Here is a 72,089-nt window from a genome sequence, read left to right as displayed (position 1 = left end):
AGTATAGTTAACTACATGAACACACCCACGTAGCTCAACCATGTAAAGTGCAAGGTTGAATACTGTAAAAACAATACAAAGAATCCACTACCCATCTGTCAGTTTGTGTACTGTGGTGGCTTGCATGTTGCTATGGTGCTGGAAGCAAAGCCATCAGTATTTCAAATACCAGCAGTCACAAATGGTGGACAGGTTTGAGCAGAGCTTCCAGACTAAGACAGACTAATTCTTTTTTGCGGTCCACAATATACTCAATATTCTTCACCAACATTATACTTCAAATGCATCAATTCTTCTTCTGTCTTCCTTTTTCATTATCTAGCTTTCCCACGCATATGAGGATATTGTAAAGACCACGGCTTGGGTCAACCATACCTTAGTCAACAAAGTGACAACTTTGCTAAAAGCCACATTTAGCAAAGAGTTTCAACTCTTGCTCACCTGTGTTGCAATTCCCTTTAAAATGTTCCCTAATTCCTCAGTAAAGAAATCTTCATGCCCCAAGAAGAAACAGAAGGGGGGGTAGAGAGCCAAAAGAAGTAGCAGAAGAGAGGAGGAGAGGGAAAGGGAAAAGTGGGAAAAGTAAGGAGAACTCTCTTCATTCCCACAACCCATGAGAAAAAAGGAGCAACGCCTACCTGCTTAACAGCTGTGTGAATGTGACCAAGCGTCTTAATTTTGGGATCCTCAGTTTTCTCAGCTACAAACAAAAGAGTTAGTAAGAAAACATACGTAAATTGTTGAGCTTAGCACCTGGCAAATAGGGAGTTAGGAAATAGTGGCTCTGATCAGGGCTACTGGGGGCTGCAAGCTGAGGGCCTGGGGGCACCGTTCTGGCCTGGCTCTTCAATACTGGAAAAGGATTAATTCCATCTGATGAAAGCTGACCAAATCTCCCCGTCTGTTACTTGATGAAGAGAAGGGAAGGAGATTTCATCAGTGAACCTGAGCCCTTAAAAAAAAAAAAAAAAAAATTTTTTTTTGTTTTTCTTTAGGCTCTGCAGAAACCCATAGATCCAACACTCATCAAGTCCATAGATTGTTACTATCATTACATCTTATATTTGCAGCTCTAGACAGTTTAAAAAGCACTGTCCTTGACATTAGCCAATGTGATTCTCACAACAACTTAGCTAGGTAATCATGGCAGAATTTATTTGCATTTCCAGAGAAGGAAATTAAGGCTCAGAGAAGCTAAGTGACTTGCCAGAAGCACTTATGAGTACAGCAGAGACTCAAACTCAGTTCTGTATGTTTGCAAAGTCTGTACTCTTTCCACTGCCCCTCTGCTATTACACTGCTGGTCTTACTAGGGAGGAGGGGGAACAATTGTTTCTTGGTTCCCCACTCCCACTACCAGTTTTCCATGCATCACAATGTGCTTCGTAGACACTCCATAGAAAGAATAGCTAATACCAGCCTCCTTTGTGGGGAACTTCTATCTCAAGTATATAATCCAAAACCAGTATGCTTGAATCTCCCTTATCAGCTTCAAGATACTGTTAATGTCAGGCCCTTGTCTGCCTTTCTTCTTGTTAAAGTTTTCCCTCTTTCTCCAACGCTGCACTCGTTTTATAACACAAGATGCAGGGAAATTTGTAGACTCCATATTTGTTTGGGCTCCTTCTGAGTCCTTGGAGGATAGTCTGAGATCATGTTCTCTCTGTGAATTCTTTTTTTTTTCCCAAGATTCCTTTCTAGTGTCAGAGGCAGATCATCCCTTAATCTTTGCAGGGTCGAAATAGATTTTTTTTTCTCCCTATGCGTAAAGTCAACTGTGGCCTCTTGGCCTAGGTGGGTTTGTTACTGACCAGCAACAAAAGAGGGAATTTGTAATGGAAAAATCATTTGGGCTGGTTTTCAAGAACCTGGTGAAAAATGTCAAGATTTGGATGTTGTCAGATGCAGTCACACAGAAGAAGGAGAAGAAGGAGCAGGAGCAGGAACAAGTGAAGAAGAGAAGAAGAGGAAGATGAAGAAAGAGGAGAAGAAGGAAGAGGAGGAGTAAGAGAAAAATGAGAGGGAGAAGAAGAGAAGAGAGAAAGAGAAAAAAAGAATCTCTACTATATCAGGAAATGTTAACATTTTTAAAACAACGTATTTTTTCCGCCTGTGGCCCTTAGGCAATGCATCCAAATCAGGACCTATAAAAAGTCAGCCCAGAGTCATGTTTCTGTAGTGTCTCTTTGCTTCCATAATATGCTAAAGTAGTTATAAATCCTTTGTCTGAAAGATGGGAAGGAAAGACAAATTTTTCATCCAGGCGATTTGGATAAAATAAGGAGCCACAATGTCTTCGTAGGCCCTTTTCCAACAAGATTACTAACAAGACTGGTTTTTGCTGCCAAATCAAAGTAAAGAACTGAGGGGGGTTGCCACATAATTTAGACGCACTTGTCCCACATTTGTCAAGGAATTGAGAATCTGAAGAGCTAGGGGGAGTAGACTTTCTTTGCCTGGTGAGTAGTCTCACTGTTTGCTTCATCTGTCATTGAATATCAAGTGCCTCTAAAGAATATTTGTTTAATCAAGTGCCTCTAAAGAATAAAGTAAGCAGGTATAAATGTAGTTTATTGATACTTCTATTTTATTGTTCAGAAATTAACATTTATTGAGTATTAACTAAGTGCTAAAGACTTTGTGTATATCATCATCTCAATTCATTCTCATGATAAGCCCTCAGGAAAAAATATCAACCCTGATTTTCAGTTGAGGAAATTCACATTTCAAGAAAGATGCCACAAACTGCCTGTCATGAATTGAATTGTGTCCTCCAAAAGTATCTGTCAACTTGGTTAGGTCACGCTTCCCAGTGTTGTGTGGTTGTCCTCCATTTTGTAATTGTAATTTACATGTTCAAGAGGATTAGGGTGGGATTGTAACACCCTTACTAAGGTCATATCCCTGATCCAACGTAAAAGGGGTTTTCCTGGGGTGTGGCCTGCACCACCTTTTATCTTACTAGAAATAAAAGAAAAGGAAAGCAGGCAGGGGGTGGGGGGCCTCATACTACCAAGAAAGCTGTGCCAGGAACAGAGTGCATCCTTTGCACCTGGGGTTCCTGCACAGAGACACTCCTAGTCCAGAGGAAGATTGATGACAAGGACCTTCCTCCAGAGCCGACAGAGAGAGAAAGCCTTCCCCAGGAGCTGACACCCTGAATTTGGACTTCTAGTCTGCTAGACTGTGAGAAAATAAATTTCTCTTTGTTAAAGCTACCAACTTGTGGTATTTCTATTATACTGGCACTAGGTGACAAAGGCACTGCCCAGCATAACAGAGCTAGTGGGTGGCAAAGAAGGGATTTGAACTCAATTTTATCACCAAATTCTATGCTTTTTCAGTCCCACATTTCATACACACCACTAAGTTTTGCGTTATATGCCTTAAAATAGAAGCATATAAAGACTGCTGGGAAAATACATATGTAATAAAATATAGAGTATATTTCTACAATGGTCATGTGGGGGGAATTTATGTTTGTGAAGTGCATTGTCATGAAATCATGTCATGAGTTCAAGCTACACATCTACATTTCGTATAAGAATAGGAAGAGATTTCCTATTTGTTTGGAAACCCTGATGGCATAGTGATTAAGAGTTCGGCTGCTAATCAAATGGTCAGCAGTTTGAATCCACCAGGCGCTCCTTGGAAACCCTATGGGGCAGTTCTACTCTGTCCTATAGGGTCATTATAAGTCAGAATTGACTCGACAGCAATGGGTTTTCTGCTAGCAAACGGTTAAGTGCTCGACTGCTAGCCAATAGGTAGGTGGTTTGAACCCACTGAGAGGTGCCTCAGAAGCCAGGCCTGCAAAGATTGGACAGGCCTATAAAACAAAACAAGACTAACTGGACACACCAACCCAGGGGCAAGGATGAGAAGGCAGGAGGTGACAGGAAAGCTGGTAATAGGGAACTCAAGGTTGAGAAGGGGAGAGTGTTGACATGTCATGGGGTTGGGAACCAATGTCACAAAACAATATGTGTATTGATCGTTTAATGAGAAACTTGTTTGCCCTGTAAAATTCACTTAAAGTAAAACTAAAAAAAAAAAAAAAGTCAAGTTTGGTGATCTGCTTCTGAAAGGTCACATCCTTGAAAACTCTATGGAGCAATTCTACTCTGCACACAGGAGGGTCTCCGTGACTCGGAATGTATTCAACGGTAACTAACAACAACACAACTGTTTTATAGATGCAGAAAATAGAGTGTAGGTGGCTTGGTGTAGGAAGTCACTAGTGAGATGAGAACAAAGACTAAAGGTATCTGAGCTTTTGGCTCCCTGGCCATGTTTTAAACATATTATGGCTTATAAAAAACAATTACCCTTTCCCCCATTTTGTATATTGTAGCTTGCAGTATTTGTGGACTGTTTTGTTGACTGATCAGCAAATTTGGCTTAAGACAGAGAAAGAGAGCTTCCTCAACGGAGTGCAGAAATTAAGAGAATGAACTTTAGGGTCAAACAGATTCAGTGCAAATTCACACTCCACCTCCTACCACACTCTACCATACATGCGCAGGAAAAATTATTTAATCTCTAGAGCATCTGTTTTCTCATTTGAAATGTGGGGATAATAAAAGCATCTACAGGACCAGGCAGTGTTTCGTTCTGTCGTACATAGGGTCGCTATGAGTCAAAACTGACTCAACGGCACTAAGAACAACAACTTCATTGGTTTACGGTGGTGACTGGATAAAGTAACACATATAAACCATGATATTTTAGTTATCATTAGAGGCACACTCAGACAATGAGAAAAAATATCAGGTTTAAAAAAAAAAAAAACTGGACACTGAACGTATCTTCTCTTAAAACTAAATCCAAGTATTAAAATTATGTCTATAAAAACAGTTAGGGGGCAGGAACAAGATGGCTGTCTAGATAGACACTTCCACCAATCCCTCTTACAACAAAGACTCGAAAAAACAAGTGAATCAATTACATACATGACAATCTACAAACCCTGAACATTAAACACAGAACTAAGGAGTTGACCTGAGTGACAGGGGAGCAAAAAGCTGCACGCTGAAGCTGTGACCATTTCCAGAGCCAGCATCCCGCGCTGCAGCCTTGAGCCCTCGTGGTTCCCTGATGCCAGAGTGGTGGGGCTGGTCACGGCTTACTGAGATGGGGAAAGCAGAGGATACAGCTCTAACCCCCTGGATTAACCTCGATGGGGACCCAGGCTGCACACCGATGCAGCTGACAGGAGAACAAGAAGCCACGGGGAAGCAGTGACTGGATTTGGGGCCTGGAGCCAGTGTCCCAGTCAGAAAACCTTGGCGCTGGGCTTTGGACGAAGCGCGGAGGAGCTGATCAAAGCTTCCTGAGATGGCACAAGCACGGGACACAGCCGTAACCCTCTGGAGTAACCTTGGTGGAGACCCAGCCAGCACACACAGGCTGCACACTGACGTGGCTGACAGGAGAACGAGAAACCACGGGGAAGCAGCAACCGGTTTTGGAGCCTGGAGCGCAGCATCCCAGCCAGAAAACCTTGGAGCTGGGCTTTGGACTAAGCGCGGAGGAGCTGATCATGGCTTCCTGAGACAGTGAAAACATGGGACGCAGTCCTAACCTTCAGGGGCAATCTTGACCCAGCCAACACACACAGGCTACATGCCCCTCTGTGATATCAGATAAAACAGTCCTCACCAAGCAAGATAGGTAACTTTGTCTCTACTCTCTCCTATCTGTCTGATCCCTTCCCTCCCTGTCCCAGCTGGCTTCATTAACATTGGAATTTCCTGGGCTAGGGAGGGAAGTGCTCTGCAGGGTTTTGTTTTTGTTTTCTTCTTCCTTTTTTAACCCATTCTTCTAGCCTGAGAGAAGCACCAATTAAAAATCAGGGGGGAAAATCTTTCCCTGACTTCCCTAAACTGGCATAATAATACGGAGTCAGCTCCAGCCAAGCATAAGAGATCCACAGTCTTTGGCTTTCATCCCTACAGGGAACCAGGTGGCTATTGCAATGCAAAGGCAATTCTGATAGAGATCTGACTGCAATTTTTTTAACTGAGCAGTGGAAAGGCAAATTTTGGAGGTCTGATACTTCTCTACCTATTAAACAGAGCCCTCACTGATCCACAGCAGGGAACTGAGGGCTGAACTCCACCCATACCACCTAGCCACCTGCTAAAGGGGTCTGAGGATAGTGACGCCTACCAATCTTTAGAGATACAAGCATCAGATGTCTAAGGTACAGCTGCAGAGCCCACCCACCAGAGAGCTCAAGAGAATAGAGGCACTCCTACCTCACTGGCACATGGGGAAAGGATGTCAGCATTCTGCACTCCATGGGGTGTGAGCCCCTCCTGCGACTAGAATCTGGTGAATGCAACCATCACCACTGCTCCTCTAAGTTAATAGGTGACAGCCTACACCACACATTAGGCGACCTACTACCAGGACACCTAAGCTGATTCTATTCAAGAATAGTGAAAGGACTCATAGGCTCATATATCTGGTAACAGCTGAAACTATTCAAGAATAGTGAAAGGACTCATAGGCTCATATATCTGGTAATAGGACATAAGTGGTTCAAAGGCTACAACAATCAAGACAGCGCAATCTAGTAGCCCATCTGGGTGTATTGAAACAAAACAAAACAAGAAGTTAAGGCTCAGTGGGCAAATATAAAATAAATCATTACAATACCTTATAGATGGCTCAGAGACAGCAGTTGATATCAAATCACTTGAAGAAGCAGACCATGATTGCCTCTACCCCCAAATCAAAGAATTAAAATCTTTCCCAAATGAAGATACATTCCTGGAATTGCCAGATGTAGAAAATAAAAAACTAATATACAGAATGCTTCAAGACATCAGGGATTACCTCAGAAATGAAATAAGGCAATCTACAGAAAAAGCCAAGGAACGCACTGATAAAGCAGTTGAAGAAATCAAAAAGATATTCAAGAACATAGTGGAAAAATTAATAAGCTGCAACAATCCATACAGAGACAGCATTCAGAAATCCAAAACATTAACAATAAAATTACAGAATTAGACAATGCAATAGGGAGTCAGAGGAGCAGAATAGAGGAATTGGAATGCAGAGTAGGGGACTTAGAGAACAAGGGAATTGACACTAATATAAAAGTTGAAGAAAAATCACATAAAAGAATTCTAAAAAATGAAGAAAACTTAAGAATCATGTGAGACTCCATCAAGAAGAATAGCTTGCATGTGACTGGAGTTCCAGAACAGGGAGGGATAACAGAAAATACAGAGAGAATAGTTGAAGATCTGTTGGCAGAAAACTTCCCTGACATCATGAAAGATGAAAGGATATCTATCCAAGATGCTCATCGAACCCCATACAAGATAGATCCCAAAAGAAAATCACCAACACATATTATCATCAAACTTGCCAAAACCAAAGATAAAGAGAATATTTTAAAAGCATCCAGGGATAAAGGAAAAGTCACCTAGGAAGGAGAATCATTAAGAAAAAGCTCCAACTACTCGGCAGAAACCATGCGGGCAAGAAGGCAATGGGATGACATATATAGAGCACTGAAGGAGAAAACTGCCAGCCAAAAATCATATATCCAGCAAAACTTCTCTCTCAAATATCAAGGTGAAATAAAGACATTTACAGATAAACACAAGCTAGGAGAATTTGCAAAAACCAAACCGAAGCTACAAGAATTACTAAAGGAAATTGTTTGGTCAGAAAATCAATAATATCAGATACCAGCACAACACAAGGTCACAGAACAGAACACCCTGATATCAATTCAAATAGGGAAATCACAAAAACAAGTTAAGATTAATTTTAAAAGGAAAAAAAATGCTCAAAACAGAGAATCATTGAAGTCAATATGTAAAAGATCACAATAATCAAAAAGAGGGACTAAATACAGGAGGCATAGAACTGCCATATGGAGAGGAAAACAAGGCAATATAGGACAATACAAGTTAGGTTTTTACTTAGAAAAATAGGGGTAAATATTAAGGTAACCACAAAGAGATATAACAACTCCATAACTCAAAATAAAAACCAAGAAGAACATAACGACTCAGCAAAAAAAATTCAACTACTATGAAAATGAGGAACACACAATTTACAAAGAAAAACGTCTCAGCACAAAAAAGTAAGTGGAAAAATGAAACTGTCAACAACACACACAAAAAAACATCAAAATGACAGCACTAAGCATATGCTTATCTATAATTATGCTGAATGTAAATGGACTAAATGCACCAATAAAGAGACAGAGAGTCTCAGACTGGATAAAGAAACATGATCCGTCGATATGTTGCCTACAAGAGACACACCTTACACTTAGAGACACAAACAAACAAAAATTCAAAGGATGGAAAAAAATATATCGAGCAAAAAAGAGCAGGAGGAGCAACAGTAATTTCTGACTAAATAGACTTTAAACTTAAATCCACCACAAAGGATAAAGAAGGACACTACATAATGATTAAAGGGACAATAGACCAGGAAGATATAACCATATCAAATATTTATGCATCCAATGACAGGGCTGAAAGATACATAAAACAAACTTTAACAGAACTGAAAAGTGAGATAGACACCTCCACAATTATACTAGGAGACTCAACACACCACTTTCGGAGAAGGATAGGACTTCCAGTAAGAAGCTCAATAGAGACACGGAAGACCTAATTGTTACAATCAACCAACTTGACCTCATAGACTTATACAGAACAGTCCACCCAAAAGCTGCAAAGTATACTTTTTTTTTCTAGTGCACATGGATCATTCTCTTGAATAGACGACATATTAGGTCATAAAACAAACCTTTGCAGAATCCAAAACATCGAAATATTACAAAGCATCTTCTCAGACCACAAGGCCATAAAAGTGGAAATCAATAACAGAAAAATTAGGGAAAAGAAATCGAATACTTGGAAACTGAACAATACCCGCCTGAAAAAAGACTGGGTTATAGAAGACATTAAGGAGGAACAAAGAAATTCATAGACTGCAACGAGAATGAAAACACTTCCTATCAAAACCTCTGGGACACAGCAAAAGCACTGCTCAGAGGTCAATATATATCAATAAATGCACACATACATAAAGAAGAAAGAGCCAAAATCAGAGAACTGTCCCTACAACTTGAACAAATAGAAAGCCAGCAACAAAAGAATCCATCAGGCACCAGAACAAAACAAATAATAAAAATTAGAGCTGAACTAAATGAATTAGAGAACAGAAAAACAATTGAAAGAATTAACAAAGCCAAAAGCTGGTTCTTTGAAAAAATTAACAAAATTGATAAACCACTGGCCAGACTGACTAAAGAAATACAGGAAAGGAAACAATCCGAATAAGAAACGAGAAGGGCCACATCACAACAGACCCAACTGAAACTAAAAGAATCATATCAGATTATTATGAAAAATTGTACTCTAACAAATTTGCAAACCTAGGAGAAACAGATGAATTCCTAGAAAAACACCACCTACGTAAACTAACACAATCAGAAGTAGAACAACTAAATAGACCCATAACAAAAAAAAGATTGAAACAGTAATCAAAAAACTCCCAACAAAAAGAAGCCCTGGCCCGGACGGCTTCACTGCAGAGTTCTACCAAACTTTCAGAGAAGAGTTAACACCACTACTACTAAAGGTATTGCGAAGCATAGAAAATGAGGGAATACTACCTAACTCATTCTATGAAGCCACCATATCCCTGATACCAAAACCAAGTAAGGACACAACAAAAAAAGAAAATTACACACCTATATCCCTCATGAACATAGATGCAAAAATCCTCAACAAAATTCTAGCCAATAGAATTCAACAACATGTCAAAAAAATAATCCACCACGACCAAGTGGGATTTATACCAGGTATGCAAGGCTGGTTTAATATTAGAAAAACCATTAATGTAATCCACCATATAAATAAAACAAAAGACAAAAACCACATGATCTTATCAATTGATGCAGAAAAGGCATTTGACAAAGTCCAACACCCATTCATGAGAAAAATTCTCGGCAAAATAGGAATTGAAGGAAAATTCCTCAACATAATAAAGGGCATCTATACTTTTTTTATACAAAGCCAACAGCCAACATCATTCTAAATGGAGAGAGCCTGAAAGCATTTCCCTTGAGGACGAACCAGACAAGGATTCTCTTTATCACCGCTCTTATTCAACATTGTGCTAGAGGTCCTAGCCAGAGCAATTCGGCTAGACAAAGAAATAAAAGGCATCCGGATTGGCAAGGAGGAAGTAAAATTATCTCTGTTTGCAGATGACATGATCTTATACACAGAAAACCCTAAGGAATCCTCCAGAAAACTACTGAAACTAATAGAAGAGTTTGGCAGTCTCAGGTTATAAGATAAACATACAAAAATCACTTGGATTCCTTTACATCAACAAAAAGAACATAGAAGAGGGAATCACCAAATCAATACCATTCACAGTAGCCCCCAAGAAGATAAAATACTTAGGAATAATTCTTACCAAAGATGTAAAAGACCTATACAAAGAAAACTACAAAGTACTAGTGCAAGAAACTAAAAAGGACCTACTTAAGTGGAAAAACATACCTTGCTCATGGATAGGAAGACTTAACATAGGAAAAATGTCTATTCTACCAAAAGCCATCTATACACACAATGCACTTCCGATCCAAATTCCAATGAGATTATTTAATGTGATGGAGAAACAAATCACCAACTTTATATGGAAGGGAAAGAAGCCTCGGATAAGTAAAGCATTACTGAAAAACAAGAAGAAAGTGGGAGGCCTCACTCTACCTGATTTTAGGACATATTATACAGCCACAGTAGTCAAAACAGCCTGGTACTGGTACAGCAACAGGCACATAGACCAATGGAACAGAATTGAGAACCCAGATATAAATCCATCCACATATGAGCAGCTCATATTTGACAAAGGCCCAGTGTCAGTTAACTGGGGAAAAGATAGTCTTTTTGGTGCTGGCATTAGTGGATATCCATTTGCAAAAAAATGAAACAGGACCCATACCCCACACCATGCACAAAAACTAACTCCAAGTGGATCAAAGACCTAAACATAAAGACCAAAACGGTAAAGATCATGGAAGAAAAAATAGGGACAACGTTAGGAGCCCTAATACAGGGCATAAACAGAATACAAAACATTACCAAAAATGACGAAGAGAAACCAGATAACTGGGAGCTCCTAAAAATCAAACACCTATGCTCATCTAAAGACTTCACCAAAAGAATAAAAAGACCACCTACAGATTGGGAAAAAATTTTCAGCTATGACATCTCCTACAAGCACCTGATCTCTAAAATCTACATGATTCTGCTAAAACTCAAGCACAAAAAGACAAACAACCCAATTAAAAATTGCACAAAGGATATGAACAGGCACTTCACTAAAGAAGATATTCAGGCGGCTAACAGATACATGAGGAAATGCTCTCCATCACTAGCCATCAGAGAAATGCAAATTAAAACTACAATGAGATTCCATCTCACTCCAACAAGACTGGCATTAATCCAAAAAACACAAAATAATAAATGTTGGAGAGATTGTGGAGAGATTGGAACACTTATACACTACTGGTGGGAATGTAAAATGGTACATCCACTTTGGAAATCGATTTGGCATTTCCTTAAAAAGATAGAAATAGAACTACCATACGACCCAGCAATCCCACTCCTCGGAATATATCCCAGAGAAATAAGATCCCTTACAAGAACAGATATATGCATACCCATGCTTATTGCAGTACTGTTTACAACAGCAAAAAGATGGAAGCAACCAAGGTGCCCATCAACGGATGAATGGATAAATAAATTACAGTATATTCGCACAGTGGAATACTACCCATCAATAAAGAACAGTGACGAGCATGTGAAACATTTCATAACATGGAGGAAGCTGGAAGGCATTATGCTGAGTGAAATTAGTCGCAAAAGGACAAATATTTTATAAGACCACTATTATAAAATCTTGAGAAATAGTTCAATCTGAGAAGAACACATTCTTTTGTGGTTATGGCGGGGAGGAAGGGAGGGTGGGAGAGGGGTATTCACTAATTAGATAGTAGATAAGAACTACCTTAGGTGAAGGGAAGGACAACACTCAATACAGCGGAGGTCAGCACAACTGGTCTAAACCAAAAGCAAGGAAGTTTCCTGAATAAACTGAATGCTTCGAAGGTCAGAGAAGCAGGGGCAGGGGTTTGGGGACCATGGTTTCAGGGGACATCTAAGTCAACTGGCAAAATAAAATCTATTAAAAAACATTCTGCATCCCACTTTGTGGTGTCTGGGGTCTTAAACGCTAGCAAGCGGCCATCTAAGATGCTTCAATGAGTCTGAACCTGCCGGGATCAAAGGAGAATGAAGAACACCAAGGACACAAGGTGATTACGAGCCCAAGAGACAGAAAGGGCTACATGAACTAGAGGCTACATCATCCCGAGACCAGAAGAACTAGATAGTGCCTGGCCACAACCAGTGACTGCCCTGACAGGGAACACAACAGAGAACCCCTGAGGGAGCAGGAGAACAGTGGGATGCCGACCCCAAATTCTGATAAAAAGACCAGACTTAACGGTCTGACTGAGACTAGAAGGGCCCCAGTGGTCATAGGCCCCAAACCTTCTGTAGGCCCGGGACAGGAGCCATTCTCGAAGCCAACTCGTCAGACATGGATTGGACTGGACAATGGGCTGGAGAGGGATGCTGGTGAGGAGTGAGCTACTTGCATCAGGTGGACACTTGAGACTATGTTGGCATCTCCTGTCTGGAGGAGAGATGGGATGGTAGAGGGGGTTAGAAGCTGGCAGAATGGTCATGAAAAGAAAGACTGGAAGGAGGGAGTGGGCTTATGTAAGTTTATAAGTGAGAGAGTGACTTGATTTGTAAACTTTCACTTAAAGTACAATAAAAATTATTAAAAAAAAAAGTTGTGCGGTTCCTTATAACATTAAACATAGAATTACCATAAGACCAAACTCATCGCTGTCGAGTTGATTCCAACTCATAACGACCCTCTAGAATAGAATAGAATTCCCCATAGGGTTTTCTAGGCTGCCAGAAGCAAACTGCCACATCTTTCTCCCATGGAGCAGCTGGTGGGTTTGAACCACTGATCTTTTGGTTAGCAGCCAAACACTTTAACCACTGTACCATGTACCACCATACTTTAACTACTGCATCACCAGAGCTCCTTAGAATTACCATAAACCAAAAAAAAAAAAAACCCAAACCCACTGCCATCGAGTCAATTCCAACTAATAGCGACCCTATAGGACAGAGTAGAACTGCCCCATAGAGTTTCCAAGGAGCACCTGGCAGATTTGAACTGCCGACCTCTTGGTTAACAGCCGTAGTACTTAACCACTGCCATATTACCCAGTAATCCCACTCATAGGTATGTACCCCAAAAAAAGTCCTGAAAGCAGGGACTCAAACAGGTAAGTGCATACAATGTTCATAGCAGCATTATTCACAATAACTGAAAGGTTGAAACAACCCAAGAGTCCATCAACAGAGGAATAAATAAACGAAATGTGATATATACATATAATGGAATGTTAGCCAGCCATAAAGAAAATGAAGTTCTGATCCATGCTATGACATGGAAGAACTTTGAAAACATCATGCTGGGTGAAATAAGTCAGACACAAAAGGACGAATATTGTATGAACCTATTTGTATGAAATATCTAGAAAAGGCAAATGCATAGAGACCAAAGCTTATTAGTGGTTACCAGGGGTTGGTGGGTGAGGTAAATGGAGAAATATTGCTTCAAGGGTCCTAAGTTTCTGTTAAGGGTAATGAAAAACTTAAAAACGGTGTTTGCACGACATGGTGAATATAATTAATGTCACTGAGTCATAAGCGTAAAAATGGTTGAAAAGGCAAATGTTTTGTTACATATTTCCACAATAAAATTTTTTTTAATTCTCTACAGAAAAATTATTCTTTCATAAAATATTATCTCTTGTATACAATACGCCTGGAGTGTAGACAAAATTCCACCGTCCGTCTGTCAGTTTATCGTGCTGTGGTGGCTTGTGTGTTGCTATTATGCTGGAAATTATGCCACCACTCTTTCCAGGATTAGCAGGGTCACACATGGTGGACAGGTTTCAGTAGAGTGTCCATCCAAAGACAGACTAGGAAAAACCTGGTGAGCTACTTTCAAAAATTAGGCAATGAAAACCTTATGGATTATAAGAGAATACTCTCTGCGGCAGTGCTAGAAGAGGAGTCCACCAGGTTGGAAGGCACTACACAATAGCCACAACAGTGGACTCAGACAAACCAATGACCCTGAAGATGGCACAGGACAAAGCAACGCTTTGTCCTATTATACATAAGGTCTCCATGAGTCAGGGCTGACGGCAACTGACAACAACAACAGACAAAATTACACAGTTGAAGTTGAGGTTAATTTTTATATTCATCACTTCCCCTTCAGACAATTCAATAAACCACCAATACAAAATACCTGTGATCTTGTATTAGATATAATCAAAGACAGAGAAATACTTTCCAGCTTTTCATAAAACAACCATATCACAGTTATTTTTTAAATCTGATCTGATACTAGTCAGCAATTTTCCTGTTTCCACTTTTGCTGGTCACCAGGTTATGTCTAACTTCAAATAATCAAAGATTGGTCTTACAAAAGCACCCCCAAGAATGAAAAATAATGACTTCGAGTATTCCTTTTATAATTTATTTTGGCGTAATTAATATGAGTCAGAATCGACTCAAGAGCAACAGGTTTGTTTTACTTTTATATACATATCATTTATTTTTGCATAATTAATAATAATTTTATTAGACTAGTTTACTGGACAAGGTTACATAGAATAGGAACAAATTATTGAATGAATAAATGAATGATGAGAAGACATGAGCAAATAAATGAATAACAGAAGTAACCTTCTGGCATACTCACCCATCTAAAAGTGTTTTCAGGAACGAAGAAAGAACATTAGCGCCACCTGGAGGCAGGAGTCTACTTGAACTGTAAGGTCGACAGCTACAGTGGGAGAACGGCAGCACTGAAAGCGGCGTCAGAGATGCTCCAGTCCTGTGCTGTCCTAAATGATATGTGACTATTGAGCACTTGAAATGTGACTAATCCAAACTGAGATGTTCTGTGAGTGCAAAATACACACCAGATTTCATATGGAAAAGAGAATTAAAATAGTAATTTTTACACGGATGACATGTTAAAGTAATATTTTTTGCTATATGGGGTTAAATAAAATATGTTATTACAATTAATTTCACTTATTTCTTTTTACCTTTTCAATGTGGCTAGCAGGAAATTTTAAATTACACATGTAGCCCACATTATATTTCTGTTGGAGAGTGCGGATCTCACCCCCACTGCTCAGAAGGAGCCAGCAGCATGGGCCAGCAGCCTGGGAACTTGTTAGAAATGCACAATCTCAGGACCCATTCCCAACCTACTGAGTCAGAGTCCTCACATTATCTAAACCCCCAGGTGACTAATATGTATATTAAGCTCGTGACTACCTGATGTAATCCAACCCCCTTGTTTTATAATTGGTTAAACTGAGACCCAGAGCAGTTACGTGGCTTGTCCATGGTTATCCATTTGGTTACCCTAAGGCCTCATTTCCCAGTAGTCCCGGAATCACTAAATACCCCACCCCACACTGCACCACCCTCAGACCCTTCCATGTCTTAGAATGAAAATAAAACGGACCGCTGCCTCACCAGCAAAAAATAAAACATATTACTTCTAACTACGTAAGAGAATGTGGTGTCCTCTGGGAGATTTATGACACAATTCTGGGGTATTCTTCAGCATAAGTCCAAGTAAATCACTATTCTTAATGTAGAAAATCTGTGCTTTCTAAACTATTATTACAAATAACATACTTTGAAAGTGAAAAAAGAGAGTTTAACATGAATAATGTGCACTCCAATCACTGAATCAGAAAAAAAAAAAAAGGCAATTTAAAGGAGACTAATTCCTTTAGGACAAGTGAAAAGATGAAAAAGGAATTGTGGTTTTGTAACCCAGCTCCTTGGCACGTACAGGCTTTGAATAAATATTTGTTAAATGAGCAGATTAGTTTCTGTTGATTAGGTTCTATACCTCAGGAAATGTCCCTTTCTTTATATTGTGTGGTGACAATGTAAAGAAATTCAGGAAAACACTTAAGAAGGAACAATAGCTAAAATTAGTCATGCTTTTATGCCAAAAATCTCTTTGTAACTAAGCACATTGTAGAGAAAACTCAAATAGATACTAGCCTTGGTCGTGAAAATATAATTTGTGGCATAGAAGGGGTGGGGGGGGGCCAGGTAAAATAAGATATTATTGGTAAGTGACTCCAAGGAGCAAAAGTTGTTAAAAAATATTTTCACTTATCTCTGTAAAGATTCTTACTAAGGCAAATTAATCAAGCCTCATCAATTTCCAGTGTACTGTGCATATCAGCCAAATGTTTACCCTCAAAAAAGATCACTTTTGTGTGTGTCAGCTGGAAAATGCAGATTTAACCAAGGAAATGAATTTCTGAGTTATATGAATGGAATATACTAAGTAGAATAGGAAGCACATTAATGAAAACGATTTTTTAAAATGATGTAAGTCATATGGGAAGGAAAGTTTAACTCCCACTCTCTTCCTTTTAATTGTCCCATTTCCTCATGTTTTTTCTATTACTCATGTCATGTTTTGTTATTAACCTAAATAAAATAATGGGGCAACAATCCTGCTTGTTATATATAATAATGAACAGATGACTGTCACATATAATTGTTAGAATAATATTAATAATAATAGGTCCATACTACTCATCTATATATCATTAATTTGGCAGTAAAAAAATTTTTTTTTTATGTACTAGGACCATAGCCTGCACTATGGATTACACTTCAGCATAAAGAAAACAAAAATCCTCACAACAGTACCAATAAGCCACATCATGATAAATGTAGAAAAGTTTGAAGTTATCAAGAATTTCATTTTACTTGGTCCACAATCCACCCATGGAAGCATCAGTTAAGAAATCAAATGATGCATTGCATTGGGCAAATCTGCTGCAAAAGGCTTCTTTAAAGTATTAAAAAGCAAAGATGTCACCCTGACCCACACCATGGTGTTTTCAATTGCCTCATCTGTATGGGAAAGCTGGACAGTGAATAAGGAAGACCAAAGAAGAATTGACGCCTTTAAATTCTGGCGTTGGTAAAGAATATTGAATATACCATGGACTGCCAAAAGAATGAACAAATCTGTCCTGGAAGAGGTATAGCCAGAATGCTCCTTTGAAGCAAGGATGGCGAGACTTTGTCTCACATACTTCAGAGGTGTTATCAGAAGAGATCACTCCCAGGAGAAGGACATCATGCTTGGTAAAGTAGAGGATCGGCAAAAAAGAGGAAGACCCTCAAGGAAATGGACTGACACAGTGGCTGCAATGTGTCAGCTCAAGCCTAGCAACAATTGTGAGGATGGCCCAGGACCAGGCAGTGTTTCCTTCTGTTTTGCATAGGGTCACTATGAGTCGAAACTGACTTGACGACACCTAACAACAACATGTACTGCCTTGTAACATTTCTTGTATTGATATCCCGAATAGATATTGAATGATTTACTCATTTGTTCAAGGATATTAATTGAGCACCTACATGCCAGGCACTGATAGAGGGAGTAGAAGTATGTCAGGGAATAAAACAGTTCCTGCCCTCCTGGGGTTTTTATTCTAGTAGAAAGGGACAAACAATATGCACATAAATAATGAAACACATGGTATGTCCGATTGTAATAAGTAATATGTTGTTAGGTGCTGTGGAGTTGGTTTTGACTCAGAGATCCCATGTGACAGAGCAGAATTCTCTTATAGGAGGAGAACACCAGGTCTTTTCTCCCTCAGAGCAGCTGAGTGGGCTTGAGCTGCCAACCCCTCAGTTAGCAGCCGAGTGCTTAACCATTGTGCAACCAGGGGTCTTTGTAATAAGTGATAGGAAACAATAAAAGGGGTAATGCAAAGGAGGATGCTATTTTATATTAAAGAAAAAAAAAAACAGTTGCTATCAGTCAATTCCATCTCACGATGACCCCATGTATGTGAGAGCAGACCTGTGCTCCATAGAGTTTTCAGTGGCTCATCCTTCAGAAGTAGATTGACAAGCCTTTCTTCCAAGGTGCCTAAGAGTAGACTGGAACCCCCAACTTTTCGGTTAGCAGCCAAGTCCACTAACCACTTGCACCACCCAGGCACTCCAATGATACCTGAAGTTGATGCAAAATTTTAATTTTGAAGTTATTGTCCCTCAATACTTTGAAAACGTTCTCTACTGTCTTTCCAAATCCAACGTTGCTCCTTAAGTCTGCTGATAATATTATTCTACTTTTTTCTTTTGTGGAAGGATTTAGAAATTTCTCTGTATCTCTACTGAGAATTTTCACTGTGCTTGTCTAAGTTTAGGGGTTGTTTCTTTTTCTTATTTGTCCCTTTTGGCAGTTTTTTGGCCATCCTCAGTCTTTTTCTTTCATTGTGGGAAATTCTGTCATGATTATTTCATTTTTTCAAGATAACCTTATGCCTACTTATTTCTCTTTTTGTACTGTCCTTACTGTACAGATGGAAACCCTGGTGGCATAGTATTTAAGAGCTATGGCTGCTAACCAAAAGGTCGGCAGTTCTAATCCACCAGGTGCTCTTTGGAAGTTCCGTGGGGCAGTTCTACTCTATCCTATATGGTCACCATGAGTCGAAATTGACTCAACAGCAACGGGTTTGGTTCTTTAATTGTACAGATGCTGATACCTCTATTTCTGCCACACATATCTTTTCTCTTCCACTTTCTGTATCACTTTCTGATACATTCTGGAGAGTTACTTGACCTGCTCTCCTAGGTCATTAGCTCATTCTTCAGCTGTATTATTTGCTATTCGATCCCTCTGAATTGTTTAAGGAAATTAGTATGTTTTTGTATTTTTAATTTCAGTTGCTTCCTAACTTATTTTTTTTAATATTGCCAATATTCCCCCATATTTCTTCATGTGTATTTAATATGATTTGTAAATTCTTATTTTATCTATTCTATGAATGCCATTGCTTCTGCATAGTGACCCATCTAATGTAATACGTAATGTAATCACTTGATCAGTTGAGGCCATACCAGTGTAGGGTGGGACCTAAACCTAATCACTTCTGAGCTATTTAAAGAGCAGCAGAGATACAGAGACATATGAATACATGGGGGAAGACAGACACCATGTAAATACAGTCCATAAGTCAAGGAACCAAGGAATCCCCAGGACTGCCTACAAGGAAGGAATCAACATGGCTAAGACCCCAATTTGGATTTTTAGCTTCCAGAACTGTGAGAAAATAAATTTCTGTTCTTTAAAGCCACACTGGGTCAAAAGGCAGTCATTCTAATAGAACAAGAGGCTACTGCATGGTTTAAAATCAGGAAAAGATGTAAGGCAGTATTGTATCCTTTCACCCTACTTCTTCAATCTATATACTGAACAATAATCTGAGAAGCTTGGCTGTTTGGAGGAGAACATGGTGTCAGGATTGGGGGTAGACTCATTAACAACCTGCGATATGCAGATAACACAACCTTGTCCACAAAAGTGAAGATGACTTCAAGCACTTACTGATGAGGGTAAAAGTCTACAGCCTTCAATAGGGAATACATCTGAACATAAAGAAAACAAAAATCCTTACAACTGGCCAATAAACAATATCATGATAAATGGAGAAGAAAGTGAAGTTGTCAAGGATTTCATTCTTCTTGGATCAACAATCAGTGCCCATGGAAGCAGTAGTCAAGAAATCAAACGATCTTAAAATCTTGCAAATGGCTATTCAATGCATGACAATTGCTCTCTATTTATCTGGATAACAGAGGAAAAAGGAGAGTCAGGAATAGGAGGAGGATATGGAATGTGTGGCTAATTGCTTCCATGAACAACTGCTTCCTTTGCCAGGAGACCAAAATAACTGAATGGTGTCCAACTACCGTTACTGAACATTTTGATCAAAGATTCCATAGAAGAATCCTGATCAAAATGGGAGAAGTGTAGAACAGAATTTGAAATTCTCATGGAATCCAGACTTTCTGGAGCAAAGGGGGCTGGATCAACCCATGAAACTATTGCTCTGAGATCATCTTTACAACGTAAATAAAAAATACCCCCCTGAAGTCTTAAAATCAAACAATAGCTTAATGATTAAAAAATGTCTTCCTTGAGCATTATGCTCTTTTAAGAACTATCTATATGGGATCAAAGTGACAATAACAACTTAAAAGATTAGACAGGAACCTTAGGGGGCAGTGGGTTTATATTAATGGGGGAGGAACAAGTCATAAAAGGAGGATGAGAACAGTTGCAAAACTCGAAGAAACAATTGAATTTGGCATATCTTTTGCTCTGTATATTCTCAACAAAAACCACAAAATTTAAAAAAGAAAGAGAAACCAAAAAAAGTATTCATTGCATTAGGCAAATCTGAGGCAAAAACGAAAAATGTCACTTTGATGACTAAGGTGCACCTGACCCAAACCATGACCTTTTCAATCACCTCACACACTCAAAAGCTGCACAACGAAAAAGAAAGACTGAACAAAGAAGAATTGATGCTTTCAAACTGAGGTGTTGATAAAGAGTATTGACTCTACCATGGGCTGTCAGAAGAACAAACAATCCGTCAAAAAAGAAGTACAGCCAGAATGTACCTTAGAGAGAGGATGGCGAGACTTTGTCTTGCTTACTTTAGACACGTCATCAGGAGGGACCAATAGCTAGAAAAAGACATCATGTTTGGTAAGGTAGAGGGTCAACGAAAAAGAGGGAGACCCTCAATGAGATGGATTGACACAGTGGCTGCAACAATGGCCTCAAACATAGCAATGATCGTGAGGATGGCACAGGACTGGGCAATGTTATGTTCTCTTGTGCATAGGGTTGCTATGCATCGGAGCCAACTCAATGGCAGCTAACAATAATGACAAAGCCACCCATTTGTGTCACAGCAGCACTAGGAAACTTAAAACACAGACCATCTGCTTGTACCTGTTAGCCATTCTCACCCATAACCATTCTCCAGCCTACCTTCCTTTTACCCTACAGTCTGTTGTGCACTCTGAGCTGGTGCTGTGATTTCAGACCCTATAGTTTTCTTTACTTCTTCCCTCACCACACGCATGGACTGGTTTGTATTCCATTTCTGTTCTTTGTACTAGTTGCCCTTCAATTTTTAGCATTCACTTGAGAGTTTAAGTTAAATGTGTTAGTTATTATAGTTCTCCCAAACACAAAAACTTTAAAATAATTTATCACCATTGAACTATTATCTATTATTTTATTCCAATTTTATTTCTATACCTTACAAGCTGGACATTATTATTATTTATAAAGTCAGTGCTTACTTAGAAATCTAAGTATACATTCACATATGCCAATTACATTGTTTACAATTTCTCACTGCATCTTAGTCTTTCTGTATTCAATTTCTTTCTTCCTGAAGGACGTGCTCAAGTTTTGTTTTGTTTTGTTTTTTCAGTAAGACTGTATGAGTAATTGTATGTCTTATCTATTTTTTCACAATTCTATTATTGCTCTTGAATGATGGTTTCTTTTCTATGGATTCTAAGCCGACCATTACTTTTTTCAATATTTTCATAGTATCATTCCTTTAATTTCTGGCTTCTATTATTGCCGTTGTTGGTCTAATTATTACTTCTCTAGGTAATCTGTCTTTCCTCTCTGGCTGCATTTAAGATTTTTTTGTGTGTATTTTGTCTCTGATCTTTATTTTCACTACCATGTTTACCTGTCTATTTTTATTTATTCCAATCAAGTCTCATTATGTTTCTTAAATCCAAACATTCATGTTTTTCGTTGACTTGGGGAAATTCTCAGACACTATCTTTTCAAACTTTATCTCCTCTGCATTTTCTTAAATGAATGGTTACTAGGGACAGAAAGGACGAGGGAAGGGGGAGTCATTGTTCAGGAAGCATTGAGTATCTGTTTATGGTGAGGGAAAATTTGGCAACAGATATTGGTGATGGTTGCACAAAATGATGAATGTAATTGGTGTCACAAAATTGTACAAGTAAAAAGCATTGAATTGGCAAATATCATGTTACATATATTTTTACAATAAAAAATTATTTTTTACTGTAAAAATTTGTATATATATATATATAACTGACAATTTAGGGCCTGGCAATTAGAAAATATTATAATAATAATATAGCTATTATTATTACCAACTCCATAGAAACCCCGGTGGCATAGTGGTTAGGAGCTCCAGCTGCTAACCAAAAAGTCAGCAGTTTGAATCCACCAGGTGCTCCTTGGAAACTCTATGGGCCAGTTCTACTCTGTCCTATAGGGTCTCTAAGAGCGGAATCAACTAGACAGCAACTGGTTTTGTATCACCAACTCCACTGAAGCTGCTATATATTATCTCCATTATATGTGTTAGTGTAACATCGTGGCATCAGACCTCATCTAACTTCAGGAGAGGGAAGGATAATTCCTATGAGGTGGAGTCAGACATACGTCCACTTTCCAACGTTTTTACCAATTCTGACACCAGCCATCCTCCCCCCAGGGACTCTCTACTTCTCTACTGGGTTCTATAACTCATTACAAGGGTCACACAAAACTCGCAGATCATACCCACAGTTACGGGGTTTATTGGGGAAGTACAACTCGGGATCAGAATCAACTTGGAAATAACTGGATACAACTCGGAAGACAGAATAGAGTTCTTCAAACCGGACAGCTTCCCACCAAGACAGCTCTCAGCTCCTTCTCAGATGTGCCCATGGGCAGGCCCTTCACTGGGGCCTACTGCCAACGGGCTGTGCCAAAACTCAGCAGCTTCTCACCACTTCTCACGTTCGATGCATCTTGCCATCTTCAATGTTCCAACTCCTTCTGGTTCTCTCTCTCTCATGACTCTCTCTCCAAACCTTTGTCAGGTTGGCTGCGTTTAAAAGCAAGTCACTCAATCCCATTGGGTAGTTTTGTGTGTGCCATTTGCATAGTAGACTGACCCGACCCCACAAGAGTTTAAGTACTTTATTTGCACAGTAAACTGTCTTATCCCTGTAAGGATTTCACAACTTATTTGCATAGTAAACTGTCCAATTCCTTTGCAAGTTTGTGGGCTGAAAAAACTACCAACCCAGGGCCAGAAAGATCATATATTAAGAGAAACCCATTGCACTGCATTTAGCTATTATGCTCTCCAACTAAGTGTAAGTTTCTTTCTATAGAAACTTTACTTAGTTCAGCAATTATAGAATTTGATCACTTTTTCTGAAGTTCTGTGAAGAGCTTCCACATCTAAATCTCTACCCTGACCTCTCCTCCTAAGATTCCTCCAATGTTTCGGTTCAAATATTCCTGAACTCCTATGTGCAAGACATTTTGCTACTTACTTCAGGGCACATAAAGATGATTCCTTGCCTATAAGAAGCATACAAGGCGGGGCCAAGATGGCGGACTAGGTAGACGCTACCTCAGATCCCTCTTGCAACAAAGACTCGGAAAAACAAGTGAATCGATCACATACATAACAATCTATGAACCCCGAACAACAAACACAGATTTAGAGACGGAGAACGAACAAATACGGGGAAGCAGCGATTGTTTTCAGAGCCTGGAGCCAGTGTACCAGTCAGGTAAGCTTTGGCGCCCGATTTAAGGCAGAGCCCAGGGGAGCAGATGGCGCAAACAAGGGGCCCAGCCCTAACAAGGGGCCCAGCCCTACCCCCCAAACTCACCCCGGGAGGGGGCCCAGCCAGTTCGTGCGGGCGGCGTGGTAACGCAGCCGGTGGGAGAAGTCCCCGGGAGGCAGTGACTGGTCTTGGAGTGGGGAGAGCAGCGTCCCAGCCGGGGAACCATCCTGCCGGGATTTTGACTGGGCGCAGGCACGGCACAAGCAGGGAGAGCTGCTCCACTCACCTGAACTAACCCCAGGAGGGGGCCCAGCCGGTTCGTGGGGACAGCATGGTGATGCGGCTGGCGGGACAAGAAGCCCCCGGGAGGCAGCGACTGATTTTGGAGTCGAGAGTGCACCGTGCCAGCAGGGGAACCTTGACATTGGGCGTGGGGCTGGCAGCGGAGGATCTGACCGTGACTTCAGCGGGCCAGACCCCCCGGGGGCAATCTCCACACAGCCAGCACACATAGGCGACACGCCCTGCAGGAATCTCAGATATAATAGTCATTCCAAGCGAGACAAGCAACTCTGGCTATATTCTGAGATGCTACTCTCCTATCTCTCTGATCCCTCCCCCACCCTCCCCAGGCGGCTTCATTAACATCTGAATTGCCTGAGCCAGAGGGAGAACGGCTCCTCTGGCTCTGCGGCGGCTTTGCTTCCCCCCCCCCTTTTATTTTTTCTTTCGGTCTTTTCCTAATCCACTCTTTTGGCCTGAGAGAAGGAACAACAACAACAATTAAAAAAAAAAAAAAAAAAAAACCCAGGGACCAAAAATCCATCCCTAATTGGACTAAAAACACAGAACCAGCTACAGCCAAGCATATACGATCCAAACCTCAGACTTTCATCCTTACAGGGAACAAGGTGGCAGTTATAATCCAAAGGCAATTCTGATAGGGATCTGACTGCATTTTTTTTTAGCAGATTTTCTGGAAAAACTAGTTTCCCAGTGATGGCTCGGAGACAGCAGTCCATATCAAACCACATAAAGAAGCAGACCATTACAGCTTCTCCAGCCCCCCAAACAAAAGAATCAAAATCTTTCCCAAATGAAGATACAGTCCTGGAATTATGAGATACAGAATATAAAAAACTAATTTACAGAACGCTTCAAGACATCAGAAACGAAATAAGGCAAACTGCAGAAAAAGCCAAGGAACACACTGATAAAACTGTTGAAGAACTCAAAAAGATTCTTCAAGAACATAGTGGAAAAATTAATAAGTTGCAAGAATCCATAGAGAGACAGCATGTAGAAATCCAAAAGATTAACAATAAAATTACAGAATTAGACAATGCAATAGGAAGTCAGAGGAGCAGACTCGAGCAATTAGAATGCAGACTGGGACATCTGGAGCACCAGGGAATCAACATCAACATAGCTGGAAAAAAATCAGATAAAAGAATTAAAAAAAATGAAGAAACCCTAAGAATCATGTGGGACTCTATCAAGAAGGATAACTTGCGGGTGATTGGAGTCCCAGAACAGGGAGAGGGGACAGAAAACACAGAGAAAATAGTTGAAGAACTCCTGACAGAAAACTTCCCTGACATCATGAAAGACGAAAGGATATCTATCCAAGATGCTCATCGAACCCCGTTTAAGACTGATCCAAAAAGAAAAACACCAAGACATATTATCATCAAACTCGCCAAAACCAAAGATAAACAGAAAATTTTAAAAGCAGCCAGGGAGAAAAGAAAGGTTTCCTTCAAGGGAGAATCAATAAGAATAAGTTCAGACTACTCAGCAGAAACCATGCAGGCAAGAAGGGAATGGGACGACATATACAGAACACTGAAGGAGAAAAACTGCCAGCCAAGGATCATATATCCAGCAAAACTCTCTCTGAAATATGAAGGCGAAATTAAGATATCTACAGATAAACACAAGTTTAGAGAATTTCCAAAAACGAAACCAAAGCTACAAGAAATACTAAAGGATATTGTTTGGTCAGAAAACCAATAATATCAGATACCAGCACAACACAAGGTCACAAAACAGAACGACCTGATATCAACTCAAATAGGGAAATCACAAAAACAAATAAATTAAGATTAATTAAAAAAAAAATACACATAACAGGGAATCATGGAAGTCAATAGGTAAAAGATCACAATAATCAAAAAGAGGGACTAAATACAGGAGACATTGAACTGCCATATGGAGAGTGATACAAGGCAATATAGAACAATACAAGTTAGGTATTTACTTAGAAAAATAGGGGTAAATAATAAGGTAACCACAAAAAGGTATAACAACTCCATAACTCAAGATAAAAGCCAAGAAAAACGTAACGACTCAACAAACATAAAGTTAAACACTATGAAAATGAGGATTTCACAATTTACTAAGAAAAACGTCTCAGCACAAAAAAGTATGTGGAAAAATGAAATTGTCAACAACACACATAAAAAGGCATCAAAATGACAGCACTAAAAACTTATTTATCTATAATTACGCTGAATGTAAATGGACTAAATGCACCAATAAAGAGACAGAGAGTCACAGACTGGATAAAGAAACACGATCCATCTATATGCTGCCTACAAGAGACACACCTTAGACTTAGAGACACAAACAAACTAAAACTCAAAGGATGGAAAAAAGTATATCAAGCAAACAATAAGCAAAAAAGAAGAGGAGTAGCAATATTAATTTCTGACAAAATAGACTTTAGACTTAAATCCACCACAAAGGATAAAGAAGGATACTATATAATGATAAAAGGGGCAATTGATCAGGAAAACATAACCATATTAAATATTTATGCACCCAATGACAGGGCTGCAAGATACATAAATCAAATTTTAATAGAATTGAAAAGTGAGATAGACACCTCCACAATTATAGTAGGAGACTTCAACACACCACTTTCGGAGAAGGACAGGACATCCAGTAAGAAGCTCAATAGAGACACGGAAGACCTACTTACAACAATCAACCAACTTGACCTCATTGACTTATACAGAACTCTCCACCCAACTGCTGCAAAGTATACTTTTTTTTCTAGTGCACATGGAACATTCTCTAGAATAGACCACATATATTAGGTCATAAAACAAACCTTTGCAGAATCCAAAACATCGAAATATTACAAAGCATCTTCTCAGACCACAAGGCAATGAAGCTAGAAATCAATAACAGAAAAACTAGAGAAAAGAAATCAAATACTTGGAAAATGAACAATACCCTCCTGAAAAAAGACTGGGTTATAGAAGACATCAAGGAGGGAATAAGGAAATTCATAGAATGCAACGAGAATGAAAACACTTCCTATCAAAACCTCTGGGACACAGCAAAAGCGCTGCTCAGAGGCCAATTTATATCGATAAATGCACACATACAAAAAGAAGAAAGAGCCAAAAGCAGAGAACTGTCCCTACAACTTGAACAAATAGAAAGTGAGCAACAAAAGAATCCATCAGGCACCAGAAGAAAACAAATAATAAAAATTAGAGCTGAACTAAATGAATTAGAGAACAGAAAAACAATTGAAAGAATTAACAAAGCCAAAAGCTGGTTCTTTGAAAAAATTAACAAAATTGATAAACCATTGGCTAGACTGACTAAAGAAAAACAGGAAAGGAAACAAATAACCCGAATAAGAAACGAGAAGGGCCACATCACAACAGAGCCAACTGAAATTAAAAGAGTCATAACAGATTATTACGAAAAATTGTACTCTAACAAACTTGAAAACCTAGAAGAAATGGATGAATTCCTGGAAAAACACTACCTACCTAAACTAACACATTCAGAAGTAGAACAACTAAATAGACCCATAACAAAAAAAGAGATTGAAACGGTAATCAAAAAACTCCCCACAAAAAAAAGCCCTGGCCCGGACGGCTTCACTGCAGAGTTCCACCAAACTTTCAGAGAAGAGTTAACACCACTACTACTGAAGGTATTTCAAAGCATAGAAAATGACGGAATACTACCCAACTCATTCTATGAAGCCACCATCTCCCTGATACCAAAACCAGGTAAAGACATTACAAAAAAAGAAAATTATAGACCTATATCCCTCATGAACATTGATGCAAAAATCCTCAACAAAATTCTAGCCAATAGAATCCAACAACACATCAAAAAAATAATTCACCATGATCAAGTGGGATTTATACCAGGTATGCAAGGCTGGTTTAATATTAGAAAAACCATTAATGTAATCCACCATATAAATAAAACAAAAGACAAAAACCACATGATTTTATCAATTGATGCAGAAAAGGCATTTGACAAAGTCCAACACCGATTTATGATAAAAACTCTTACCAAAATAGGAATTGAAGGAAAATTCCTCAACATAATAAAGAGCATCTATGCAAAGCCAACAGCCAATATCACTCTAAATGGAGAGAACCTGAAAGCATTTCCCTTGAGAACGGGAACCAGACAAGGATGCCCTTTATCACCGCTCTTATTCAACATCGTACTTGAAGTCCTAGCCAGGGCGATTAGGCTAGACAAAGAAATAAAAGGTATCCAGATTGGCAAGGAGGAAGTAAAGTTATCACTATTTGCAGATGACATGATCTTATACACAGAAAACCCTAAGGAATCCTCCAGAAAACTACTGAAACTAATAGAAGAGTTTGGCAGAGTCTCAGGTTATAAAATAAACATACAAAAATCACTTGGATTCCTCTACATCAACAAAAAGAACACTGAAGAGGAAATAACCAAATCAATACCATTCACAGTAGCCCCCAAGAAGATAAAATACTTAGGAATAAATCTTACCAAGGATGTAAAAGATCTATACAAAGAAAACTACAAAGCTCTACTACAAGAAATTCAAAAGGACCTACTTAAGTGGAAAAACATACCTTGCTCATGGATAGGAAGACTTAACATAGTAAAAATGTCTATTCTACCAAAAGCAATCTATACATATAACGCACTTCCGATCCAAATTCCAATGTCATATTTTAAGGGGATAGAGAAACAAATCACCAATTTCATATGGAAGGGAAAGAAGCCCCGGATAAGCAAAGCATTACTGAAAAAGAAGAAGAAAGTGGGAGGCCTCACTCTACCTGATTTCAGAACCTATTATACAGCCACAGTAGTCAAAACAGCCTGGTGGTGGTACAACAACAGGCACATAGACCAATGGAACAGAATTGAGACCCCAGATATAAATCCATCCATGTATGAGCAGCTGATATTTGACAAAGGACCAGTGTCAGTTAATTGGGGAAAAGATAGTCTTTTTAACAAATGGTGCTGGCATAACTGGATATCCATTTGCAAAAAAATGAAACAGGACCCATACCTCACACCATGCACAAAAACTAACTCCAAGTGGATCAAAGACCTAAACATAAAGACTAAAACGATAAAGATCATGGAAGAAAAAATAGGGACAACCCTAGGAGCCCTAATACAAGGCATAAACAGAATACAAAACATTACCAAAAATGATGAAGAGAAACCAGATAACTGGGAGCTCCTAAAAATCAAACACCTATGCTCATCTAAAGACTTCACCAAAAGAGTAAAAAGACCACCTACAGACTGGGAAAGAATATTCAGCTATGACATCTCCGACCAGCGCCTGATCTCTAAAATCTACATGATTCTGTCAAAACTCAACCACAAAAAGACAAACAACCCAATCAAGAAGTGGGCAAAGGATATGAACACACACTTCACTAAAGAAGATATTTAGGCAGCCAACAGATACATGAGAAAATGCTCTCAATCATTAGCCATTAGAGAAATGCAAATTAAAACTACGATGAGATTCCATCTCACATCAACAAGGCTGGCATTAATCCAAAAAACACAAAATAATAAATGTTGGAGAGGCTGCGGAGAGATTGGAACTCTTATACACTGCTGGTGGGAATGTAAAATGGTACAACCACTTTGGAAATCTATCTGGCGTTATCTTAAACAGTTAGAAATAGAACTACCATACAACCCAAAAATCCCACTCCTCGGAATATACCCTAGAGAAACAAGAGCCTTCACACAAACAGATATATGCACACCGATGTTTATTGCAGCTCTGTTTACAATAGCAAAAAGCTGGAAGCAACCAAGGTGTCCATCAACGGATGAATGGTTAAATAAATTGTGGTATATTCACACAATGGAATACTACGCATCGATAAAGAACAGTGACGAATCTGTGAAACATTTCATAACATGGAGGAACCTGGAAGGCATTATGCTGAGCGAAATTAGTCAGAGGCAAAAGGACAAATATTGTATAAGACCACTATTATAAGATCTTGAGAAATAGTAAAAACTGAGAAGAACACATTCTTTTGTGGTTACGAGGCGGGGAGGGAGAGGGTTTTTTATTGATTAATCAGTAGATAAGAACTGCTTTAGGTGAAGGGAAGGACAACACTCAATACTTGGAAGGTCAGCTCAATTGGACTGGACCAAAAGCAAAGAAGTTTCCGTGATAAACTGAATGCTTCAAAGGTCAGTGGAGCAAGGGCGGGGGTTTGGGGACCATGGTTTAAGGGGACTTCTAAGTCAATTGGCAAAATAATTCTATTATGAAAACATTCTGCATCCCACTTTGAAATGTGGTGTCTGGGGTCTTAAATGCTAACAAGCGGCCATCTAAGATGCATCAATTGGTCTCAACCCACCTGGATCAAAGGAAATGAAGAACACCAAGGTCACACGACAACTAAGAGCCCAAGAGACAGCAAGGGCCACATGAACCAGAGACCTACATCATCCTGAGACCAGAAGAACTAGTTGGTGCCCGGCCACAGTCGATGACTGCCCTGACAGGGAGCACAACAGAGAACTCCTGAGGGAGCAGGAGATCAGTGGGATGCAGACCCCAAATTCTCATAAAAAGACCATACTTAATGGTCTGACTGAGACTAGAGGAATCCCGGCGGCCATGGTGCCCAGACCTTCCGTTAGCACAGGACAGGAACCATCCCCGAAGACAATTCATCAGACATGAAAGGGACTGGTCAGTGGGTGGGAGAGAGATGCTGATGAAGAGTGAGCTAATTATATCAGGTGGACACTTGTGATTGTGTTGGCATCTCTTGTCTGGAGGGGGGATGGGAGGATAGAGAGAGAGGGAAGCTGGCAAAATTGTCACGAAAGGAGAGACTGAAAGGGTTGACTCATTAGGGGGAGAGCAAGTGGGAGTACGGAGTAAGATGTATGTAAACTTGTATGTGACAGACTGATTGGATTTGTAAACATTCACTTGAAGCTTAATAAAAGTTAATAAAAAATAAAAAGAAGCATACAATCCCTCATTGTGCTTATCATCTGTATTATCAGTTTTGGAAGCCCAGGTGAGGAATTTGAGTTTCAAGCTTGCTTTAATAGAATGTCAATGAAACAACTAGAACAGGGAGAGTGCCATTACCCAATTTTTTACTACTTCAAATAGACTGAGTTGGAAGAGAGCAAGAGTAGAAGCAGGACTCTTGTTGTTAGGTGCCATTGATTCAGTTCCAACGCATAATAACCCTACGTACAATAAAACAAAACACTGCCCAGTCCCGCGCCATCTTCACAATTGTTATTATGCTTGAACCCATTGTTGTAGCCACTGTGTCAATCCGTCTCATTGAGAGTCTTCCTCTTCTTCACTGGCCCTCTACAAAGCATGAAATCCTTCTCCAGGGACTGGTCCCTCCAGGTAACGCGTACAAAGTATGTGAGACGAAGGCTCGTCATCCTTGCTTCTAAGGAGCATTCAGGCTGTAATTCTTCCAAAATATATTTGTTTTTCTGGCAGTCCATGGTATATTCAGTATTCTTTGGCTACACCATAATTCAAAGACATCAATTCTTCTTTGGATCTTCCTTATTCATTGTCCAGCTTTCACATGCGTGTTTTTCTCACATGTATGTTAGGGGATTGAAAATATCATTACTTGTATCAGGCACACCTTAGTCTTCAAAGTAACATCTTTGCTTTTTAACACTTTAAAGAGGTCCTTTGCAGCAGATTTGTCCAATGAAATGCGTCATTTTTTTCTTGACCGCTGCTTCCATGGGCATTGAGTGTGGGTTCAAGCAAAATGAAATTATTGACAATTTCAATATTTTCTCCATTTATCATGATGTTGTTTATTGGTCCAGTTGTGAGAATTTTTATTTATGTTGAGGTGTAATCCATATTGAAGACTGGTCTTTGGTTTTCATCAGCAAGTGCTTCAAGTCCTCTTCACTTTCAACAAGCAAAGCTGTGTTATCTGCATAACGCAGGTTGTTATTGAGTCTTCCTCCAATCCTGAAGCCACATTCTTCTTCATACAGTCCAGCTTCTCTGGTTATTTGCTCAACATACAGATTGCATAAGTATGGTGAAAGGATACAACCCTGATGCACACCTTTCCTGATTTTAAACCACACAGTATTCCCTTGTTCTGTTCAAATAACTGCCTCTTAATCTATGTATAGGTTCCTCATGAGCATAATTAAGTGTTCTGGGATTCCCATTCTTCCCAGTGTTATTCTTAATTTGCTATGATCCACAGAGTCGAATGCCTTTGCATAGTAAATAAAACATACGTAAACACCTCTGGTATTTTCTACTTTCAGCCAAGATCCATCTAACATCAGCAATAATATTCCTTGTTCCACATCCTCTTCTGAATTTGGCTTGAATTTCTGGCAGTTTCCTGTCGATGTACTGCTACAACCACTTTTGAATGATCTTCAGCAAAATTTTACTTGTGCATAATATTGATGATATTGTTCAAAAATTTCCACATTCCGTTGGATCACCTTTCTGTGGGATGGGCACAAATATGAATCTCTTCCAGTCAGTTGGTCAGGTAACTGTCTTCCAAATTTTTTGGCGTTCGTGTTTGAGCACTTCCAGCACTGCATCCATTTGTTGAAACTCCTGAATTGGAATTCCGTTAATTCCTGGATCCTTGTTTTTCACCAATGCCTTCAGGGCAGCTTGGACGTTTTCCTTCAGTACCATCGGTTTCTTATCATATGCTACCTCCTGAAATGGCTGAGCATCAACCAATTCTTTTTGGTACAGTGACTCTATGTTTTCTTTCCATCTTCTTTTAATACTTTCTGCGTCATTCAATGCTTTGCCCATAGAATCCTTCAATATTGCAACTTGTGGCTTGAATTTTTTCTTCAGTTCTTTCAGCTTGAGAAATGCTGAGTGTTCTTCCCTTTTGGTTTTCTATCTCCAGGTCTTTGCACACGTCATTATAATACTTTACTTTGTTTTCTTGAGCCACTCTATGAAATCTTCTGTTCAGTTCTTTTACTTCATCATTTCTTCCATTCTTTTTAGCTATTCGATGTTCAAGAGCAAGTTTCTGAATTTCTTCTGACATCCATTTTGGTCTTTGCTTTCTTTCCTGTCTGTTTAATGACCTCTTGCTTTCTTCACCTACAATGTTCAGTGTATCAAATCTTTTCCTGAGATGGTCTCTAAATTCAGGTGGGATGTATTCAAGGCCATATTTTGGCTCTTGTGGACTTGTTCTAATTTTCTTCAGCTTAAATTTGAACTTGCATATGAGCGATTGATATGTTCTGCAGTCAGTCCCTGGCCTTGTTCTGAATGATAATATTGAGCTCTTCTCTTTCCACAGATGTAGTCGATTTGATTCTTATGTATTCCATTTGCCAAGGTCCACGTGTAGAGTCACCATTTATGTAGTTGAAAAAGGTATTTGCGATGAAGAAGTCGTAGGTCTTGCAAAATTTCTATCGTGTGATCTCCGGCATCGTTGCTATCTCCAAGGCCATGTTTTCCAACTACTAATTCTTCTTCTTTGTTTCCAACTTTCAAATTACAATCACCGTAATTATCAGTGAATCTTGATTGCATGTTTGATCAATTTTAGACTGCAGAAGTTGGTAAAAATCTTCAGTTTCTTCATCTTTGGCCTTAGCGGTTGGTGTATAAATTTGAATAATAGTCGTATTAACTGGTCTTCCTTGTAACCAAAACCAACCCTGTTGCTGTAGAGTTGATTCTGATTCATAGTGACCCTATAGGACAGAGTAGAACTGCCCCATAGGGTTTCAAAGGAGCTGCCAGTGGATTCAAACTGCCGACCTTTTGGTTAGCAGCCGAGCTCTTAACCACTGGGCCACCAGGGCTCCCTTGTAGGCATACAGATATTATCCTATCACTGACAGCATTGTACTTCAGGATAGATCTTGAAATGTTCTTTTTGATGATGGATGAGGTGCCATTCCTCTTCACTTTGTCATTCCCCACATTGTAGACCATATGATTGTCCAATTCAAAATGGCCAATACCAGTCCATTTCAGCTCACTAATGCCTAGGATATCAATCTTTATGTGTTCCATTTCATTTTGGACGATTTCCAATTTTCCTAGATTCGTACTTCATCCATTCCAATTTCCAATTATTAATGGATGTTTGCAGTTGTTTCTTCTCATTTTGAGTCATCCTACATCACCAAATGAAGGCCCTGAAAGTCTGATTTCATTCATGTCATAAAGGTTGGCTCTACTTTGAGAAGGCAACACTTCTCCAGTCATCTTTTGAGTGCCTTCCAACCTGATAGCTATACACTGGTATTCATAAGGTTTTCACTGGCCAGTTTTTTCAGAAGTAGACCGCCAGGTCCTTCTTCTTAATCTGTCTTAGTCTGGAAGCTCTGCCAAAACCCCTCCATCATGAGTGACCCTCCTGGTATTTGAAATACCAGTGGCATGGCTTCCAGCATCACAGCAACATGTAAGCCACCACAGTATGACAAACTGACAGACGAGTGGTGAGAACAGTCAAAATGCTGTTGGTGAGGTTCAGCAATAGGTCATGGCAGCTTAGACTAGAGGAAAATCAGGAATGATTTTGGTTCCTTGCTTAACCAACTGGTGCTAAGTGATGTCTTTTTTTTTAGGGTACGAATTGATTTTTTTATATTTTTGAAGATAAATCAAGGAATGGTGAAAAAAAGATGTCTGAGCTATCCAAATACATATGTAAGTAGATAGCTAGCTCTAAGAGTCAGAAGTTTAGAGGATGTTTGAGCTCTAAGAGTCAGAAGTTTAGAGGATGTTTGAACTAGATATATAAATTTAGCAGACACAGCTGTAAGAAATGGAAATTATGAAGATTTTTGTAGCAAACTCAAGGAAAATTTTGGTGTGGTACTATGGACCTAATTTGGTCCCCCAAAAATATATATTGAAATGCTGGCCCCTATACTTGTAAATGGAAACCCTGGTGACATAGTGGTTAAGAGCTAGGGCTGCTAACCAAAAGGTCGGCAGTTTGAATCCACCAGACGCTCATTGGAAATTCTATGGGGCAATTCTACTCTGTCCTAGAGGATTGCTATGAGTTGGAATCAGCTCAACGGCAACAGATTTATACTTGTAAATATAATCCTGTTTGGAAATAGGGTTTTTTTTTATATTAATTAGGTCATACCCAAGCAGGGTAGGTTCTAAATCTAAACACTTCTGAGTTATAAAACGAGCAGAATGGACACTGAGACACACACTTAGAGTAGAGGATGAGAGATGACATAGACGGATGCATCTACAAGGACTGCTGGAAGCTACTAGAAGCTGAAATAGACAACGAAGGACCCCCCACCCTGAGCCACACCCTTGAGTTTAGACTCCTAGCCTCCTGAATTGTGAGCAAATAAATTTCTGTTCTTTAAACCCACCCACTTGTGGCAGTTATGATATTGCAGCACTGGGTAACTAAGATAAGTGGGGATGAGTTTAAGAGCCAATTTGGAAACTGAGTCAGCAGAACTGGATAATTGATTTAAGGTAGAAAAATCTAAGATGATTTAAAGTTCTCTCAAGCTTAGATGACTAAGAGGGATGATTCCATAAACTATGACAGGTAAGGAAGATGATAAATTCTATTCTATAAAGGTATCTAGGTAAAGCCCAAGAAGCAATTTCAAATACAAACCAGAAGTTTCAGGGAGCAACATAAGCCAAAGATAGATTTAGGGGACGTTACCAGGCTTTCACTTAGCTATCTACTTATATATATATTTGAATAGCTCAGACCTCTCTTTTTTAAACATATTATCTGTGGCACTTCAACAGCAGAGTTAAGTAGTTGTGACAGAGACTATATAGCCTGCAAAGTTCTTTACTATATAGCCCTTTACAAAAAAAGTTTGCCAACTCCTGTGCTAAGGAATTCCAGACTTTCAGAGTGCAGTATCAGTCATTGACTGATGGGAGAGAAAACTATGCATAGATTAACTTGACACAGACTATATGATTCTCTCCCACAGCCCTATAGTTAGCATGCCTTTTATAATATTTTTTCTTTGCTTTTCTTTCCTGTTTTTGAACTTTATATGTAAATAGAACTATACAGTGTGTACTTTTGTGTCTGGACCTTTTTCACTCAACATTAGACTCATCAGATTCATCTACGCTGTATATAGTTGTAGTGCATTCATTTTAATTCCTCTAGAATATTGGATTCTATGAGTATGCCTCATTGTACTTATCCACTCTATTGTTGATGGAAATTAGGATTCTTTCTAATTTTTGACTTATGAGTGTTCTTTGAGTATTCTTGTATATGCCTCTGGGTGCCCATATGCGTGCATTTATCTGGTATACACCCAAGAGTGGAATTACTAGATCATAGGGTATCTTTAATTTTACTAGATAATGCCATCCTGTATTCCAGAGTGGTTTTAACAATTTACACTGTTCCAGTAGTGTTTGATGGCTCCAGTTGCTCTACAACTTTAACACTTGGTATTTCAGTTGTTTTAACTTTAGCTGTTCTGATGAAGGGTTGTTTTTCATTATGATTTTAATGTGCAAGTCCCTGATTATTAATATGGTTGCTCACCTTTTTGTATGTTTATTGGTCACATGAATATCTCTTTTGTAAAAATTTCATGTCTTTGGTCCATTTTTCTATTGGATTATCTATCTTTTTTACATTAATTTGTAGGGTACCAAATCTTTTTTGGCTATACGGATAGCAAACACTTTTTCCTACATTATGCCTTGTATTTCACTCTATGGTGTCTTTTGATGAATCAAAATTCTTAATTTTAATTCTAATGTTAAATTTAACTTAAATTTTGTTGTTAAATTTAATTTATATAAAATTTTAATACTGATATTTTCCTCTGGGTGCTTTTTACATCTTGAATAAGAAATTCTTCCTTACTATGAGGCCTCCTATATTACCTTCTAGAGGATTTATAGTTTTGCCTTTCACATTAGGTGTTTACTAGACCTGGAATTGATTTTTATGAATAGAGTGAGGAAGGGATCCCATTTCTTTCTTTCTTCCTCTTCCTCTCTCTTGCTCTCACTCCCTTTTCTTCTGGGTGCTTATTCATATGCTCTAGTCCCATTTATTGTAAATTTCATCCTTTCCCCACTGATGTGTCATGCAACGTCCATCATACATCAAGTGTTTTATACATGGGCGTCTGTCTGAATTCTCCATTATGTTCCATTGATCTATTTGTCTGTCCCCACTTCCGTTTGTCCTGATTATTATACTATCCTAATTACTATACCTCTGTATTAGTCTTGATATCTCGTAGGGCAAGTCCTCCAAACTTGCTCTTCATCTTCAAGGGTGTCTTAGCTATCTTTAGTCCTTTCTACTTCCACATACATTTTAAATCAGCTTGTTTATTTCCACAAAAAAAGAAAAATTGATGTTTTCTTCGGGATTACATTTATTCCATAAATCAGTTTGGAACAAACTGTCATCTTAACCGTATTGAGTCTTTCAATTTGTGAACTTAATATATCTCTCTTTTTAAATTGTTGTTGTCAGTTCTCATGGAGTCTGCCCCCAACTCATGGTGACCTCATGTGTGACAGAGTAGAACCGTTCTGTAGGATTTTCTTGGCTATAATCTTTTACGGAAGAATTTCACTAGACTTTTCTTCCATGAAGCCACTGGGTGGGTTCAAACTGCCAATCTTTAGGTTAGCAGCCAATTGCATACTGCTGGCGCCAACCAGGCTCTTCTCTTTTTAAGTAGGACTTCTTTAATATCAGTAATGTTTTACAATTTTCTTTGAAGAGGTCTTACACATCTTTTATTAATTTCTAGGTACATAATATTTTATGTTATTGCAAACGGTACCTTTAAAACATTTTCTATTTGTTACTGGGAAATAGAAATAATTGATATTTATTCATTGATTTTTGTATCCAAAAACCTTCCCAATCTCTCCTATTAATTCCAATATTTATCTGTAGTCTCTACTAATGCTTCTATTACTGGAGCTTCTATTATTGGGGTTTTATATTATCTTCAAATAATGGCAGTTTTGTTTCTTACTCTGTAATCTTCATATTTTTTGTCTATTTTTCTTATTTATCGAGTTGGCCGGGGCTTTCAGTAAAACATTGACTACAAGGGGTGACAGGATTTGCTAACAGATTGTATCTAGGCTTGAAAGAAAGAGAAAAATTAAGGTTAAGTCCAAGGTTTTTGCCCTGAGCACCTGAAAGAATGGCACTGCCATTTACTGCAAGGCAAGTCTGGAGGTTAGTTGATGGACCTGGTAATTAGATGAAGGAAAAAAAAAAAAAAAAAACCCTTACTGCTAATGATGTTTCTAACGTACTGTAGCCTGATTTTCCACTTTGAAAAGAACACACTGGGATTTGACTTCTGGCTTCCTGTTTAGCCACTGCCCTCTACTGGGAGCTTGTTTGAAATATAAGCTATGCACTCTTATTAAAACACAGATCAAAAATATGGAATAATTTTTCCCTCCAGCCTCAGTCTATTCTCTTACCACCCCACACTCACAACTATCCTGTTTTGCAAGCCAGGTCCCTACCAAGGAAACTTAATGCCTGCAATACCATTGTAAGTAGTTTCTCTGAAACATTGTCATTGAAACATCAGCTGTTTATCTTTTTTGTTTTTGTAAAAATATATATAACACAACATTTCCCAATGCAACATTTTTCACATGTACGATTTAGTGACACCAGTTACATTAATCATGTTGTGCAACCATCACCAGTATCAGCTGTCAACTTTTCCATCACCGTAAACAGATGCTCACTGCTTCCTAAACAATGACACTCCCTCTCTCCCTCCCTTCCATCCTGGTAACCACTAATAAACTTTGCTCTGTATGCATTTGCCTATTCTAGATATTTCATGTAAGCGAGAGCATACATATTTGTCCTTTTGTGATTGATTTACTTCACTCAGCATAATGTTTTCAAGGTTCATCCATGTTGTAGCATGGATCAGAACTTCATTTCTCTTTATGGGGCCAGCTGTATTTCTGTGGAGTTAACCTAAGAACAATAAAGAAACAAGAAGGGGTGACTCCTGAAAAAGAGATCCTGGGTCACACAAAAAGGCTCATTGTCCTGCCAAAAGGGCAAATTGATTATCCTTTTTCATAGGGCTCTCAAAACCAAACTTGTTGCTGCCAAGTCAATTCCAATCCATAGTGACCTTACAGAGCAGAACAGAACTGCCCTGCAGGGTTTCCAAGAAGCAGCTGATGAATTCAAACTGCCGACCTTTTGGTTAACAGCCAAGCTCTTAACCACTGTACCACCAGGGCTCCACAGGGCTCTCAGGGCATCTGTAAAGCTTTAGATGTCCTTGCACAAAGAAGCAAAAATCTGAAAAACTGGCATGCTGAACAACCCAAAAGATTGTTGAAGCTACATTAACTTACCAACGCAGTCCCTGAGAGTTACTTAACATACATATACAGTATCTCACTGGGGTAAGGGTGATGAATTTGCTACTTCTCCCTTTTCCTACCCTTCACGCACCACCCAATCTCTACAATGTAAGCTCCAAATGTGCAACAATGTTGTCTTGTAAATCCCTCTGTCCTCATATCCAGAATGATACCTGGCATAACACAGACATACAAGAAAAGAAAAAAAAAGAAACTTTTTTGAATCAACATTTTAAAATCTTTTTAAAAAATTACCTAAAAGAGCTAAATTTTCATGGAGTGTAACAGAAAGTCAATATTGTTTAAAGCTGATTAATCCAGAAATAACACTGCAGAGGCGGGGCCAAGATGGCAGAATAGTCAGATGATTCTTACAACAAAGACCAAAAAAAAAAAAAACAAGTGAATTGATTATATATGACACTCTGGGAGCCCTGAACATCAAGGGCAAAGTTGAGGAGTCGGACTGAGCAGCAGGGGGAGGGAGGCACTGTTCAGAGGCAGTAAGGAGGAACCAGTCCCGACCCAGTGGGAACTGGCGCCCCACAGGCTGGATCTGCTAGCACCAGTGCAGTGAGGCAAACAGCGGCATTCAGGGCACATTTTCCACATCAGGAGAGACTGAGCAGTGGAGAGTCCACTCACGCCTCCCGTCAGCAAGAGGCGGCACTCAATGAGCAAAAGATAAGCATATGCATCTAATCTACCATGCAGATCAAAAAACACCCCTTTGGGTAAAAACTCTCTCCCATTTACCTGACAGCTCCCTGCTTTGCACCAGGTCCCGAGCTGGCTTCAATGATAGCCACTTTCCCTGGGCCAGAAGAATGACCTGTTGCATATCCTGAGCCGTTCTCCTGGCCTTGGAAAAGCAACAAATTAACAAACGGAAAAAATAATCTGCCAACTCCCTTAAGCTGGGAACTCAGGGGAGAAACAGCTTCTTTGCCTAGGCACAGGTGTAAAGGATCCATGGACTTTGAATGCCTTTCACCCCTGCAGAGATCTGTGTGGGCCCACTTCAAGAGTGTAGGTCCTCATTAGTACAGTATAATAGGGTATATCCCTGAAGTCTGTTGGAGAGGCAGGTTCATGATATTTGATACCGCTCTGCCTGTTAAACAGGGTCTTCACCTACCCACATGAGGGATTCTGAAGATTGCTGGCTCCACCTACACCACCTAGCCAACTGCAACAGGGGTCCAAGGATAAGTGGTGCCTCCCAGTCCTTACAGCCAACAACATTGGGTACACATAGTCCAGCTGCAAAGCCCACCCACCTATGCACTCTAGGGAACAAGGACACACTTTTCTTACAGACACTCAGAGGCAGTTATCAGCCCCCTGCCTTGTTCAGCACGTGACTACCTGCTGCAGCCAGATACCTATGTCTACACCATCACCCCTGCTCATCCACAACTGTAGGTTACCTCACAAGTGGTGACTAACTATCTGGACACTAGAGACAAATCCATACAAGAAAAGTAAATGGACTCCTGGGCTCATATACACAGTAGCAGTTTTAACCACCTGGTGACAGGACGTTAGAGCTTGAAAGGTGCCAAAAATCAAACTAGCTCACTTGAGTAGCCTATTTGGGCATATCAAAACAAGAAGCTAGGACACAGTAGACAAACACAAAATAAACAAATATAACTTATTGATGGCTCGGAGACAACAGTCAATATCAAATCACATAAAGAGGATTTCAGCAAGCTCCCAAAATGAAGAATCAAGAAATCTTCCAGATGAAGAAAACTTCCTGAAATTACCAGAGGTAGAATACAAAACATTAATATACAGAACTCTTTTTAAAAGATCAGGAATGATATGAGGCAAAATGCAGAAAGAGCCAAGGAACACACAGAAAAAGCATTAGTGGAACTTAAGAAGATTAGAGAAAAGCATAATGACAAATTTAAAAGACTGCAAGAATCCCTAGAGAGACACAAACAGATAACCAGATGATTAACAATAAAATTTCAGAATTAGACAACTCAATAGAAAGTTATAGGGGCAGAATTATGGAAATGGAAGTGAGAATTAGTGAGATTGAAGATAAAGCATGTGACACCAACATATCTGAGGAAAAATAAGATTAAAGAATTAAAAAAAATGAAGAAATCCTAAGAATTACGTGGGACTCTATCAAGAGGAATAACCTATGCATGATTGGAGTACCAGAACAGAGGTGGGGGGGGGAGGGGGACAACAGAAAATACACCTAGAATTGTTGAAGCTTTGTTGACAGAAAACTTCTTGGATATCGTGAAAGATGAGAAGATATCTATCCAAGATCACAAACTAGATCCCTAAATAAAGTCACCAAGACATATTATAATCAAACTTGCCAAAACCAAAGATAAAGAGAGAATTTTAAGAGCAGCTAGGGATAAATGAAAAGTCATCTACAAAGGAGAGTCAATAAGACTAAGCTCAAACTACTCAGCAGAAACCATGCAGGCAAGAAAGGCAATGGTATGACATATGTAAAGACTTGAAGGAAAAAAAATTGCCAGCCAAGAATTATATATTCAGCGAAACCATTTCACAAATATGATGACGAAATTAGGGCATTTCCAGATAAACAGAAGCTTCGAAAATCTGAAAAAACAAATCAAAATTACAAGAAAAGCTAAAGGGAGTCCTCCAGTTTGAAAATCAGTAACATCAGATAACAACCCAAGAGTAGAACACAGGACACAACAACAAGATATCAACCCAGATAAGGAAGTCACAAAAATAAATCAAAGCTAAAACACTAAAAATAGGAAAACAGAGATGTCAATATGCAAAAGATGACAATATTAAAATAAAAAAGAGTGACTAAATAATATAGTCATAGATCTTTCATGTGGAATGGAAGTCAAGGCAGCATCAAGAAATAAAAGATGGGTTTAAATTTAGAAAAATAGGGGTAAATATTAAGGTAATCACAAAGCAAACTAACAATCCTACGCATCAAAATAAAAAACAAGAAAAACAAAGACTCAGCAAATACAAAACCAACAACGATGAAAAAGAGGAAAAGAAAGTTCATGAAGAAAAATGACTCAGCACAGGAAATTAAGTGAAAAAAAGAAACTTTTAACAACACACAAAAAAAGACATCAAAATGGCAGTACTGAACTCATACCTATCCATAATTACGCTGAATATAAATGGGCTAAATGCACGAATAAAGAGACAGAGAGTAGCAGAACGGATAAAAAAGCACAATCCGTCTATATGCTGCCTACAAGCGACACACCTTAGACTTAAAGATGCAAACAAACTAAAACTCAAAGGATGAAAAAAAACATGTCAAGCGAACAACCAAAAAAGAGCAGGAGTGGCAATATTAATTTCTGTCAAAATAGAAATTAAGGTAAAATCCACCACAAAGGATAAGGAAGGGCATGATATAATGATTAAAGTGTCAATATACCAGGAGGATATAGGCATAATAAATATTTATATGCCCAATGACAGGGCTCCAAAATACATAAAACAACCTCCAACAGCATTGAAAAGAGAGATAGACCACACCACAATTATAGTAGGAGACTTCAACACACCACTTTCGGTGAAGGACAGAACATCCAGAAAGAAGCTCAATAAAGACATGTTGTTGTTGCTGTTAGGTGCTGTCAAGTTGGTTCCAACTCATAGCAACCCCATGCACAATAGAATGGAACACTGCCCGGTCCTGCGCCAATCTTACAATCATTGTTATGGTTGAGCCCATTGTTGCAGGCACTGTGTCAATCCACCTCATTGAGGGTCTTCCTCTTTTCTGCTGACCCTGTACTTTGCCAAGCATGATGTCCTTCTCCAGAGACGGATCCCTCCTGACAACATGTCCAAAGTGTGTAAGACGCAGTCTGGCCATCCTTGCTTCTAAAGAGCATACTGGTTATACTTCTTCCAAGACAGATTTATTTGTTCTTCTGGCAGTCCATGGTATATTCAATATTCTTCACCAACACCACAATTCAAAGGTATCAATTCTTCTTCAGTCTTCTTTATTCATTGTCCAGCTTTCACATGCATATGATGTGACTGAAAATATCATGGCTTGGGTCAGGCACACCTTAGCCTTCAATGTGACATCTTTTCTCTTCAACACTTTAAAGAGGTCCTTTGCAGCAGAGTTTCCCAGTGCAATGCACCTTTTGATTTCTTGACTGCTGCTTCCATGGCTGTTGATTGTGGATCCAAGTAAAATGAAATCCTTGACAACTTCAATCTTTTCTCCATTCATCATGATGTTGCTCATTGGTCCAGTCGTGAGGATTTTTGTTTTCTTTATGTTGAGGTGCAATCCATACTGAAGGCTGTGGTCTTTGATCTTCACTAGTAAGTGCATCAAGTCCTCTTCACTTTCAGCAAGCAAGGTTGTTTCATCTGCATAACACAGGTTGTTAATGAGTCTTCCTCCAATCCTGATGCCCTATTCTTCATATAGTCCAGCTGCTTGGATTACTTACTCAGCATACAGATTGAATAGGTATGGTGAAAGAATACAATCCTGGCGCACACCTTTCCTGACTTGAAACCAATCAGTATCCCCTTGTTCTATCCGAACAACTTCCTCTTGATCTATGTAAAGGTTCCTCATGAGCACAATTAAGTCTTCTGGAATTTCCATTCTCAATAAAGACATGGAAGATCTAAATGCCCTGATCAACCAACTTGATCTCATAGACATATACAGAGCACTTCACCCAACAGCAGCTGAGTATACTTTCTTTTCCAACACACATGGAATGTTCTCCAGAATAGACCACGTATTAGGTCACACAAAGCAAGCCTTAACAGAATCCAGAATATGGAAATATTACAAAGCATCTTTTCTGACCATAAAGCCATAAAACTAGAAATCAATAACATAAGGAGCAAGGACAAAAAAAAAAAAAAAAAATCAAACACATGGAAACTGAACAACACCTTGCTCAAAAACTACTGGGTTATAGAAGAAATTAAGGACAGAATAAAGGAAGCCACAGAGTCAAATGAGAATGAAAACCCTTCTTACCAGAACCATTTGGACACAGCAAAAGTAGTGCTCAGAAGTCAATTTAGAGCAATGCCAGCACACATCCAAAAAGAAGATAGGGCCAAAATCAAAACATTAACCCTACAACTCAAACAAATAGAAAGACAGCAGAAGAAGTCCTCGGGCACCAGAAGAAAGCAAATAACAGAAATTAAAGCAGAACTAAATGAAATAGAGAACAGAAAAACAATTGAAAGAGTTAACAAGACCGAGAGCTGGTGATTTGAAAAGATAAACAAAATCAATAAACCATTGGCCAAACTGACAAAAGAACAGGAGAGGAAGCAAATAACCCGAACAAGAAATGGGATGGGCATTATCACAACAGACCAAACTGAGGTGAAAAGAATCATAACAGAATACTATGAAAAACTGTACTCTTAACAAATTTGAAAACCTAGAGGAAATGGACAAATTTCTAGAAATATACTACCTACCTAAAGTAACACAAATATAGGTAGAACAACTAAATAAACCTACAGCAAAAGAAGAGATTGAAAAGGTCATTAAAAAAAACTCCCAACAAAAAAAAGCTGTGGCCCTGATGGCTTCACTGGAGAACTCTACCAAACTTTCAGAGAAGAGTTAATACCACTACTACTAAATGCATTTCAGAGCACAGAAAAAGATGGAATACTCCCAAACTCATTCTATGAAGCCAGCATAACCCTGATACCAAAACCAGGTAAAGACACCAAAAAAAAAAAAGAAAAGAAAGAAAATTACAGACAGATATCCCTAATGAACATAGATGCAAAAATCCTCAATAAAATTCTCGCCAATAGGAATTCAACAACATATCAAAAAAATAATTCACCATGACCAAGTGGGATTCATACCAGGTATGCAGGGATGAATTAACATTAGAAAAACAATCAATGTAATCCACCACATAAATAAAACAAAAGACAAGAACCACATGACCTTATCAATTGATGCAGAAAAGGCAATTGACAAAGTCTAACACCCATTCATGATAAAAATTCTCAGCAAAATAGGAATAGAGGGAAAATTCCTCAATATAATAAACGGCATTTATACAAAGCCAACAGCCAATATCATCCTAAATGGAGAGAGTCTGAAAGCATTCCCCTTGAGAACAGGAACAAGACAAAGATGCCCTTTATCATCACACTTACTCAACATTGTGCTGGAGGTCCTAGCCAGAGCAATTAGGCTAGAAAAAGAAATAAAGGGCACCCATATTGGTAAGAAAGAAGTAAAAGTATCTCTATTTGCAGATGATATGGTCTTATAAACAGAAAACCCTAAAGAATCAACAAGAAAACTACTGGAACTAATAGAATATTTCAAAGAAGTATCAGGATACAAGAAAAACATACAAAACTCAGTTGGATTCCTCAGTTGGCATAACATAGTTTATAAAGAAAATGTTCTACACTCTACTTTGGTGAGTAGCATCTGGAGTATTAAAAGCCTGTGAGCACCATCTAGGATACTCCACTGGTCTCATCCCTTTGGGAGCAATGAAGAAAACAAAGATACAAGGGAAAGATTAGTCCAAAGGACTAATGGACCACATCTACTACAGTCTCCACCAGTCTGAGCCCAGTACAACTAGATGGTGCCTGGCTACCACCACTGACTGCTCTGACAGGGATCACAATACAGGGTCCCAGACAGAGCAGGAAAAAAATGTAAAATAAAATTCTAACTCAAAAAGAATGACCAGACTTGTTGGCCTGAAAGAGTCTGGAGAAACCCTGAGAGTATGGACCCTGGACACCCTTTCAGCTCAGTAATAAAGTCACTCCTGAGGTTCACCCTTCAGCCAAAGATTGGACAGGCCCATAAAACAAAATGAGACTAAAGGGGCACACCAGCCCTGGGGCAAGGACTAGAAGGCAGGAGGGTACAAGAAAACTGGTAACAGGGAACCCAAGACTGAGAAGAGAGAGTGTTGATATGTCGTGGGGTTTTTAACCAATGTCATAAAACAGTATGTGTACTGTTTAATGAGAAACCAGTTTGTTCTGTAAACCTTCACCTAGACTACAATTAAAAAAGGAAAAAAAATCAGTTGGATTCCTCTGCACCAACAAAGAGAAGGTCAAAGAGGAAATCACTAAATCAATACCATTTACAATAGCCCCCAAGAAGATAAAATACTTAGGAATAAATCCAACTAGAGACATAAAAGACCTATACAAAGAAAACTACAAGACAATACTGCAAGAAACCAGAAGAGACCTACAAAAGTGGAAAAACATACCTTGCTCATGGATAGGAAGACTCAACATTGTGAAAATGTCTATTCTACCCAAGGCTATCTATGGATACAAATGCCATCCTGATGCAAATTCCAATAGCGTTTTTTAATGAGATGGAGAAACAAATCACCAACTTCATTTGCAAAGGTAAGAGGCCCTGGATAAGTAAAGCATTACTGAAAAAGAAGAACAAAGTGGGAGGCCTCACACTGCCTGATTTTAGAAACTATTATATTGCCACGGTAGTCAAAACAGCCTGGTACTGATACAATAGCAGATACATAGACCAATGGAACAGAATCCAGGCATAAATTCATCCACTTATGAACAGCTGATATTTGACAAAGGCCCAAAGTCCATTAATTGGGGAAAAGACAGTCTCTTTAACAAATACTGCTGGCACAACTGGATAAAAAAAAAAAAATGAAACAAGATCCATACCTCACATCATGTACAAAAAACAATTCAAAACGGATCAAAGACCTAAATATAAAATCTAAAACAATGAAGATCATGGAAGAAAAAATAGGGACAACGCTAGGAGCACTAATACATGGCATAAACAGAATACAAAACATTAGTAACAATGCACAAACACCAGAAGGAGCTCCTAAAAACCAAACACCTATGCTCATCCAAAGACTTAACCAAAAGAGTAAAAAGACAACCTACAGACTGGGAAAAAAATTTGGCTACTACAAATGCAATCAGCAACTAATCTCTTTAAATTCTACAAGATACTGCAAAACCTCAACAGCAAAAAGACAAATAACCCAATTAAAAAATGGGCAAAGAATATGACGAACAGGTACTTCACCAAAGAAGACATTCGGGTGGCTAACGGATACACCTGAGGAAAAGCTCACGATCATTAGCCATTAGAAAAATGCAAATCAAAACTACAATGAGATACCATCTCACCCCAACAAGGCTAGCAGTAATCCAAAAAACACAAAAAATAAATGTTGGAGAGGTTGTAGACAGACTGGAACACTTATACACTGCTGGTCAGATTGTAAAATGGTACAACCACTTTGGAAATTGATTTGGCGCTTCCTTAAAAAGCTAGAAATAGAACTACCATACGATCCAGCAATCCCACTACTTGGAATATATCCTAGAGAAAAAAGAGCCCTCACAAAATAGATATATACACACCCATATTCTTTGCAGCACTGTTTACAATAGCAAAAAGATGGAAACAACCAAGGTGCCCATCAATGGATGAATGGATAAATTATGGTATATTCACATAATGGAATACTACACAACAATAAAGAACAATCGTGAATCTCTGAAACATCTCATAACATGGAGGAATCTGGAAGGCATTATGGTGAGTGAAATTAGTCAGTTGAGAAAAAAAAAACATGTATCCTATGAGACCACTATTATAAGAGCTCAAGAAAAGGTTTAAACACAGAAGAAAATGTTCTTCGATGATTACAAGGGTGGGGAGGGAGGGAAAGGGGTATTTATTAACTAGACAATGGACAAGAATTTTTTTAGGTAAAGGGAAGGACAACACACAATACAGGGGAAGTCAGCACAACTGGACTAAACCAAAAGTGAAGATGTTTCCTGAACACAACCAAACACTTTGAAGGTCAGAGTAGCAGGGGCAGGGGTCTGGGAACCACAGTTTCAAAGAACATTTAGGTCAACTGGCATAACAAATTTTATTAAGAAAATGTTCTGCATCCCACTTTGGTGAGTGGCGCCTAGGGTCTTAAAAGCTAGTGAGTGGCCACATAAGATGCATCAATTGATCTCAACCCACTTAGAGCAAAGGAGAATGAAGAGCACCAAAGACACGAGGAAAATATTAGCCCAAGAGACAAAAAGGGCCACATAAACCACAGACTCCATCAGTCTGAGACCAGAAGAACTAGGTGGTACCTGGCTACCACCAATGACCGCCCCGACAGGGAACACAAGACAAAGTCCCTGACGGAGCAGGAGAAAAGTGGGGTGCAGAGCTCAAATTCTAGTAAAAAAAAAAACCAGACTTAATGGTCGGACTGAGACTAGAGGAACCCCAGAAGACTTGGCCCCCTAAATCTCTATTAACCTAGAACTGAAACCATCCCTGAATCCAGCTCTTCAGACAAAGATTAGACTGGACTATAAGACATAAAATGATACTCGTGAAGAGTGTGCTTCATAGTTGAAGTAGATACACAAGACTAAATGGTCAGCTCCTATCCCGAGGCGAGACGAGAAGGCAGAAAAGGACAGGAGCTGGTTGAATGGACACAGGAAATCTAGAGTGGAAAGGAGGAGTGCACTGACACATTATGGGGATAGCAACTAGGGTCATACAAGAATGTGTGTATAAATTCTTATATGAGAAACTAACTTGAGCTGTAAACTTTCACTTCTGCACAACAAAAAAGAAATCAGACGACGCATTGCATTGGGCAAATCTGCTGCAGAAGACCTCTTCAAACGTGTTAAAAAGCAGTCACTTTAAGATCTAAGGCTTGCCTAACCCAAACCATGTTGTTTTTAATTACCTCATATGCATGGGAAAGCTGGACAATGTATAAGAAAGACCGAAAAAGAATTGATGCCTTTGAATTATGGTGCTGTCGAAGAATATTAAATATACCGCTAGAAGAAAGAACAAATCTGTCTTGAAAGAAGTACAGCCAGAATGCTCCTTAGAAGCTGTGATTGTGAAATTTTACCTCACATACTTTGGACATGTTATCAGGAGGGACTAGTCCCTGGAGAAGGACATCATGCTTCGTAAAATAAAGGGTCAGGGGAAAAGAGGGAGATCCTCAATGAGATGGATTGACACAGTGGCTGCAACAATGGGCTCAAAGATAGCAATGATCGTGAGGATGGTGCAGGACCGCGCAGTGTTTTGTTCCGTTGTACATAGGGTCACTATGAGTTGGAATTAACTTGATAACACCTAACAAGAATGGGAAACCCTGGTAGTGCAGTGGTTAAGAGCTACGGCTGCTAACCAAAAGATCAGCAGTTCAAATCCATCAGATGCTCCTTGGAAACCCTACGGGGCAGTTCTACTCTGTCCTATAGGGTCACTACCAGTTGGAATCGACTGGATGGCAATAGGTTTTTATTTATTTATTTATTTTGACAACAACAACCTCTGATGGTTTTGTTTCTCTGAAGAACCCAACCTAAGACAGCAAGGGGCTGCATTTTTTAAATATAATTTTTACCACTATTTCATTTTTGTATTATGTGCAACCACTTTGATGAATTTCAAAAAACAAAGCCAAAACTATACGTTTAAATTATCCACATTTCCAACATCCTAATACAGCTATTAATTTTTGTGTATAACCTGTCTTCTTTACTCATATATACATTAATATTTACATAGTAGTTGTTTTTATAATCTGCTTCTTTCACCTAGCATAGTTTCAGTTATCTTAGAAGCTTTCCATGCTTCTACAGCCTTCATACTTATCACGTTAATGGCTACGTGCATTCCAATGTGTGTTTTTTTTAAATTAACTTTTATTAAGCTTCAAGTGAACATTTACACATCCAGTCTGTCACATGTAAGTTTACATACATCTTACTCCCTACTCCCACTTGCTCTCCCCCTATTGAGTCAGCCCTTTCAGTCTCTCGTTTCGTGCCAATTTTGCCATCTTCCCTCTCTATCTTCCCATCCAATGTGTTTTTTTTTTTTTCAATAACTTTTATTAAGCTTCAAGTGAACGTTTACAAATCCAATCAGTCTGTCACATATAAGTTTACATACATCTCACTCCCTACTCCCACTTGCTCTCCCCCTCTTGAGTCAGCCCTTTCAGTCTCTCCTTTCTTGACAATTTTGCCGGCTTCCCTCTCTCTCTATCCTCCCATCCCCCCTCCAGACAAGAGTTGCCAACACAATCTCAAGTGTCCACCTGATATAATTAGCTCACTCTTCATCCCAATGTGTTTTTTTAAAAAAAGAAACCAGTTGCCCTCAATTGGCATGGTGACCCCATGTGTGTCAGAATAGAACTGTGTTCCATAGGGTTTGGGTGGACTGGAACCCCCAAAATTTTGGTTAACAGCCTAGTCTTTTAACCACTTGCACCACCCAGGGACTCCTTCCAACGTGTTAATATACCATAAAAACTTAGTTAAATTCCTTATTGCTTGCGGTAGAGCTGATTCTCACTCATAGCGACCCATGTGACAGGGTAGAACTGCCCCATAGCGTTTCCTAGGCTGTAATTTGGTGCAGTGGTTAAGAGCTCAGCGGTTCACCAAAAGTCGGCAGTTGCAATCCAGCAGCCGCTCCTTGGAAACCCTGCGGAGCGGTTCTATTCTGTCCTATACCAAACCAAACCAAACCCAGTGCCCTCGAGTTGATTCCGATTCATAGCGACCCTATAGGACAGAATAGAACTGCCCCATAGAGTTTCCAAGGACCGCCTGGCAGATTCGAACTGCTGACCCTTTGGTTAGCTGCTGTATCACTTAACCACTACGCCACCAGGGTTTCTTCTCTGTCCTGTAGGATCACCGAATCCCAGTTGACTCGGTGGCAACCGGTTTGGTTTTTTTTTTTTTTTTTTTTTTGCTTTTCAATCTTTACTGAAGCAGATCGCCAGGTCTTTCCCCGTGGAGCCGCCAACGTTTGGGTCAGCAGCTCAACGCTTAACATTTGCGTCACTGGAGCTCATTCTTTAAATTCTCTAACATGGTCCCTATGACTCGGAATCGACTATACGGCAACGGGTAAAGCGGTACATGTACATTGGAAATAATTCTACAACGAAGACCTGCAAACACGCGGTTTATTTGTCTCTGTTGAATCACATTGTGAGGTTCCATCTAGGCATGGATCACCATGTCAGGGAGGGACTGAGAACCACAAGCCAAGACCAGCGTGACGCAACCCCACTAACCCGTACTACTAGAAGGCGCCTCTGCCCCAGGCTGCCAGTCTCGGGCGGGGTCCGACGCGTCCCCGCCTCTGCGCCACGTCACCGGCGTCCCGCCCGGCTTTGACCCGCGCGCGAGCAGCAGCGCCTACGCGGGCTGGCAGCACAAGCCTGGAGCGCCGGCCATGGCTCCCTGGACCGGGGCCGAACTCTCCATGCTGAACCCGCTGCGCGCGCTGTGGCTCACGCTGGCCACCGCCTTCCTGGTGACCCTGCTGCTGCAGCTGGTGCCGGCCAGCCTGCTCCCGGACTGCTCGCTTTTCCAGTACCTGATCCGCTATGGGAAAACCAAGGCCGCGGGGCCGCCGCGCCCAGCCGCGTGCCGGGCCTTTGATATCCCCAAGAGGTAACTGCGCCCCGGCCCAACCCGTGCTGCCAAGGCGCAGAGAGCCGAGCGCGCAGTCGGCAGGGGGCAGCAGAGGCGGGCGCCTGCCGGCGCAGAACGGGCCCGGAGGCAGAGGCTGGCATGCCGGCCGTCTGGCACTGCCTGCTTCCGCCTCTTGGCCCTGGGGGCGGAGAGCCCTGAGTGTCCGCGGACACTGAGGGAGCTGAGCCCCACGCACTGTCGAGGGCCCAGGAACGTGAACTTGTGGCCTTTCCGTTGGGAGAAAATGGCAGCGCCTGCGAATTTAGGCCTGGTCACCAGGGGGCAAGTTAGTCTTCTTTGTCCCCCAAATTCTCCTCCTTCCCTCCCCACCACTCTAAAGACTCATAACCAACCTTGAGCTCGCCAGAACTCACTTGTGGAAATGAAGGCAGGCCCTCCCTTCGCGCCTCTATTTCCCTGACCCTCTCAGGACAAAGGGCGCCACCTCCTTCGGCGGCTCGGAAACTCCTAACCCGCTCCTCGGCTGGTGCCCCAGAAAAGATGGCTCAAGATGGCACGTTTTAGGCGACTTGATGCCAAAGCTCCGTTTGACTTTCAACAGGCTTCATAAACAAGTTTAGATTTGCTCATCTCTTTCAGTGAAAGATTAAAACGTCAGGGGTTAAATAGAATTCTTTCAGAAGTTGTGAAATCTATTACTATTCCCCTCCCCCGCCCCTTTTTTAATTTGAAATCGGAACACAGCTGTTAAGAGTCAGCCAAACACTGTTCTAGAGGGCAGGAATTATCAAATTATCTTTGTGACGCATCTTAAATAGTCATTTTGGAAGGAATCTGGAAAAATATAATGGCTCCTGGTGTATTAAAACACTTGGGTTATCGCTTAAAACTCATGCAGGGCTCCAGACCTGCGCACAGCAGGGAGATAAAGTGTAACTTGGCTTCTGAAATGTAGATAGCCCCCACTTTTGACTCTTGGGGAAAGATTGATCAGGGGTTAATAAGAAGGGAGAATGAAATTCTGGGAAGAAGTGAAAGTATGCAAGCCAAACTAGTTAAAGCTCGTAATTCTTAGAGGCTCTTTTAAGTGGAAATTGCCTGTCATCCTATTTTTAACCACGTTTGATGGCGGTACTTCCTTTCCTACTTTCTAGCTGTGGCACTCCTAGGTTGTCACTTTTTTTAAGTTACAAAGTGAAAAAAAAAAAATTCTTAGAGAATGTGAGTTCTAACGATTTAGTTTCTAAATTTGAAAGAATCCACTAGTGTTGCTGGGTTAAAGGACTCGTTTAAAAATCCTTCCCTTACTCAGCTACGTCTCTGGATCCTGTATCCCAGCTGTGACTGCTGAAGTATGTCGTGGTATTACAGCAGAGAAAAAACCTTGGTACCTTTCCCTTATTCATTACTACAACAGTTGGTTCTCTTTGGGCTTCTTGTAATTTCTACAATACAGTATTATGAAATAATTTACCCCTTTTTTTCCTTCCAGAATTCTAGAGTAGACCGTCCCATGGTGTTCAAACGCTGGTTTCTTTTGTGTTGTTAATGTTGTTGTTGTTTTCCTAAATTTAAACCAACATTTCTTTTAGTTCTGGACAAGGTACACAACTCCAGGCCAACAATGAAGGTGTTTTTATTGAGACAAAAGAGAGCCTGATGGCCAAAACAAAAGTTATATATATTACTTTCCTTTTTAATTTTGTGCTTTTCTTTATGTGACGAGGGGTGGTTAGAGTGAGGTGGAAGTAAGATTCTGCAGCCTGTTTTATGCTTCTCTGTGTTTTCCAAATTGTCTTCAATGACAATGATGTGCTGTTCTCATCAGGAAAAAAATAAGCACTCAGTGTTAATGACCAAGGAGCTATTAGCAGTTAATAGCATAGGAGAGATTTTATTGATCTTTTAATACATTTATGATGACTGCTTAGTGCTGTATATGCCCTTCCTCATTTAATCCTTTTAACAGACCCAGAAGGGAGATGTTATTATTCCCATTTAAAGATGAGCAAACTGAGGCTCAGAAGAGGTCATTTGCCCAGTGGCACAGTACTAGTAGGTGTTGTGGATGGTAATTGAACTCAACCAGTGGGAATTTAAACCTGGATCTCTTAACCGCTGGCATGCCTCAAGGGGAAGATCTTATTCCACGTGTAAGGAATCACTGGGCATGGATTTATCCCTTTAGTTAATCCAGATTTGGAAGTATTGGGTGGCCTTAGCTAAGACAGTTATATTTATAGTTGAATATTTTTCCTTGTGCAAATTTTAACAGTACTCCTAAAAGTGAAAATAAGCCTGATTTTAAATAGGAGGCTGTAAGTCACATTTTTGCACATAAGACAGTCCTTTGGTAATTTTGTTTGGAATTAGTTTTCCTAAGGCAGGCGAGAATAAAACCTTACATCAACTCATGGAATGTTTTTCTTTCCATTACGTTTGTCTGGTGAATGGTTATTTTTAGGTGATGGTTGCTTCTTTTGTTTTCCTTTTGGTTCCTAGAGTTTGATTTCCCAGAAAGTCTGAAGAAATGGGTGATCACAAACCTGGGTCATAGTACTCTTGACTTGCATCATGTATATGGAAGCACTTCTGTTCCTAAAAATTCCAAATGGTATGAAGCATTGCAATTGAGCTGGGCTTTGGAGACATCAGACTGCCAAAGGGGTCCGTGACAGAAAAATGTTAGGAACCCTGCTCTAGGCTGTGAACTTCCCATGAGGAATTTGCCGTATTTATTACTATATCCCTAGCCCAGTGCTGGACTGATAAGGCCCTTAATATTTTTTGAATGAATGACCAAAAAAAGAGGTTTTTGGTTTATTTTGTTGATTGACTCTAGAGCTTACTCTGTGAGTGAGTTTGGATGGGATACTTACATTTGCTTTCATTCACCTATTTAACCAGTGTCTTAATTACCAAAACCTGTTGCCATCGAGTTGGTTCCAACTCATAACGACCGTACAGGACAGAGTAGAACTGTCCCATAGGGTTTCCAAGGAGCATCTGGTGATTCGAATTGCTGACTTTTTGGTTAACAGCCGAACTCTTAACCACTGCACCACTGCTCTTAACCACTGCTCCTCTTAGTTACCTAGTGCTGCTGTAACAGAAATACCACAAGTGGATGGCTTTAACAAACAGAAATTTGTTTTCTCACAGTTTACAAGGCCAGAAGTTGATTCAGAGCACTAGCTCTAGGCGAAGGCTTTCTTTCTCTTTTTGCTCTGGAGGAAGGTCCTTGTCTCTTTTCAGCCTCTGTTCCTTGACACTCATGGTGATCTTCATGTGACATAGCGTCTATCTTCCCCAAACTACCTTCTTAAGGGCTCTTTTATATATCAAGAGATTGACTCAAGACACACCCTCTACTAAGCCTCCCACATTAATATAACAAAGAAAACCCATTTCCAGATGGGATTATAACCACAGGTATAGGGGTTAGGGTTTACAACATACATTTTGGGGGAACACAAGTCAGTCCATAAGAACCAGTATTTATAGAGTGCAGACCATGTGCTAGAAGCTGTCCTAGGCTCTTTGGAGTTTATATTACAGTAAGGCAGACAGGCACTGTATTAGAAAGCCTTTTTAGACAGTTTAGTATCTAAAACAGAAGGAAGTGAATTTTTATACCTGCTTTTTGAGGCTTGAGCTAGGTTTTTAAAAATGCAAGAGATATGACTTGGTATAAAGAATAGAAAAGTTTTCTACAGAAGGAGATTGAGTAAACAAAACAAAAGAGAAAGAATGTATAAAAACAATTTGCCTGTGAATCAAAAACACGATGGCACAAGTAGAACACAGCAAGATGTGGTTTAGCAGCTTGTACAAAACACACTTGAATGATTTGGTTACCTCTAGGCTTGATATGAATCAGTATAGGGCAAGGAGGGCCCAGAAGAGCAGGCTTAGGCAAGCCCTGGGAATAGGACCACAATGATGTGATTTTAACCCTTTGGTGACCCAATTATTTTCTGCTCTGAGTTTTTTGCTGATACCATGTGTTTTCATTAATGGAAACATGCTGAATCATTGTGTGTGTCTGAATTTTTGCTAAGTAGTATGGATTTTTTTTTTCTTTCCCCGTCCCATAAGCCTACACTAAGTCTTTAGTGATATATATGAAGTATGTGTAACAAAGAAAAATTTTCATGATTTCTGTTTTCCCTACCAAAAATTCAAACACCTCACGAAATAGCATGTGAAAACAGTAATTTGTGGCACATGCCCGTTTCTTTGGTTTCAAACAGTCATAAAGGCCCCCGCCTTGTGGTAGCACTCACTGTCAGTGGCACAACAGCTTCCCATTAAATCTCAGAGGCGGAAAAATTCAATCGTTAAAGTACCACAGGGTAGGCAAGGGTTAACTTCAGAGTCATCAAGGTTGAGTCTGGAGCCAAATGCTGCCACTTATTGTACAACCTTCATAAGTTAGCTAACCACTCTGAGCCTTTGTTTCCTCATCTGCCACATGAAGATAACCACAGAAGCTTTGTAAGACTATTGTCAAGATGAAGTCACATAAACTTAACTGGTCTCCTTGGCCCATTCTGCACCCCTACCCCACCCCACCCACTAGGCTATTTATTCTGTACCTGGTTGCCAGGAACCAAAACCAAATCAGTTGCCAGGGAGTTAATTCCGATCATAATGACCTCATGTGTGTCAAAATAGAACAGTGCTCCGTAGGGTTTTCAATGGCTGTTTTTTTAGAAGTAGATCTCCTGGCCTTCCTTCTGAGTCATCTATGGGCAGACTTGAACTTCCAACCTTGCAGTTAGCAACTGAGCATGTTGACTGTTTGCACCACAAGGGACTTATTTAGTTGCCAGAGGGTTCTTTTAAACATCTTACTAGTTCAAGTCACCAAAAAAAACCCATTGCTGTGGAGTTGATTCCTACTCATGGTGACCCCATGTGTTACAGAGTAGAACTGCTCCATAGAGTTTTCTTGGCTGTAATCTGTACAGAAGCAGATCACCAGGCCTTTGTTCCATGATACCACTGGATGGGTTAGCAGTTGAGTGCAAAATAGTTGAGCCACTAGAAACCTCAGTTCAAGTCACACCACTGTTCAGACAACTCCCTGTCACACTTAACAAAAGCCAGCTTCCTTACAAGACCCTGTGTCATCAGCCTACCCACCTTTGACTCCCCTCCTACCACTTGACCCTTCCTTACTCCACACCAGTCACACAGGTATCCTTTACTTACTGTCCTTGAACATGCCTGACATGCACCCACCTCAGGGTCTTTGTGGTTGTTCTTTCCTCTGTGTAGGAAATCTTACCCCCAAAATCCACAAGGCTTACTTGTTCTAGCCAAATATGGCTCCCAGAGAACCTATCCTTCACCACTTACCCAGAATAGCCTCCCCTACTTCCACTCCCTGTCTGTCCCCTCACCCTGTTGTATCACCATCACAGTGCTAGGTGTCTAAAGGTTTAGTTGTTGACTCTGACTCTGCCCTGAAAGGTAAACTTCATCAAGGCAAGAACATGTTCTGTTTGCTCCCTGCTATGCCCCCAGCTACTAGAGCATTGCCTGGCACATTCTAAGTGCTCAATAAATATTTGTGAAAAAATTAAGTAGATGAAGTGGCTGGCCCAGAAGTTGCTTCTCAGATGCCAGCCCCTCCCCTTTCCATGGGAACCTGCAGAGCAAGGTGCTGCTGACTTCCGCTCTGCTTTGTCTGCTTGGATCAGACCTGGGCTCAGTTCTGGGAACTGTGTCTTAAGAAGACCCTGGAGTGCAAACAGAGGTCAGCAGCCAAGGGGGTAGATCCTGACACTTGAAAATAGGCTCTTGAGTCTGGAGACAATCAGCATCACAAATAACAGCAGGGCTGTCATCAAATAATTTAAGAGCTGTTGTATGGAATTAAAAATTAGCCTTGTTCTGTTTGGCCAGAGAGGGTGGCTCCAGGGATAGAAGTGGGGAGCTATGGTTTAGGGGTCTGTAGAGTTCTCTTATAAGCGTATTCTGGATCATCTAGAGGAACAGCTGAGTTTGTGTTTACTCCTCTTTTGGCTCCAGGTCCTCTTACGTTCATTGTCACGGGCTAATGAGAAAACAAATAAACGTGATACCCCAGGGAAGGCCAAATGACCTCAAGCACGCTGTAGGGTCAGCAAGGCTGCAAGGCTTTCAGTTGGTTTAAACAGAGAAAAATCACGAGGAAATGCAAGTAAAGGGGCTTCCAAAGAACCTGTGCCATAGCCTTTGTGCGCTATTAGGTGATTTTGTTTCAGCAAATTAACATCATCTTTTACATTAAACTAACGTTGACTATCTGAAAGTTACTGGTTTTGTGGGTTTGTTTTTTATTTAATTTGTGAATTCGTTAACTGCAAAATAGCGACCGCTGTTGTCTGAGAACTATAACCAATGAAGTTGATACCTAGTTTTATGACTATTACATTTGTCATGTTAGGATAAAAATTACCCATAGTCAATACAATTTAGAAAAACACTGCATTAGAAAACCTTTAAGGTTTCCTCTGTGGTTGTGCAAATCTTGTGTAACAGTTGTGTGGCTATTGCTGTAATATTGCCTGGGATGTAGAAATCTTTCACAGATTGGATTTGAGTTAGCACAATCTAGGTTGTGCTCTCTGCCTGATCCTGTGGTCCCTTCTTTGGAACTTGAGCCCAGTCTTGTTACCCAGAGATAAGGAAACCCCACTTGCCGTTGATTCTGACTCATAGCAACCCTACAGCACAGAGTAGAACTTTCTCATAGGGTTTCCAAGGCTGTAAATATTTACGGAAGCAGACTGCCACATCTTTCTCCTGGGGAGTGGCTTGTGGGTTCAAACCACTGACCCTTCAGTTAACAGCCCTGTGCTTAACCTCTGTGCCACCAGGGCTCCTTATCTAGAGACAAGAGAGATTGCTAATTGACCCTCAGCCTAAGTTTATCAAGGTCAGCTTTGTTCTTATTCAACTCAGAGAGGCCCTCTTTTTCCTATGAGTTAACTGGTCCCATCATTTGAAAGGAAATTTAAAAAATTTGGAAATGGGGGAAATCAGATAGGAAAACTAAAAATAATCTTCCTGCATAATGGTTTGAGTGGCGCAAATGGTTTGTTCTTGGCTGCTAACCTAAAGGTTGGCAGTTTGAACCCACCAGCAGTGCTACAGAAGAAAGGCCTTGCAGTAGACTTCCATAGAGATCTGTTGTTAGGTGCCATGGAGTTGGTTACAACTCATAGTGACCCTATAGGACAGAGCAGAACTGCCCCGTAGGGTTTCCAAGGAATAGCTGCTAGATTCGAACTGCCACCCTTTGGGTTAGCAGCGATAGCCCTTAACCACTGTGACACCAGGTCTTACAGCCAAGAAAACCCTATGGAGCAGATCTATTCCATAACACCTGGGGTTGCTTGAGCTGAAATCTGCGGGACACAATGGGTTTGGTTTTTTGCTGTTGTTATTACCCTGATTATTGTTTTCCTTTTACAGGTATTTTTCACATTTCTATATCATCTCAGTAGTGTGGAATGGCTTTCTGCTTTGGTGCCTTATTCAATCTCTGTTTCTGGGAGCACCTTTTCCAAACTGGCTTCATGGTTTGCTCAGAATTCTTGGGGCTTCCCAGTTCGAAGGTAACAACTCTCCTGGCTAACTATAACCAATGCATCCTGGGCCTGTCCTTCCTGTCTGCAGGGAAGCTGTTCTGGGTGTTTCCCAGCCACTCTCAGCCTCCTCCCCACTGGGCCTAGCAAGAGGAAGGCGAGAGCAGAACAAGTTTTGCATGATTCATAGAGGAATGGCCAAGGGGCTATGCCCAAGTCCTTCACTGAGAAGATGGCAGAGCCAAGGGTTAGCTAGCACTTGGTCTCCTATCTTCTCCATGGGCACAGTACTTTGTCCAGACTGGCTGTTCTCCCTCTGATATTTTTAGTGCTGTTGATAAATTTATAAAGAAGCCTTTACACTTATGGGAAAAAGCTTTTAAGATCCCTCAGGTTTGCCTTGAAACATTTATCATTTCTGTAGTTCCAACCAAAATCATATCTCAGAACTCCAGAAATTTGTTGGAAAATTACTTCTTTGGTAAACATGTAAAAAGGTTTGTTACGCTGTGAGGATTTGGTTATATAAGAAAGTTCACTGTAAATAGTGGTTGATAAAATAGACTTTAAGTTTGCTTCACTCTGCCTCAGATGAAGGATACTTAGAACAATGTTTAAAATAAGGCATTGAGGGTAAAGAACATGAAATGGCCAAAACTAAGGTCAGGCAGCGTGTGAGGAGCAGAATTAGAAACAAATTCTTCTGTTTTCCAACAGCCCAACCACTGGCTCCCTCGGAATAATCTTTTCTGTATAATCAGAAGAACTTGTTTCATGCCCATGCACATCCTCTTTGGGAGGGAAGGATACCTCACAGAATCCCTCTTGACACTAACGTGAACTATATATCTTCCTTTGTTTACTGTGGGGCAGGTTGTGCTATTTGGACGATTGGTTGTAAGAGGTTTTATTTGGTTGGTTTGTTGCTGTAATCTATTCCTGGAGAGTTAAAGGTAGGTTTTAATTTACAAAAAATGATCAAAACAGGCCAATCTAATCTGGGCTGATAAAAGTCAGTGTAGGGGGCTACATTTGAGGGTTTGGGAGGCAGGGAGTGGTGATTAAAAGGGAACACAAAGGGGTGCTGGTCATGTCCTGTTTCTTGATCTGGGTGCTGATTATATGGTTAGGGTAAGTGGGTTTAGTTTGTAAAAATCCTTTAACTGTATCCTCATGACAAATAAGTATGTGTGTGTAGGTACATATGTGTGTATATGTTGTTGTAGTTAGTTCCTGTGGAGTCGATTCCAACTCATGGCGACCTCATGTTTGCAGAGTAGAGCTGCTTCATAGAGTTTTGAAGGCTGTAAACTTTCGGAAGCAGATCTCCAGGCCTGTCTTCCGAGGTGCCTCTGAGTGGCTTGAACCGCCAACCTTTTGGTTAGTAGTCAAGCAGTTAACCATTTGCACACCCAGGGACTCCTCTGTGTGTGTGTGTGTGTGTGTGTGTACATATACACACATGGGGTCACCATGAGTTGGAATCCACTTGAAGGCAACTAACAGCATATACATACTCATTTTTTTTTTTAAACTATGTTTTACAGTATTTTAAAAAACTAGCCTTTCTTCTGACTTATTGTGAGGAACAGAGGTGAAAGACAGGTGGGAAGGCAGATCTCAAGGGTTACTGTCACCCACAAAAATACAATTTTTTTTTTAAATATGGAAAGAAATGTATGGCTCTCCCTGTTTCTGTTCCTGTCTCACTCTCTGCCTCTGTGGGTGCCTGTGTCTCTTGTCTCCCAAGCTTTGGTGATCCTACCAGGTGGGATTGTTCAGAGGTCATCCAGAAACTTGTACTATTTGCATCTGGCTATTGAGGTCCGTGGTGGCATATTGGTTAAGTGCTACGACTGCAAACCAAAAAGGTTGGCAGTTTATCCACCAGGTGCTCCTTGGAAACTCTATGGGACAGCTCTACTCTGTCCTATAGGGTGGCTATGAGTCAGAATTGACTCGACGGCAATGGGTTTTTTTTGTTTATTGAGGTCCCTGGGTGGAGTAAATGGTTTGCAGTCTGCTTTGGTAAAAATTGCTGTTGTTATTTTCCGTCAAGTCAATTCTGACTCATGGCAACTGCATATGTGCAGAGAAGAACTGCTTCAAAGCGTTTCAGAAGCAGATCGCCAGGCCTGCCTCCCGAAGTGCTTCTGAGTAGGTTCAAACCGCCGACCTTTTGGCTAGTAGTCAAGCACTTGACGTATTGCACCACCCAGTAACTCCCTGTAAAGATTATTGTCGTTGTATGCCTTACAGCCAAGAAAACCCCATGGAATGATTCTACTCTGTAACACATGGGTTGCCATGAGTCGAAATTGACCCGGCAGCAATGGGTTTGACTTATTAGTGCCAGGAACCAGAGTGTACAGACCCTTACTAGTGAAGTCCACCTAGCTTGGGAGACTCTCACATGATAACGTAGTCAAAGGACCTGGGTTTATCCCACCTCTGTCACTAACTTAGAGTGTAAACTTGGGCCAAATTCCTTGGCTTTACTTGGCCCATTTCCTTATTGCTAAAAAAAAAAAAAAAGGGTAGGCATTAAACTAGTTGATTTCTAGCACCCTTTCCTAACTTTAATCTTACTTCGTACTCTGTTTATTGGTAGGGAAAAGCATAACTTTCAATTGGCTGTAGCAAAGAGATGCTGAACGTGTTGCATTCTGAATTGTAGGAGGTGAGCCGGCGCTGTCCGCGTTCTTAGTATTGGTATTTCTGTGGCTGCATAGCTTGCGAAGACTCTTCGAGTGCTTCTACATCAGTGTCTTCTCCAATGCCACGATTAATATCGTGCAGTACTGTTTTGGACTTGTTTACTATGTCCTCATCGGCCTCACTGTGCTGAGCCAAGTGCCATTGGATGGCAGGAATGGTGAGTGGTCACTGTCAGTCCAGGAGCTGTGGGTTTGTTAGTTGAGCCACAGGGTGTATGAGGCACTCTTCAGGCAAAATGCTCCACTAACCATTATGGAAAAAAAAAAAAAAAACAGTGCTTGTGAGAAGTTTCAAAGTAGGAAGCAGTACTCATCTACTTTGCCTGTCAGGAGTTTAGACTCTAATAGTAGATTTTTTTTTAAAGTCAACATACTCAAGGACATATACGGTAACCATTACTTCAAAACCTTAGAGACATAAGCAGTAAGTAATGCCTTCAATAAAGATAGTAAAGTGCAGAGTATTCAGGAAGCTCCATCTAGGATGAAGAAATAGGATTTGAGGTTTCCTGAAGTTATTGGGGTTAGTCTGGAGAGAAAGAGAAGCTGGTAAAGAGTTGAATAGGAAGCAGGAAGCACCCAAGAATACGAGAAAGGGTCAGCAAAAAGTTGCCTCATCTGGGGTGTCTGGGGTGCCTGGGGAGGGGGATGGGACTTGCGAAGATGACGGAGGGAGAGTTGTGGTGCAGGGTTAAATCATAGAAAATGAGAAAAGAAGGGGGTTGGGCTGGGGTTGTGGTGAACACTTGATTTGAAGAGGGAGTAGGGAGCCATTTTGTCTTGTGATTGCTCCCATGATAACAGATCTTTTCTTCAGGTGAGGCTACCTGAACGGAAAAGACAAAACAGTAGTGTGGCAAATGAAAATGATGTCTTAACATCCTAAACTCTTACTAGCCAGGAAGAGGGAAGCAAAATCATGACCTTGGTTTATAAGAAGGAAATGCAGGTTTTTTTTTTTTTGAAAGGGTCAGTTGTTTTTTTTATCTAAAATAACAACTATCCCTTTAGAAAAAACAGTAAATGCTTAATACAAAGAATCCAAATAATTTGGGTGATTGAAATGAGTTTTTAGTGTTGAGGTAAACATGGCCTGGCAGCCTTAATATCCATCAGCCCAGACAGGCCTTCCGTGACTATCTTCTCAAAGTCCAAGGCTCTATGTTTTCTAAAGCAGCCCTGTCCACCCATGTAAACTGAGATGGAGGGCTAGCTATTTCCAACACTGCAGTGAGCTTCCTCCTTAGGTTTGATTTCAGTGTCAGAGTGCCTCTTGAAAGTCCTCTCTCTGTTGCTGTGGTACAACCTAAGGTCTCTGGTTTGAGGAATGATTTTAAAGTACAATTTATCGACAGTCTTTCTCAATTCATGAATCATTTATTGGCTGTGGTCACTCAGCTCAAATCTTTCCACCTAGTTCCTCTGAACTCAATTCCATTCCCTGGTCTCTCTGCAGTGGCATTCACATTTTCAGCTCAGTATCATGGTTTGAGCTGTCATTTCTGGTGAACAGTTTTCCACTCAGAAGGAATTTTCCGAAGCACTTTGGTAACTCACTAGTTTTCAATCTATTAGTTTCTTTTGGTATTATATGTGTCTCCTCGAATTTCTTCTGTTGTCTGGTCTTGAACTTCTGCCTTTCCTCCTATGTAGATAGTCAAAGCACCTTTCTAGATACTCCCTTCTGAAGCTGTTTTTTTAATTTCACCCACTTGAGCTTCAAGAAGTCATCTGGGGTTACTTGGGGTGATAGGGGAAGAGCTGGTCTCAATAATTCATTGAGAGAGATCGCATTGGGGCATTTACCGGCAGCAAAGATAGAAAGGTTTGGGAGGCAGACAGGCCCAAGTCTGCATTCTGACTTAATTTAACCTCTTTGAGCCTCCCACTTTGCTGTGGAAATTAGGTATACATATTGATTTCACATATTATTGTGAAAGTGAAAAGAAAGAACAAAAGAATAAACTGCCCAGATCTTCATAAGTCTCCTCTGTTCAAGTCTCAGGCCAAATGTCCCTTCCATCAAGGGTTTACCTCCACTCATCCTCCCTTATGTTGTTCTATTTTCCTTTCTTCAGAGTACTATCTTTAGCTGAAACTACCTCATTTATCAATTTGTTTATATGTCTCTGCCTCTTGCCACTAGAATGTAAGCTTCATGAGACCAGGAATCTTGCCTGACTTATTTGCTGCACTCTACCTTGTGCCTATAACAGTTCTAGGCCCAACAGACACTCAGTAAACAATTGATTTATAAATGAATAATTAAATATTATATAGATTTAAAAAACAATTGCCATCAAGTCAACTCTGACTCATGGAGACCCCACGTGTTAAAGTAGCACTGTGCTCCATAGGGTTTTCAATGCTGATTTTTTTGAAAGTAGATTGTCAGGACTTTCTTTCGAGGTACATCCGGATGGACTCCAACCTCCAACCTTTCTTTTGGCGGCGAAGCTGTTAATCCTTTACACCACCCAGGAACTCTGGATTCTCTTTAGTCATCAGCTGTTATCAGCTGTGTTCTATCTCTAGGTACCTGTACGGAATAGAATGAGACTTTGCTTCTTTTACTTGAATCAGATAGGGTCTCCCTCTTGCTTCTAAGGCCTTGGACTCTTCCCCATTGTCTGTGGACAACTTTGTTGCTTCAGTCAAGACCCTGACTAGCCTCACTGCTTCCTGCTGATCTTAGGGAAGTCCTTCGTTTGTTTTTCTGATGCTCAGTGGTTTGCTCCTCAGGTCCTTGGATGGCCTGCATTCTTTCCTTCTTCCTGGTAGCTGGAGAAGAAAGAGAAAGATGATACTTGGAGAGTTTCTACTCCTGAAACTGAACCTCTCTGACTAGGTTCTCTCTAATGAGAAAGGGATACTGTTTTACTTTTTATCTAGCAGTTTACATTTATCCTCTTTTTGAGAAGCCCACCCTTAACGTTTTCCACCAGCAATTTACTTCATTGGCCGGAGCCAGTATAGTCAGCCCTCTGCATCCAGGGTTCCCCTAGCAATGGTTTAGGATGGTAGCTCAGGGAGAGTTTTCTTTAGAAAGTGTTTTCCAGACAGTAGAATGTAAAAGAGAAAACTTAAAATCAGGCTTAGAAATAGAAATACAATGTAGTCTCAGTCTACAAGTATACATAGATCATGAGAGGAGAATCCAGAGCTGAAGTGTGTGCTTGAAGCGTTTGAAGGAGCAGGAGAACGTATGGAATTCTCTACCAGGGGCCACTGAAGCTGCCCACAGCTAGGGAGCTTATTTCCATTGTCCAGAGGGATGGTGTTCTTGATGTTCTCTGTACTTGGGAAGTTATATCGGGATAATTTCCTAATCATAAGGAACAGAATTAGTGGGTAATTTAGGTTCTACTGCTAAGTGACTTGATGCTCTTTTAATCCCTTGAGCTGAATTTTTGCAGTTGGCTAATGAGGTAATTCCTATTTCCGTAGTCTATGTAATAGGGAAGAATCTATTGATGCAAGCGCGGTGGTTCCATATCCTTGGAATGCTGATGTTCGTCTGGTCATCTGCCCATCAGTATAAGTGCCACGTAATTCTCAGCAATCTCAGGAAAAACAAAGCAGGTAAGATGTCTTTTAGATCCACTGCGTGTGGACTTCAACCCTCAGAAGTTAGTTGTCCATGTTTCTTCATTCTTTTCCTTCCTGCCCTAATTAGTTGTCTTATTTGTCAAATAGATCAAATAGACACCTCTCTTGATCTTCCTATCTGAAAATCAGAGAGTTACACTGAAAGCTGTCTCTGGTGCCATTTAGCCTGACAATCCATGATTCTGTTCTGTGCCCACACGTTGGGGCCTGCCGGGCCCAGGTGTGTCTGATCAGCCTGTGAGAGCTAGTGTTACCTGCTGAGTTAGCATCAGTCTGGTCAAAGCAAAAAAAGCTAGACTGTTAGTTAACGTGTGGTGATTTATCTCAGGTGTGGTTTTTTTATTAGGCTTTTTGAAATGTTAAAAATGAAATAATAATACGTAGCATTTATCGAGTGCTTACTTTGTGCTTGGCCCTGTTCTGAGTGCTCTATGTACAGCTTCACAAGGCCCACATGAGTTGGGTACAATCTTATCTTCATTTTACAGATGCTGAAATTGAGGCACAGAGAGATGAAGTAATTTATCTAAGGTTACACAGCTGGTAAATGGTAGAATGAGGATTTGAACCCGTTCAGTCTGGCTCCAGAGTCTGTGCTCTTTAATTACAAGTTTTGAGGATTGCTAGGTAAACGGGCTTTCCTTTTTTGTGCTTTATTAATAGTTGATATTGTAACCTAAGTCTGTGACTTTTAATATGTAGAAGGCTGACAATGGAAGTATGAGACAGGATGGTGGTTTGCGCACAGATGTGTGGAACTCTTTTCTAAATAAGAGCTTTTATAAATTATTTTGGGAGTGAAGTGGTAAAACTTTTCAAATTTATGCTAATGAAATTTTTTTCTCAATTTCAGGAGTGGTCATTCACTGTAACCACAGCATTCCTTTTGGAGACTGGTTTGAATATGTTTCTTCCCCTAACTATTTAGCAGAGCTGATGATCTACATTTCCATGGCCGTCACCTTTGGGTTCCACAACATAACTTGGTGGCTGGTGGTAACATATGTCTTCTTCAGCCAGGCCCTGGCTGCTTTCCTCAGCCACAAATTTTACGAAAGCAAATTTGTCTCCTACCCAAAGCACAGGAAAGCTTTCTTGCCATTTTTTTTTTAAGATAAGCTAACCCATGAAGAACGTAACTAGTAGACAGATTTAATTCCTAAGGACAAAGAATTCTAGAGACCAAAGTACAGTTTGTGCACAACTGTTTGAAACTCTCTGTTCCATTTTTATACTCCAAAGTTCTCCCTGAATGAAGAAGGCAGTCCCTCTTGAGAAAATGAATCTTAAAGTGTCTTCAGAGAAGAAAGACTTCTGACATACCTGGGATTGCTGTGTCTGCTTTCAGAGATGCTTTATAATACAAGCCAACTGAAGAAAAGTAGATGAGACTCCTCCAAGCCACTTTAAAGGCAAACTAACCTAAATAAAGATCATCAAACACACACATACACACAAAAAGAGAAAATGATCTGGGGCAGTGATAGTCTGTTTTGGACAAACGAACTGGACTATATAATAAGCAATCTAGTAGGTGCTCAATAAATGTTTTTTTTTTTTTTATTTCAATAAAAGCAGAAAAGTCTTTGAAAATGATAATTGTATATTATTTTACACTGATAGTTTCAGGGTGTCATGGACTGAATTACGTCCCCCCAAAAATGTGCGTATCAATTGGGCTGGGCCATGATTCCCAGTATTGTGTGATTTTTCTGCATGTTGTAAATTCTGCTTCCATGCTGTTAATGAGGGAGGATGGGCTGCAGTTGTGTTAGTGAGGTAGCACTCAGTCTGCAAGATTGGATTGTGTCTTGAGGCAATCTCTTGAGATATAAAAGAGAGAAGCAAGCAGAGAGACAGGGGGACCTCATACCACCAAGAAAGCAGTGCCAGGAGCGGAGCAAGTTCTTTGGACACAGGGTCTCTGCGCGGAGAAGCTCCTAATCTGGGAGAAGACTGATGAGATGGCTGACAGAGTTTATTTTAATTAATAGGATGAATCCAAAGACATTTAGGAATAAAATTTACCCTTAAAATAGTTCATGTTAAAGAAAATACCAGGCACATCCCATGATTAAGTCAAAGGGGAACAAATGCATGGTGTGAAAGAAAACTATACTATTGTCTGAGCAGCACAGCAAAAACTGCACCTTCCCGCAGCATAAGATTTTCTGGCTTATTGGCTGAGATATTAACTTTATTGCTTTTATGCAGATGTCATAGTCTACTAAGTACGAAAGTTTTGTACTAATATATAATATGTACTAATATGTACCATAGTATATAGAGGAAGAAGGAGTCCCTGGGTGGTGCAGATGGTTAACATGCTTGGCTGCTAACCAAAAGGCTTAAGGTTTGCGTCTACCCAGAGGCACCTTGGAAGAAAGTCCTGCTTCCAAAAAATCAACCATTGAAATCCCTATGGAGCACAGTTTGACATGTATGGGGTTGCCATGAGTTGGCATCAACTCAACAGCAACTGGTCAACTGCTGTGGGGGATGGAACCTTGTTAGTAACCAGACACATATCAAATCTGCAATCTAAGACTATCCTCCAACATATATCCATGCATGGAGTAGTAAATCAAAGTTGTTAAACAGACTTTTTTAGTCTAAATACAGTAAAACCTGTGAAAGCCAGAACCTGTGTAAGGCAGAAACCTGTCACAGAAGGAAAACTCAAATATTTTCCACTAAATAGAGAGCAATAGGAAAGTGGTGACTGGACCCTGTCAAAGGTGGAAAACTTGCAAGACCTGGAAAAGCAAGGCAGTCCTCTGAGTTCTGGCTCTCACAGGTTTCCCCGTGTATGCGTGTCAAAGCACGTTCTAAATTTATTACAAATTCAGGTGTAACATTTTCTCTGCCATGAATCAAACACGACTGAATTAAAATTAACCCATTGCTCAATCTGCTCAAACAAATGACATACTCATTTAGGATTCGCCATCTTCAGGACCAGGCCTCAGGAACAAAGATGTAAAGCATATTGCAGTTTGGTCTTAATTTCCAAACAAATGGCACAAATAATTTATTAAGACCCAACTAGTTGGAGGAAAATTGTATCTTGCTTTAGCATGCAGTTTTATACGTAAGTTAGCTAGGGACGTGGCTGATGTTCAGCATACACTGAAATCAAATAATGAGCACCCCCCTTGAAAAATCATAGCAGGTGCTGCGAGAAAGCCTGCCAGGTTCCCCATTCCGATCGGTGCTGCCTTTGCTGTTACACGCTTCCCTTCCCCTTCCTTGTCCAAACATGGCATTTCCAGGTGCAGATCAAAGTGGAAGTAGTGATGTCGTCAAATGAATTGAGAACAAAGTAGCATGGCCTTGGTGAAAACTTAACCCAAGGAGAACGGTGGAGAATGTGTTGTGTTTGCAGTGTCAGAATCGGCAGTGTTTTCTGTGTTAGTGAAAATACTCCATGTGCGTAAAGGGAGAGCCCCATAGAGAGTTTGCAGTTCTTCACGTGGGTAATCCAGAAATAACTTGAGGATGGAGAGTCTTGATTTTTATCTTGGTTTAGTTGAATAGCCTTAATATTTCATTCTCTGTTACCATTAAACTAGAGGAATTAACACTGAACTACCTCGTAACAGCATTCCCTGGATTAACTACTGATTGGGTAAATGTGCTGAAAATAGGCTGTTTTTGTTAGGTCTCCAACCTGTAGGATCATCCTGTATATTAACACTTGCTTACAGTGGTCATGGGCTATTTTGTCTCCAGAAAGCTGTATTCTATATTATGTTTTTAATTCAATTAGTGGTTGTTGCTAGAATTCCTACCACAAAAAAGCCTTTGCAGATATCTTTGTATGCAGTTTAATACTCAGTTTCAGAGTGACAGTAAACATTTGCATGACTAAAGGCACCTGAAAACTCAAGAACCATTGATAAATAATATATCTCAAAATGAACAGATACATTAAATACCTTAAAATAGTGAATCTGCAAGTAGATTTCTTTTTACTCCTTTCACCTCTCTACCCAATTTGTGTCCACTCTTTCACATTGCTTATCAGAAAAATCATTCAACTGTTTTTTTTTTTTAATGCCTTATATTAGTCTAAGCTTCCAAGATTTTTCTAAAACATGGACAAGAAGCAGTGGAGGTGGCAGTGATCCATACATAATGACCTGTATATTGTCTGTTTTAGGGCAGTTTTCCCGAAATAGCAATCATCTAGAAAGCCATGTATTTGGGAGGGTAGGAGGGGTGGGAGTAGAAAACTCAATCATTCAAATAAAAACTATATTGAAGAGCTACTCTATGCAGAAAATTGAGAAAGTGTTATAGTGCATCTCTTCTTTCAAAAAGACTGAACACTTGAAATACTTAGAGAACACACATCCATGAAAAGGATTTCTTAACAGAAGGACACGTTTCCCTTCTCACCCCAGCCCTCTCGGTAAAGCCTCATAGCGCATGTGCCGTCTTCATCAGGACTGCCTGCACTGGGTCACGCAGCACCCTTCCAAGGTTGAGAAAAGGCATCGCTCTAGGAAACAGCCTATATTAGTTTCCTAGGGCTGCCATAACAATGTACCACAAAAGGGTGGCTTAAAAGAACAAATGAATTGTCTCAGTTCTGGATGCTAGACGTCCAAATTCAGGATGTTGATTCCCTCTAAGAGCTCTGAGGGAGAATTTGTTCGATGCCCCTCTCCTAGCTTCTGGTGACGGTTGGTGATCCTTGACATTCCTCGGCTTGTCGTCGCTCCAATCTCTGCTTCCATCTTCATGTGCTGTCTTCCCTCTGTGTCTCTTCTCCTTCATAAGCACACCACTCATTTGGGTTAGCATCTACCCTATTCCAGTATGACCTCACGTTAACTGATAACACCTTCAAAGACCCTATTTCCAAATGAGGTCACATTCACAGGTATGTAGAAGAGGGGGTGAGGACTTCAACATATCTTTTGGAGGAATACAGATCAATCCATAATACAGTCCCATGGGGGCAGGGCATGTGCCTTGAAGGGCACAAAAAGGAAGTTGGTGAAGGGCTGCTGCTCAATAAGCAGAGGTCACAGGCTGGATCTCGGTCCCACTTGGCCTCTCAGCCCAGTGTTCTTTGTACAGTGTACAAACTGTACAATCTTTCACAGAGAACCTGCTGCCTGTGTGTCTGCAGGTTCTGTTCACTCTTGAAAAAACAAGACCTTGTTTCATGGCATCATCTCATTGAGAGAGACCATAGCAATAAATTCAGTGAAGAGGAAGTAAGTACTCATGCAGAGCACCTGTCCTCACACACACAAAAATGGGAGTGACCTTTAAACAATAGAATGTTCAGATGCTAGAATGCTGGCCCCAAATAGAGGTAATGTTGTTTTCTTCCTGACTGCCCGTGCCTGTCTTTCTAGTCCATTGTTCTAGTACTGTACTCCAATTCCAAGAATCTCTCAACTCTACTGGGACTTCCAATCTATTGATTTCATCACATTTTCGTCGTTCTTCACCTCTCATAAGTTTTAACTCCTTACAACAAAACCAGTTTCTATCAAGTCACGAAGACCGCACGTGCATTAACAATTTGCACCACCCAGGGACTTATCTCCTTACTCCACATCTTAGTTATTTAGTGCTGCCATAACAAAAATACCATAAGTGGTGGCTTTAATAAATAAAAATTTATTTTATCACAGTTTATGAGGGTAGAAGTCCTAATCCAGGGCACTGGCTCTGCTGTCAGCTGTGGGGGAAGGTCCTTGTCTCTTTTCAGCTTCTGTTCCTTGGTTCTTTGGTGATCTTCATGTGTCATGACACCTATCTTCCCCCATCTGTGCTTCCTGGCTCCTATGCCTAATATGCTCTTTTTATATCTCCGAAGTGATAGGCTTAAAACACACCCTACACTGATATGGTCTCATTAGCATAAGAAAGAAAAAACCCTATTCTCAAATGGGATTACATTCATACATATAAACTCTTTGCCATGGAGTTGATTCCTACTCATAGCAACCCTATAGGACAGAGTAGAACTGTCCCCACAGAATTTCCAAGGAGCGACTTCTTGGTTAACAGCCAACCTCTTAACCACTGTGCCACCATGGCTCCATCCACACATATTACCAAAACCAAACCCAGTGCTCTCGAGTCGATTCCAACTCATAGCGACCCTATAGGACAGAGTAGAACTGCCTCATAGAGTTTCCAAGGAGCACCTGGTGGATTCAAACTGCCAACCCTTTGGTTAGCAGCTGTAGTGCTTAACCACTACCCCACCAGGGTTTCCTCCACACATATAAAAAAAAATAGGGGTTAGGATTTACAGCACACATTT

General features: G+C 40.2%; 1 protein-coding gene across 1 annotated transcript; it reads left to right on the top strand.

Annotated features, from left to right (window-relative positions):
- The first annotated feature begins 51,612 nt into the window (after window positions 1-51,612).
- On the top strand, window positions 51,613-67,764 carry SRD5A3 (steroid 5 alpha-reductase 3). The gene is made up of 5 exons (XM_049886922.1): window positions 51,613-51,909; window positions 59,359-59,501; window positions 62,149-62,346; window positions 65,636-65,770; window positions 66,651-67,764. Exons 1-5 carry the CDS (start codon window positions 51,689-51,691, stop codon window positions 66,908-66,910), a joined length of 957 nt encoding a protein of 318 aa, XP_049742879.1. The 5' UTR covers window positions 51,613-51,688; the 3' UTR covers window positions 66,911-67,764.
- Window positions 67,765-72,089: the final 4,325 nt, after the last annotated feature.

This window comes from Elephas maximus, chromosome 5, assembly GCF_024166365.1.
Source record: "Elephas maximus indicus isolate mEleMax1 chromosome 5, mEleMax1 primary haplotype, whole genome shotgun sequence".
Classification (NCBI taxonomy): Eukaryota; Metazoa; Chordata; class Mammalia; order Proboscidea; family Elephantidae; genus Elephas; species Elephas maximus.
The sequence above is the reverse complement of the archived record's forward strand: the minus strand, read 5'-3'. Positions and strand labels throughout refer to the sequence as shown.

What these genes read in the sequence shown, in the direction of transcription:
- SRD5A3 (XM_049886922.1), top strand. Translation starts at nt 51,689, where the DNA reads ATGGCTCCCTGGACCGGGGCCGAACTCTCCATGCTGAACCCGCTGCGC. An exon ending in GCCTTTGATATCCCCAAGAG is followed by an intron (nt 51,910 to 59,358) that starts GTAACTGCGCCC and finishes TTCCTTTTACAG; the next exon opens with GTATTTTTCACATTTCTATA. An exon ending in GCCATTGGATGGCAGGAATG is followed by an intron (nt 62,347 to 65,635) that starts GTGAGTGGTCAC and finishes CTATTTCCGTAG; the next exon opens with TCTATGTAATAGGGAAGAAT.